Here is a 72,089-nt window from a genome sequence, read left to right as displayed (position 1 = left end):
ATTAAAAATGGACCTGAGATTTTGCAATTGCTCCAAGCCTTTAAAAAGTAACTGTCATGCATTGCAGCGGCCAGAGAAGAATTTTTGCAGCCATCCCATTTTCAATGTCCTTTTCCAAGTCCAGATGTCTGATTGGACTCCAAAGTATTCCCATGAGGAGGAGGACTAGGCTAGTCCTCAGAATACCCGGAGATGTGATGGCTGGCTTCAGTTTCCAGACGGAAGACTCTCGGGGCCAGAGTCAATTGCTCATGCAGTAGTAAAAGCTGCCCATGAAGCCACTCATTATGGAAAGTCAGCACTAGCAGAGTTACTAAACAAGGATTTGTATATAAACTACATGGACTGTGTGCAGCTGTTTCCAGAAGTTGTGTCGTGTGTGCCAGAAACAACCCCCGACAAGGATCAGGTCCACCTCCTGGGTTCCAACCCCCGGGGTCTCTGCCATTTCAGTCACTAGTTGTAGATTTTACTGAATTGCCACGGTACCAAGTATTCCGATACTTGTTAGTGTTTGTTGACTCATATTCTGGGTGATTAGAAGCGTTTCCTTGTAAAACTGAAAAGGCCAGAGAGGTAGTTCGGTGTCTCTTAAAGAAAATTGTAGGATGGTGGGGTCTGCCAGCAGTTATTTTAAGTGAAAATGTCCCCATTTGAGTTAATGTTTGGTAGGCCACCTCCTATTTTACAAGGTGTTACAGGAAACCCTTGTCAGTTGGGAGATCTGAGACTCAGAGAACAAGTTGTGTCCCTGGGTAAAACTTTGCAGAAAATTCAAAAGTATGTAGGAGAACAATAGCCTTTGCCAGTGTTTAATCCAGTCCATAAGTTTCAGCCAAAAGATGAGATTTGGGTAAAGGACTGGCAAGTAATTCTGCTAGGACCTAAATAGAAGGGCCCATACACTGTCCTGTTAGCAACTCCCACTGCTGTGAAGGTAAAAGGCATTGCAGCTTGAGTTCATTGGACTAATATTAAACCTGCTGCCACGCCTTGAGTTTCAGAGATCTGTCCAGAAGATCCCCTCCGTCTCTGATTGAAGAAGCTACCCTCTGGATCTCAGCCTACCGGAAAAGGCTGAGATTCACAGGCAACAGTTCCAGGGCCTGGTACCTGAGCACTCCAGGAAGCTGTTCAGGTTCAAGGCTAAAGAAGATGCTCTGGTCTAGCCACTCCTGGGCTGGCTAGTCTACCCACAGCTGAAGCTTTGATCGACGGTGGATTTAATTAGTTACTTAATGTTTTCTTATATTCCTTCGTATATTTTTTCTGGCTGTGCACTTTTCCTGTGTTTTGTTTTCCTTTTCTATTGCTTCTATAAGTTTGGGACAAGTATCCAAGAAATAGTTTGTCCTGACTGTGGCTGTCAGCATTATAATAATACACCTTGTCCTCGTTGTTTCCTGTCTATTCCTCCTGCTCTCCCACTCCAGGACATGCCATCACAAGAGAGGCATCCTAACATTATATCCAGACTTAGTTTCTGATCAATGTCATCATAAGTATCTTGCTGGTGTGTGTTATCTTAGGGGAAAGCTGGTAGAAAAAGGCTCTGCTCTTGGTGGGATGTGCTCTAGCTAGCTTTATATTCCTCCCTTGTTGTATCCCTTGTATAACACGCTTAATACAGTCTACTGTTTCAAAAATTGACAATGTTGGCAACTCCAGTCTATAAAGGATCTTTTCTTGCAGCACAGTTAATGACAGTTAATGACAGTTACTTCACTGTCATCCGAAAGGGTGCACTTGATTAAAATGCGTAGCCTGAAATTCTCTCCAGTAAATAAATAAGTGAGAAAAATATAAAACTGCAGGAAGATAATACTTTATTAGCTGCTGAAAGTTTAGCCCTTTAATATATTATTCGGGCTAAAAAGGGGGGAGTATGTAGCAGGCCTCAAGGAAAATGTTTTATATTATATTGATTATTAACTAATAAGTGTTATAATATTGTTCTGATTAACTAACATTTAGAAAGATTAAATAAAATCCTTCTTCAGAGTAAAATATAGCTGTCAAGTCAGCTAGATACTGTTGAAACAGGAAACCTGTAGCTCGAAAAAAGAGGAAGTTACAGCATTGTGTATCTCAGAATAGACTGCTTAAAAGATAAAACTGATGATTTGAGAGAATTTGTCTGAATTTATGCCGCACTAAGAAAAGGTCATGTCTGGGGCAATGATCTTGATGATGAGGCTAAAATATGGTAAACTGTATAACTGTATGTTGTAAGTATGTTGTAAGATTGCAGCCACAGCAAATTGTAACCATTAGCTAGTGGGTAACCACCTTCTGTGATGTAACTGTAAGCTATGCTATATCAGAAAGGTTGCTTCCTTATACTGGAGCTCAGTTCTTTGTGGCACTAGTCACGCTGAGCTCTGCCGGCAATAAACATCATTCCTTCCTGAAGATTCTGTCTGGTCTCAATTCTTGGGAACACGATACTCTGCTACAAAACAACAACTGCAGCTGCAGAGAGGACAAGCAAAAACTCCAGAATAGAGATAAGGCCTAGGAGAGTGGCTAAGCCTAACTGAAAGCTGAGCGCCACCCCATCACCTACGGTGAGCCAAGAGGGCCAATACACTCCATTCTCTTTCTTTGCTCCCCTTGATATGGCAAACCAGAGGGAGAAGGTAAAAGCGAGAGAAGGGAATCACAAATCTTTAAAGCACAGAGAAGGAAAAAGCCTGTCTGGGAATCTAGACTCTATAACTGAGACTGTTCGTATAGCTAGAAAAGTAGCAAGTAGAAGTGACTTCTTGCTATTGGAGAACACTTGCTAAGATTTCAGATCAATCAGATGATTAAAATCCATGATAATGGATTCCTAAGAGGCTTCTAGCTGTTGAAGAAGCCACTATATTTAAGCAATTGGCCCAGACTAACACATTATTTCTTTGCATGAGAGCAAAAAAAGGCAGGTGGGCTGTGTTCTGAGAACCTATTCTTTGAGGAAGGCTGAGCTATCCCTGGTGAACTGAAACTGGAAACAGCCCCTCTGTTCCTTGAAACCAGAAAGCTTTATTTAATGTGCATAGGCTCTGAGAGTCTGTCACAGAAGCAAAGAACAACTCACATCACAACTTATGTCTTTTGCAACAAAAAGAATGTGAACAGGAAAGTTACAACACAACTGTCTCCAAATCTGGGACAACGAATAGTTTCCCCAATATTGCAATTTTACGCTTAGGCCTGGTATATCTCCTTTTATGGGAATACTGACAGCTACCTTATTGTTGCCGGGGTCAGATGTACGTGACCTGAGTTTGAACTTAAAAATTCCACATTAGTCTCATATCAAGGGCTTAGTTAATTTCTCAGGACAGCTGCCTGCCTTCTCAAGCCCCAAAGTAGGGTTGACAATTCTGGGTTGGGAAATACCTGGAGATTTGAGGGGGGGATCCTGGGGAGGGCAGAGTTTAGAAAGGGGAAGGAGCTCAGCAGGGTATAATGCCATAGAGTCCACACTCCAAAGCAGCCATTTTTCCCAGGGGAACTGATCTCTGTCAGGTGATCAGTTGTAATTCCAGGAGATTTCCAGGCCCCTTGAGGATGGCAGCCCTACACCAAACCCAGGGAATATTTTAAGCAGCCTTACATGTGTTAGGCAGGAGGGTATGGATATCTGAAGTGCATGAGCCATTTGCTCCTTGAAGAAGAAAAAAAGTTGGAAAACTTTTTAAAAATTCTATTGCGATATCTTTATCTTAAGGTAGCTTATAGAACCTGATTCATCGCACATGGGCTTTTCCATATAACCTTTCTAGCCACTGGTGGCTTGAACAATTCTTTGTTCAAGCTGATAGAATAGCAGTGTTACTTGATTGTTTTGCCACTCTATTCAGTCCATTCTGAAGCAAGTATTCACTATTAATCAAAAATGGGTTTATGTTGCATCAACTTTTAAAAGAACTAATATACCCTTCCCTCTAATTTCACTAGGCAGCAAGCAGTTGCCTGGACCTTAACTTCCTGCTTCTTCTTGTTGAATATTGTGTTCTCATACAAATGATTTTTTTAAAAAATAAACACATTAAACTTTTACTGCACATATTTTTCCCCATAAAAATGGACATCAGTAGGGAAAGGATTTATTTTGATCATCACTAGTGTCAGGTTTCTGTGACAATTTGTGTCACCATATTCTACACACCACCACTAACCATAATGGATATGCAGAGAGAATCATGTTTCTCCACTAAGAAGACATCAAAATACAACTTATATCTCAGAGAAACATGATGGATATCATAGGTCCCCATCTGTCCTTAAAATGTAAATTGCATAAACAGCTGAAATTTGGATCTGGGATATGTAGAAAAGAAAGGGGGGATTTAAGCCTTGATTGGTTTCCCTGATTGAAATCAAGCTCCTAGTGGTGTTATAAGCACTTTTAAAGGAAGTATCTCTTTAAAGCTTGCCTTTGCCTATTTAAATGCTAACAATAATGTGGGAAGCCTGATTTTGATAAGTGAAAACAAGTGGGAGTTGAAGGGTTAAATCCCCTTTTCCCATCCTGGGCAGTCCCAAACCAAACTGGCTGCATGCACAATTTGTCACTTACAGCCTGATGGGGATCTGCTGTGTCCATCAAAACTGTTTTGTTCTCAGCTTAGAAATCCTATTACCAAGCCGTTATGAAAACAGAATTCGCTAGGACAATCTGATGCTAGCTTGGCATTGAACTTTGTGAGCCTGAGAAAGGTGGGATGAGTCAAATTATTAACAATGTTTTTGCTCTGTAGCTGTCTACTTGGGGGAGGGAAGGGGAGAGAAAGAGCAACACTATGAGAGACCCATTCTCTTCCAGCCCCCCTCATTAGCCTGACAAGATTAATATAGCGAGAGGCAGAACTGTCCATGAAAATCAACAGACCAGCCCCTGCCTACACTTCATTGCTAGCAGCAGACAAATGCAAATTAATATGTGGATAAGCACCCAGAGCAATCAAAGAAAAACCAATCAAAGTGGCATTTTGAAGGACATTATTTCAAGCTAATTCACCCGAGAACCTTTTGGAAATGGAAAAGAAGTATCAGAAAATCTTCCCTCCTACAAAATTAGAAAGAAGTCGCCACAGAGGTCAATGTGCTTGATGTGAAATGTGCCCATCCATACAGGTCAGACGGTTCTATTCATTATATTACAAGCAGCAATATAACAAAGGATCTGGGTCCCAGGTAAGCTGTCAAGTCGAACAGCTGCCAGGATGAGACAGCTGTCACTATACTTTTTTTTAAAAAGAGTTTTTCTCCAACAATAGAAATTGGTCATATGCATATCTGTCTTTGCCTAGCCAAATTTTCACAACACTAATGGCTTTTGGCTGCATATAGAAATGAAAAACAGCTTCATCTGGCAGGGTTTGTCACAATGTTTTATATCAGATGAACAGATGGTAGGAAGCAATGAAGTAAAGATGACAATATTACTGGAAATTTGGCCACCAATTTCATCCTCTTATATATGTTTTGTATGTCAGCAAGTCTGTGTGGGTGTGTGCGCGTGCATGAGCACTTGTGCATGTGTGGAAGAAAACCATTAATAATGTTTAAAGTGCTCTAGTTAGTTTTCATCTTCAAAACTTCTGCTCTACATTGATTGCCAGAGCTTGCTTTTAGAAAGAAACCCTGTCATGTCATATATTTTAACAATGCTGCTATCAAACAGAATGGATGCGTGACAGGATTTTAAACTGAAGGATCTTATAGTAGCTAGTCATGATGTATGGAACGACAATTCAAACTTTTATTTTTTGAAAGCATCATCATTAGATCTTGACTATAAAAGACTGTCATGAACACTGGCAGCCAAAACAATTATATTTCATATATTTAACCTATTTTGACCCCTCTATCAAGGAGTTCCGAATGGTGCATGTGAGAACCAAGAAACATTTTTTCTTGGTCCCTAATCCTCAGCAATTGATACATCAAAGACAATAGCTGTGGGAAGAAGTTCCAAAGTCAAGACATGACCAAAAAGAAGGTCCTGTTTCTGCTACCCACACACCACAGGAATGAAGGTAGGAGCAATCAGAAGAGGTCTCCAAATATTATCTTAATGAGCAGCAGACTCCTTTGGAAGCAGGCAATCTTTCAGTACTCGTTCCCAGACACATTCCAAATCCCTCCCCCAACCAGTTTGTCATTAACAGTGGAGTGATTTGGGGGGATGTGGGGGATTTCTAAATTGTATCCTGTAATGGTTCCTGCCCAGCCCCCCCCCCCCGTGAGATTCTCTCACTGGCATGCAGGCCTGCTATAAGATGAAGCAGGAGAGTCCTCTTTTTAACTTTTAGCTTCCTCTGTTAGACAGGTTGTGGAGTTCTCCTTTGGTTCTAGATGTTTGCCCCCCCTTGAGAACCCACCCACCCTGCTCCTTTAGCAGCTCCCCAGAGTAGCATTGGCAAGCAATCTGGGACATGAAGTAGGAATACAGGCAATGTCTGTTAAGTAAGATTTATTACTACAAGTCACACCTCAAGAGTAAATGCAGTGCAGAACTAGGATGCAGGCTAAGAAAATAGAGGAAAAAGTTACTAACTAGTTGAACCTTCCAGATTCTGGACAGCCCCCCACCCCTCTCAGCCTCAGCTGGAAGCAAACATGTCATGGATGCGGGTCTTTCTGTATTTATTTTATTTATTTATTTATTTATTTTTAACCTGCTTCCTCGCAAGCAGGCTCAGGGTGGGATACAACACTGATTAAAATACAACTTAAAATCAATCATAAAAACAGCAACAGATAAAATACTGTACGCCTTTCAGGGCAACCAGCATCAGTGGACTCTCCATACCCCTTGTAGAGGGAGACCGGTGGAAGGCTCGGCAATGATGGGCTAAAATTAGCCTCCAACATATGCCTGGCGGAACATCTCTGTCTTACAGGCTTACCTAAATGACACAAGATCCTGGCAGGCCCGACTGTCCTCAGACAGAGAGTTCCACCAGGTTGGGGCCAGGCCTGAAAAGGCCCTGGCCCAGGTAGAGGCCAGCCGAGCCTCACAAGGGCCAGGGACAACCAGTAGATGTTTTCCGGTTGAATGAAGTGCTCTCTGGGGCACATAAAGGGAGACACGGTCCCTTAGGTATGCTGGTCCCAGTCCGTTTAGGGCTTTATAGGTCAAAAACAACACCTTGAACCAGATCCGGAATTCTACTGGAAGCCAGTGAAGCTGCTGCAAGATAGGTGTAATGTGTGTCCTACACGAAGATCCAGTCAGGGCCGATTCCAGATGACTAACCTTAAGGCGCTTCATGCCGCCCTCTTCTGAATCGTGACGGGGAAAATGCGAAATATCGCGTTTCCTCACGACGACGCGCAAAACTCGCGCGAGGAAACGCGATGTTTCGCATTTTCCCCGTCGCGAACAGGAAGAGGGCGGCATGAAGCGCCTTAAGGTTAGTCATCCGGAATCGGCCCAGGACAAGCGCAGCAGCGTTCTGCTCCCGTTGAAGTCTCTGGATCAAGCCCAAGGGCAGCTCTGCGTAGAGCAAGTTACAGTAGTCTAACCTGGAGGTGGCCGTTGCATGGATCACTGTCGTTAGGTCCTGGGCCGAGAGGTAGGGCAGCAGTTGCCGGGCCTGCCGAAGGTGGAAAAAGGCCGCCCGAGCCACAGCCACGATCTGGCCCTCCATAGACAAGGAGGAATCCAGAATCACGCCCAAACTCCTAACCGATGGTACGGGCACAAGTGGTGCCCCCCCCCAAGGTCAGGAGAAGGATCCCTGCCTCCGACAGTCCACGGCCCAAGTACAGGACCTCCATCTTCATGGGATTCAACTTCAACCTGCTCTGTTCTACCCACCCAGACACAGCCTCCAGAGCTCTTAACAGAGTGTCAGGGGCAGAGTCAGATACAACTGGGTGTCATCTGCATATTGATGACAACCCAGTCCGAAACTCCGCACTAACTGGGTGAGAGGGCGCATATAAAGATTGAACAACAGGGGAGAGAGTATCGCCCCCTGTGGGACGCCGCACTCCAAAGGTTGGCATGCGGACAGTCTCTCCCCCCACACCACCATCTATCCCCGACCATGGAGAAGAGACATGCCACTGCAAGGCCATCCCACAAATCCCCACATCGGCGAGGCGGTGGGCCTAGAATTCATGGTCAACCGTGTCGAATGCTGCTGAAAGGTCTAACAAGATGAGCAGTGCCAACCCCCCCCCCCAAATCCAGGTCCCTATGGAGATCGTCCATGAGGGCAACCAACACTGTCTCCGCCCCATGACCCGAATGGAACCCGGACTGATATGGGTCCAGGAAAGAGGTCTCTTCCAGGAACACCTGTAGCTGATCCACCACTGCCCGCTAAATCACCTTCCCAAGAATGGGAGGTTCGATACCGGGCAGTAACTGGACAGGTCAGTGGGGTCCAAAGACAGTTTTTTTCAAAAGAGGCCTCACTACGGCTTCCTTTAGCACCCCGGGAAAAAACCCAGAGCTCAATGATGTATACATGACTTCCAATTGGGCCCCCAACCCATCGGCACTGGCTTTCACCAACCATGACGGGCAGGGGTCCAGGGAGCATGTGGGCCTCACCAGCCACAGGATCCTGTCCACCTCCTCCTGGGAGACTAGGCTGAAGTGATCCAAAAATGGGCTGGAAGACGGCCAAAGGGCCTCCAGTTCCCTTACTGTAGCAAACGTGGCTGGCAGATCGCAAGGGAGGAACAAGATTTTATCTGCAAAAAAGCTCCCAAATTCGAATTTCCAATTTGATGGTCTTCCTGCGATAGGGAAACCAAGGACTGAACTACCTGGAACAATTTTGCCGGGTGTGAGCTTGCAGACGCTATGGAGGTGGCAAAATTTCCACCCACAGCCAGACTCATGCAGGATCTCTCTCTCTCTCTCTCTCTCTCTCTCTCTCTCTCTCTCTCTCTCACACACACACACACACACACACACACACACACACACACAAAAGGGACAGCTCCTTTTCAGGTCTCTCCCCATGTGTGATGAAAGAGGCCTTAGCCAATCTTGGCCTAGGGTTCTGAAGTAAAAAGCCTGCCAAGCGCAGCTTGCCCAATCGAGAGGCATTAACAAACTGCAGGGATGCGGTGTTTTCACTCCCAGTTGTAAAAGCAACTCATCTGGCCGAATGGAACTTTTCCCAGGCTGTCTGACTCCACTGGGCAAGTCAATCTGCCTCTCTCTATCTGCCTATTGCCTCTCTCATCTATGACATATCCACCCATGCACTCAATGCCTTGTAGGCATAGTGCTTTTGCAATGTCAGTACCTGTTGGCATTATTTGGTAACAATTTTGATGTAGGTGGTATATTGGAGGGAGAGATCCACTGAAAAGGAGCTTGTCAATTACCAAAAAAAAAAAGTCTATTTCAGGAGAGGATATTGGGGGGCTACCAAAGCTGATGCCTATTCTTTTACAATTTATGAGTTAGGCTGCAATTCGAAGAACACTTTCCTGAAACTAAGTCCCATTGGAACTTACTTCTGCTTAAGATTGCTTCATTGGGTATTTTCATAATAATTTAGAAACATATCGTTGATTTCTTTGTCTTCCTACATAGTGAGTTCCTTGAATATCAGATGATGTTTCTGTTTTGAACTTGTTTTAAACTGATATAGCATTTCACCTGCTTTTTCTCCTGCTTCCCAGGACAGTTGTTTAGTGCAGGCTAGATGAAATTCTACCTGCTGTGATGATGGGAGCTTTGACTCTCACAAAGGCTTATACCCTGAAAATCTTGTAGGTCTTTAAGGTGCCACTGGACTCAAGTATTTTTGTTCTACTGCAGACCAACACAGCCACCCACCTGAAACTGCCTGCTGCTAGTGGATCTTATTGACCAACTTTAAATAAGGTTGCAATAATGATCTGGGACTGGACTGTCTGCAATTTTGTTGGAGGTAATTTTCAAGCTGTTTTAACAATTCGGCACGTTTCTTTTTAAAAATAATGTATTAAGATTAGAACAATATGCAGCATCAACCAGGGAAGACATCATTTCTGTCAGCCCCATTTTTACTGAATGTCTGCGTGCCCCCGGCACCCCCTCTGGTGCCTCAGCGCTCAAGGCGGGGGCTGGGCCTGCCTCAGTGGATGCGCCGGCCCTGTATTCTCCCTAGTTCCATTAGCTGCCTAACATGAAGCAGCTACTCTAAGCCCTCACCACCACATGCTCCATTCCCCAAAGGGATTGGATTTCACAAGATTAACAGGAAGTAGAAATTCACTTATTTTGATTTTTTTTGTCCTGCCTTTCCTCCAAGGAGCTCAGGGTAATGTATATGGTTTTAGATTGGACTGTGGCTATGTTCAACCATTGAACTTTATTACAGTATAAAGATCTGAGCCTAGATTTGGATCTGAGCCCAATGCTAATTCAACATTCTAACTATTCCACCACACTAGCTCATTTCCAATTGTAGCTGGCTCATTGTTCTTCATATTCAAGTGAATGCATCTAATTTTGTCTTCCATCCTTGTCAATAGGACAGAACAAACAGTTCTGCTTTCAATGGTACCAACAGTACTCTCAGTGGTTCCACTGAGAGGAGGGATGGAAAGCTAGAATGTCAGCATGCATGCTCCGTGGCTGACTGTGCATGCCGGCACTGCCCATCCTAGGTAGGGAGTAGCAGTAAGGGTAGCTGCTGCTCACTTCAGCCAGCCTGCCCAGGGAGGATGGCTCCTTCTGCACTGGCCTCATGTGACTTCCACTGGGGGTGGGCTGCGCTCAGTCCTGGCCACCCACCCTGGTGGCATTTCTGCCTGTGAGAGCACAGACAGGCAGTGCAGTTTGGGTCCCTGTACCTCCCACCTCCTTCTCTGGGGTGGACCCACACCCCATAGGAGGTCTTGCATAGAAACAATAGATAAATTCTGTATCTCCCCACCTCCACCCAAAGCTGCTCCTGCCCCACAACCATATTTACCCTGTTGCTGGCACATCCACTAGCGCTGCTGGGGGCAGGCATAAATCTCATCCCACTAGGATGACCCCAATAGACAGGTTGGCCCAGATAGCCATACTGCAGTGGTGGCTTGAAGGAAACATGAAAAACAACTGGGCTCCCCCATATACCACTTAGCTACAACACTACAGTCTGGAGGTAAAATAATATATCTACACATATATAATAGATTTACTTTTTAAAAATTATTTTTTTATTTTATTCATAGAATTACAAGTATATTCATAAATTTACAAGTATATTTTAGTAAAAAGTGCAACAGTGCTAAAATGCTCAATATGAAAAATATAAATACAGCCCAAAATCACAATCCTGATATCCACTCACAAATCAATTAATCAATCAATATCAGTCAATAAATATAACCTTCATAATAAATAACAGACATCAAACTTCCTCAAATACTTTATAAAGAGTCTCAATTCTACAAAAGTCCATCTGGTGAAAAGAAATCCTCTATGGGAAAGATCACACTTCTTTTACAACATAAAAGTAAGAGCAGAGATTGAAGCTGTTGATATTAATTCCTTATCTTGGTATTTTTCTAGGTGCCGTTCCTCCCAATACAAGAAAATTCTCTGAGGAGGTTGCAAAATATCAACTCAGAAGCCAAGCCGGAATCGAAGAGCCTGAAGCTCAGCCAAAATCCACGAGCCTAACATTTCCCATTTTGCCTAAAAGGCTCATTTGTAATAAAGTATCCACTGTAATCAAAACATAATGTGAGGCTCAGCGTCATTCTTATCATACAAATCATTATACTTCTTTGCTAAACAAAACATTTACTTACAGCCCAATAGCAATTATAACCACATCACCAAGTTGGTATTGAAATGGTCAAAACGCCGTACAGGGCGTTGTATACCACAGTATTTAAAGCAGCCATCCTATTCTGGAGCCAGACATTTTAAAGAGACATGCGTATTATTACAAAAAACATGTATAATCAATCTCATTAATCAATCCATGCAGGTTAAGGGTATTAAGTCTAAAGATCCACTCTGATTCCACCTGTAATAATCTCTGTTGTGTATTGTAATTCAATGAGGGATTTAATGCACATAATACTGAAACCTTAAAATCCCTGCAATCTGGATGTTTTTGTGTGAAGTGAGATACTAGAGGGACTTCTAAATTTTTGTTCTTTGTATGTGATATATGTTCCTGGATCCTGGTTTTCAATGCTTGTGAGGTGTTTCCCACATATAACAAAGGGCAACTGCACTGGATCACATGTATTACATTTGATGTTTTACATGCTGAAAAGGAAGAAGAGTATAGAGGGTTGTTTGTCCTTGGACTGATGATGTCTGAAACTCTAATTGTTAAACTGCAGATGTTACAATTACCGCACGGGTGCTGGCCCATCAGGTGTTGCTCTATTTTCAAGGGATCCCTAAAGTCCAAGTGTACTAGGATGTCTCTCAGATTTCTAGTTCTCCGGTAACCTATAATGGGTGTTTTTTTTCTATGTCACACACTAAATGCCAATGTTTTTGTATAATCTTTCCAATTCCTAGTGCAACAGGTGTGATATCTACTGCCCATCTGCTAAATGGTTGCAGCCATTACCCTTGGTTGCAAAGTTAGCGATAAAGCACAGAGTGTACAGCCCAATGCTAGGTATTTACAAGCAGTAAATCCCACTAAATCCAATAAAATTTCCTTCCCAGTAAGTGGTCATAGTCACATGTACTGTTATCATCCAGATTAGAGTAAGGCAATTTGTTCTATAGGAGGCTGTCCTTGATGATGGTTCAGGATCTTTAGCTAGTGCACAATTAAGCACTGTTTACTGGAACCCATCAAATTGCATGTGTAAAACCTATCCTTTCACAACTGCATCGCCTTCTCTTTTGCTTCCAAGCAACAATTTGGCCCTTTTTGGCTTGTGTTAGCAACCTGCCTGTACCTAAAAATTCAGTGGGTGAGGCTTTCCCGAGGAACCTGTCTTTTCACAGGTGAGACTGACAGGAACTTGCAGGAAGCCCTTCTCATTTGATGCCCCTGAGGTTGTGGAATTCTCTGCTCTGAAAGGAAAAACTGATGCCATCTTTGCAGGTCTTCCAAAGACATTTGAAGACCTTTTGATTCTGGAACATGATTGAACTGGTAGACTGATTGACTGACAGTGGCATTTCCTCTTTTAACTGATCCCTGTTCATTTTAAAGATGTTTTAATCATTTACATGTTTTTATAATACTAGTTCTTAGGTGCCTTGGGAACCCCATCTGGGGCTGAAAACTGGTTTTAAAATACTAAATAAATAATAAGTAAATATATGTTTGTATAAGCCTGGTCCATATTTGGCCTTAGAAATGTCACCCCAATGACTGTGTCAACCAAAGAGGCTTGGTGGACAGCCCTTGGGTTTAACTAGAGTCCTTCATAACTAAAAATGTTATGATGGAAGAAACACACAAACAATTGAGAGGTTTCCCCCCCTTGAGTCCTTAGCACGCTCCAGTAATCTTTAATTTATCATGATACTGGAAGCCATTTCAAGAACTACTGAAATAAACTAACCACTTGTTTTTGAATATACAACAAAGACAAAAAATGTTCTTAGTCGGAGCCCCCCCCCCTTTTACCACTAACCATGCATCCTAATGACATTCTTATTTTGCATAAGTGGGCAATTGTTCTTGCTTCCACATGACTGCTATGCTTCTATAAGCTGCCAAAATAAATTAAAATAGTTCATTCAGAAATTTGTAATAAGAGTCTTAAGTTCAGCTCAGAAAGCAGTTTGAAGGGAAAGAAGGTTGTTGCCAAAGAACTAGTTCTTGTTAATTGCCTTCACTGCAGTTTTGAAGCCCTCTTTTCCCATATTTGAGGAAATCGTTGTATCCCTCTCTGGCTCTATTCTACTAATAATGAGTTGTCAAGATCTAGTGGCAGAGGTCAGGTTCATGCTGTTGAATAGGCAATAGCATTCCCTTAATGGAGCTAGCTAGGCTACATCATATATGTAAATGAAATAAAAGGCCTGAGCTTGGTGAGGGCATGTGGGAAAATGAGAGGAATTGCTTAGTACGCTTCAGTTCTTTTAAGTCCCCAAAGAGCAAGGAAGTCTGTACACATTAGTCATCATATTGTGGTAATTTTTCTACTCAGAAGAGAATCATGTCTAGCATGCAATTTCCCCATATGAGGATGCAGGAAAATTATCTAACAGACAGTTATACTGCTAATATCAGGAGATATTTTTTCTATAAAAGCCAGAAATTATTTGAATGCACATGTGAAGCTGCCTTATACTGAGTCACACCATTAGTTTATCAAGATCAGCATAGTCTGACTCTGACTGGAAGTGGTGCTGCAGGGTATCAGGTGGATGTTTTTCTACCTCTCTACCCGCTCTACCATTGTGTCATGGATCCAACCCCTTGTTAGATAGATAAAGTGTTGGGTTTCTGGGAAAGCAACACTGAAACCCCAAATCTACCAATATATATACATTGGCTACGATGCCTTCAGAAATCTAATATATACTGTACTTCATTTTGATTTTGGGTTCCCTAGTGGTTTGAAACATTATCCTAAGTATATTTTCAGTGTTTTATTGCCTTATGACCTCTTGTGGACATGCTTTAAACATTTGTAACATCTGTTCAGAGATTCTCATCAATCTCTTCATGATGGACAATGATGACATTTTGTGTAACTGATATTTTCCATAGCACCATTATTGGCTTGCACTTGAGAGTCACAGCAATCCTCTCATTGGCAAATACAACACAGGTAAATGTCTACATGATGCCAAAATTCACTTTTCACACCTGTTAAATATTTAAGGATGTGCACTATTTATATAAGTTCATCTTGAATACTATGATGCTACCACAGTAAAAAATAACATCAGCTCTTCAGGGCACACTGGATTCCCACCACACAGACCTTACACATGCACAAGAGTGTACATATAAACATCTCTGTAGAGCCAACATTTTTTGGCTTAACATGAAGATGTTGGGGAGAAGGGTCAACAGGGGCAATTCAACTCCCCTCTGTGGGCAACTACCACATCTTTTTATAAATGCCAGCCCTTATGTGTTTGTGCGCATGTGGTAGTTGCATGTGTTAGCTCCATGCTCATGTACACAACTGCCACTATGTACATTTGGCATAGCAAACCAAAGAAATTAACCCTGAACATGGTACTGATTATCACCAGCTGGCCTATGATGAGGAATTAAGATAAGGGGGATTTTCAAGCACCCACTGCATTCCCAACGATAATTGTACATAAATTATGATGAAAACCTACTCCCTTAACAACTTCTAGGGGGAAGCGATATGAATAAACTGGATTTCTGGTATTTGTACTGGGATTTATGAGTTCCTTGCCAGTTGACTAGCTCTCTCTAAACAGGAATCACTAGAGCATGCTTCGTGGGAACCTGACATCTTACTGCAGCTTTCAGACCTTGCTAACCATTGTAGCCTCTGCTAATTCTTAAATGGTTTAATAAAATAATTCCTTCAACCGCATACTCTCCCAACATTAGTTAACCTAATTTTAAAAATAATAATACATGAGAGTATGCATAGTACAGCATACAAATTCCATTAATATAAACAATCACAGTGCTTCTAGAATTAGAATTGGCATACAACTTTTATTTTGAGAAGACCCAGATAAGATAGAACTGCATCATGGATTGGAAACACAGACTGTGTGTACAGGTTATTTCAATGATTTAAATATGCCTTCCTCCGAACTAGCACTAGCTGTTGTCAGTAGTCCAGCACTGGCATCTAACTGGCTTCTTTGTTGCTGTTGCCATACTCTGTTTTGCAGTCATGTTAAATATGCTGTGCAAAAAAAGAGTGCACAGCGTGTTTGAAATAGCCATTCTAAATGATAGCATCTCCGTGCATCATGAATCACCCTGGCCTTATCAAATTTTGGGGGCTGGTGCCAAATTCAACTAATAATTGTTTTGTAAGGAAGGTTTCCCAGGAACTGGGCCAAATATCCCTTCCACCCTTGCCAGGGATGGGATGTAGAATTAGCTTCTGTGAGCATAGTTTGAAGAATGAAAAATGTATCTCTCTCACACATAGGCCATTAGAAGTGTGAGAACTGGCACTAGAATAGGAGACAATGTGCCAGGTTCCTGGTCATCAATTGCTTGTCTTATTCTTTAGAAAAGAGCCATGCCCCTGTGCCAAGCTAATGCATACAATTTTGTGTTTTCAAAAACGGATTAACGTAAGGCAACCCAGCCCAAACAAGCCATTTTGACCTTCCTGTGTGTGTAATCTTTTCTTTACACTGTCAGCACTGCTTGCATTACATCATGTTTAGTCTTACAAAGGAGAAGTTCCACTTCCTGTTTTTCAGCCTTAAGAAAGTTCATGTACACATTCAGTATTGTACATGTTATATTCTTGTGGAGAGAAGTACCAAAGCATGTTTGTTTATTTGCTCACAGTACATATCTTAACTTGATTATTGGTAGATGATGTTTAGCAATCTTATCCAAACTGCAGCAGCAGACCTGCAGTTGTTACTGGCTTATTAAGACTAATTTGACTGCTGTGAATGTTTCTGTTGCCTGCATTGTCATTAGTGGTACAGATGAAAACAGAAGATATTATCAAGAGAGTAATGGATGTATCTATCTAATTTTATTCATTCTTCAGTTTTACTATGAACAGTAAAAACAAAATATAAAGCTCAACTGTAGCTGCTGCACTTTAAGGTTAAAAACTAGAGAAAAATGCTGGAGATACGTGATCATTTCCCCACCTCAACTCCACCCCATTTTCTAAAAGCTTAAGAACAACTTTGTAGGTTGACAGGAAGAAGGAGAATCAGGTTGGGGAAGTGGTGATGCGGCAGAGGGGTAATTTCTCTCCCATGTTATTTTCATGATCTAAATTCCCTTCCCCCTATACACACACACTCAGCAAAACTGTTATTAGCTTGATTCGGGAAAACAAACATTTAACAGTGCAATCTTAAGAAAAGTTGCTCCAGTCTAAGTCCATTGAAATCAATGGGCTTAGACTAACTCAGAGTGTTAGAGTAACTCAGTTTAGGATTGCATTGGTAGTATAGTAATTTTGATTGAGAAAAACATAGGAGAAAGAGGTAAACTTCCTCTGTCCCATTGCCACTTTCTTGACCTGACTGCCAAAGCTTTTAAGTTAAAAAAAGAGAAATTACAAAACAGATGATGCAAATCTTCCATCATGTGGTCTGTTCTGACCTTCAGTTTAAGTAGATTTTACCAGATATTATTTATCCAAAAGCAGTTTTGCCCCTTGATTCTATTCTTAATGAAGCTCTCATAAAATCCTTTAAGTAACCAAGACATTGCAATAATCACTCAACCTTCTACTTTCTAATAATGTTCATTCAAACTTCCCATCAAAGGAGAATTTGACCCATAAACTCATGATCTTAGGTTGCTTTGCATATAGCACCTTATGGTACAGAGGGCAAAGACAGTGTGCCAATACACAGTACTAGCACCTCTTTGGCTATATTGGCACCTCTTTCAGCAAGCAGGATTGGACCCCAAGGCAGTTAACATCATGAGTATCAGCACTTTTTTAATTTTTAGGGGGGGAGGGAAGCACTGCCTATAGATAGATATAGATATATAAGCACGAAGTAAATCAACTTGAATGCCACATTGTGGCAGAAAGTCATATAAATATGTGTTCAAGAATGTATATCCTGCATTGTCATGTATATAATGCAGTTCTTCAGAAGAAAAAAATTAAGCAAGTTTGTATGGTGGAAGGGGACACAAGGTCAGCCATGTACATTTTTAGAAGTGGAAGCAGAATGGTCTGATTGTAAAGAGTCAGAAACCTGACCACTGTAAGACTTTGATCTAGATCATTTGAAAACTGCCAGTTTGGATATAAACCCTGGAGCCTGGTTCATACAGGATAACAGAATGTGCTTGTAGAATACATGCTTCATACTTTAAACATGCTGCATTTGAGGAACTAGGAATCAAAACTCACTAGCACTTCCTAATTTGTGAGTGCGAATACATTAACCTCTGTTCTTCTTATATAATTAGTTCTAAACGCTGTTGATTTGGTATGTGTTCTAATAAATTTTCATTTAAAAATAATTCTACTTTCTAACAGATATAAGCTTCAAGGTAGTTCCACAGTCCTTTAACAGTTTCTCAATATGAATCCATAACTCTGTAAGTCAATAAGTAAATGGTAAGAATACTTGCAAATACCCCAGTCTAGCACCTCATACACAAACTTTGGAGGGAAAAGGTATGCAGAACACAATTGAATTTATTTGAGGCAGTCCTCAAAGTATTATTCCCATAACTGGAAAGAGGCCAAGACATAGTCCAAGCATATCTAGTTTATATTTCTATTCCATTTTTTAATCAGAGAAAGGTTTCTCTTCTCATTGAACTTTCACATTCACATTTCTTTTTACTAGTGAACTTTGAAGATTTAATTTGAGGCATTTATTGTAAAATTCTTCTAATTCATTAACACATGTTGATTAAATACTAGGGGAAACTGCAAGTATCAGAATAAATAAGAACATAAAAGGCTCTAGAGATTGATAGTTATCATCCAAAATTGCCTTGCCTATAACTATAGAGAGATGAAAGATGAATAGAGGGCTTAGAAAAACTGAAGTAATTAGGTTAAGATTTATCAAGCACAAGTTGACTTGTGTATCTAACATTCATGTCAATTCTCAATTTTAAAAGAAAACTTGATTCAGATTTTGAAATTGCAACAATGGAGCAGTGATATGACAGGAATCAACTGTGAAGCAATCTCTCTCCTCCCATTTCTTGGCCAGCTTTCTCCTCAAACCAGTCCAGTTCCCAGATTCAAACATTTTTAATATTTATTGCTTAGATTTATATCCTAATATATGTCAGGACAGATTACAAGGGGCATTATGCTGTGCAACATCAAGAGACACTGTTCTCAGACATAATGGAACATAAGAAATATGTAATATGTACTGTTTAATCTTCACTATAGTTAAAAATTAACCTTTAACATCTTATTCTTAACATTCTAAAGCCTTTTCGATAGGTATTTCAAAGATATATCCTTTCCTGTGAAAAACCTTGTGCCAGAAAGTTGCACCAGGCGTAACATCAAATTTATGTCAACTGATTACCTTATGTGGCTGCAGCATTAAAGCTATACAGCTGTTTCAGTACAAAGTGCCAGCTTGCAATATGGCACCAGTACAAAATCCCTTAGGCACTATCCTACCCAGCTGTGATTCTCCTTGAAAGAGAATGGCTTAAAAATGAAGTACTGTGGCTTACATTTGTTCTGAGTGTCATACTGCATACTCTTGAATGCATTTCACAACACTGAACAGACTCCCAGGTGGTCAGCAGCAGACTGTACATTTGCAGGCATTGGATTAATGCCCAGAAGGCTTTGCTGTGCTGAGCAAAACTGTTGCAAGGGCTCATAACTGGAGATGTGGTCCTTCAGGTATGTGGTCCCCAGGTTATGAAGAGCTTCAAAAGTAAGCACCAGCACCTTGAATTGGACATGGAAACCAACAGGCAACCAATGCAAGGATCCCAGTGTAATATGGTTCATAATAGATGGGCTGCTGTATTTTGTACAAATCGCATTTCCAAATTGTCTTCAAAAGCAGCCCCATCACTTATAGCATAAAATAGTCAATAAATTTTGTAATGCAACTTGTACATATAAGAACACCAAAGGATTTGGAAGTGGGACAAATGAAGAAGCAATGCATATGTCCATGGATGTATATTCAGTCAAAAGGATTTGTTCTGTTAGGGGGGATGGTTGTTGTACACAGTATACTGTAACAGTACCCTGGGCAATGTCCCTTGTTTCTGTGTCATAGTGGGTTTGTACTGCTCATGCATTTATGGGGGAAGGGGAAAGCCCTCTGCAGTCACTATTTCTGCTCCCAAGTAAGTTAACAATGCTTTTTCTGTTCAGGAATGGCACAGAACATCAAAAGGAAAAAATTTCAAGTGATGCATGAATCAGTTACAAGTGATGCATAAATTTATGCCAAACAGCATAAATTCAGAGTGGCGATATGTACAATTCCTATCCAGTATACACCTTTTTGTTTACTTGGATGTAAGTATCTTTGAGGACAATAATGCTTGTTTGAAGAAGCGAGTTCTAGGGCACTAAAACTTTTTATTTATGTTATTGATAGTCTGCCTTTCTCACTTAGACTACAGTCTGTATCCTTTTACCAATTCTGGTATAACATTTGGTTAATCTTTAAAGTGCCAACAGCCTCCTGTTTATTTTTGCTTCAAGCAATAGACTTCACACGATTTCATCTCTGGAATCATTCTCAAATAAGGGTGCACAGGACTGGAGACCGTGGAGATTGCTTCCTTCTGATCCACTCCTACGCTCTCACAACCCTTTATCTTGGGTGTTCTCTTGGGTGGTAACTACATTGCTATGAGATGCAACGCGCAGAAAAAATTACCGTGGAAGCTGGATTTAGAATTCATGTGACAGTCTGCAGTGTTCTCAACCGCTTTCTGTCTTAGGTTTCTAAATAATTTTGTACAAATCTTAATAATAACAGTCACCCAATCAGTTTACGCAGAAAGAGAGAGAGAGAACGAGGACAGAAAACGGGGCTTAACCACGACATGCGGGAATACAATTATCGTACTACAGTCAATACCCACCCCCGTTTACCGCCTTGCGCATGTGCACTCTGTCCAATGCTGACTTGGTGCCATATACCGGTTTGTGCCTGCATGGACAAGAACAGGGGTCTAGCAGACCTGCTGATTGGCTAGACTTGTTTCCCCTTGGGCTTCTGGTTGGCTACATGGAAAACGTTGTTTCCTTGGTCCTCTGATTGGTCCGTGTCTCTCTCTTGCCAGCCCGCTGTGCCAGGATTGTTGTTGCCTTCATCGGTTACTACCCTTCAATCCCTCTCCCGCATGTCTCCATCGCAGCGATTGGCTGTCCGGGAAATCCTTTCTGCTCCTCCTCCTGCTGGGTGTACACTGGCATGTTACGGGGAGCGAATGAAGTTTGGCGGTTGAAAAGAAGCCGGTCCACCCCCCTCGTCCTCCTTCCTTGGCCACGCCCCCTATCCCTGTTCGCCTGGGCTACTGGCCGTGAGCCACCTCTCTCTTTCCTTCAGTTGCTCTAGTGGCAGGTCAGGGGGGAAGGAAGGAAAGAGGGTAGGCGCTGTTCTCCGCTCAGTTGGGGAGTATTGAGGTTGCCTTCCTCACCTCACAACTGCCTTAATTCAACCCTCCCCCCCCCCCGTCCCGGGCTTCTGTGCGCGCGCCTCTAACGGCTTCTGAGTAACGGTAAGTGATGCGGCGCGGTTGGCCCTAGCGCGTTCGCGCATAAGGGTGAGATGCGCCTCCTGATTGACAGGAGCGTCTCGCGTGCGGAAGGGTGGGGGCCCTGGAAGGAGTGCTTGATAGGAGCGGCGGGGTCTCCTCGCCCTGCCCTTCTCCGTCGCGAGGGCATTGGCCGGTGCGCGCGTCAACAGAAACCACAGGCTGGCTGTGTGTGTGGAGAGTCTCTGTAGGTGCCGCTCGTGTGGAGCCTCTGCCCCTGACGGTTTTGAGGGACGGTTGCCTCGAACTATTTGGGAGTGAGTTTTTTTTTAAAAAAAAACCCTCAAACCATCCTCTCCCCTTTCGAGGTAGGCCCCATTTTCTTCGGTGGTCACCTCAGCACCTCGTGCTGCTCGTGTCTTTCTTGAATGTCCAGCTTTTCTTACTCCCTCTCTTCGTATAGGTAATTTTTCTGCTAGGGAGGGGCAGTTTATAGTGGCTCGTTCTCTTTCGTTGATAACTGAATATGTGTTTCTTATTGAGTGTGATGAACGGAGGATAAATCTCTTAATCCACTTTTTAGCCACTCCCCCTCACTCCCAGCAAGTGGGGCGCAGAGACCCCCACCATTCTTCCAGTGTATGACCCAGTGGTGCAGCAGTGCACGTGAATGCGAAATGAAAGGGTATGATTTTTCATCGTCCATAAAAGCTTCAATAAATCTCTTAACATTTAAGTACAATAAAGCCCTTTTTTGTTTTTGCTGCAGTGGAGGAACACTGTTACCCTCCTGGATTCTGTACTTTGAGAGATCTGGGGCCATTATCTGAACATGGGTACTTTAGTTTCTAAAACACAATTATTGGGTAAATGATGATGTAGGAACTCCTCACATATTTCATTAAAATTTTCATTTGTGAAAGTTTCTTGAGGAAAAGATAGTATTTTATTCATAGTCCTGGCCCCTTTGTCACTTGCGTACAGCATCAATTGCTGGAGAACAGTTTGTTGACTCACTGACTGGATCCTAACCATCATCTTGGGAATCATGAAGTTAAAAAGTACATATAGATTATTTTGCTGTGATCCTGAAACATTTCTGAATCTTATTTTCTTCTTATCCCCTTCTCTGAACTTTCCATATCAGGTGGGGTTTGAGTTGCATTAGTATTCTGAGATAAACAGAGAGGGTAAATATTGCATCTTCCTTTTGAGGTAGTAGATTACCATGTTTATTCATTTTGACTGCTCTGGCTCACAGATAAAAACCTCTTTTCTAATTATGACAAATTCAGGAGTGGTAGCCATGTTAGTCTGTTGCAGTATAAACAAAAAGGAGTCCTGTAGCATCTTAAAGGTATATTTGTTGCTGTATAAGCTTTCATGGATAATAGGTTTATTTATCTTTATGGCACCTCAGACTACTTTTTTTTCTCTGTGTGTTTAAATGGAGAAAGAGAAACATGCTTTGTAATACTTTTGTGTATGTTACTCTGGATTTTAGTGGTTTCCAGTAATATTTCAGTGAAATATAACCACTGTTGGTGACCTCAGAGTCACTTCTTTACTTGCTAATGGCATGTTTTAATCATAGGTCAAAGATAAAAAGTCTAATCCTCTGAAAATTTCCCATCTGAAATATGTACTTTTCTGAAAAAGATTCGGGTACAAGCCTTGTTCATAAGATGATTCAATCACTCCTCCTTGGAATTTGCAGACCATTCATTGTTTCTGCACCTTTACACAGAGGCTTTATGTTTTTTGTTTTGGAACTGTTCATTATAATCCTGGGATGAACTGAAATTGATCTGATTTTTTTTCCTATGGCTGAATATGAAGGATATGATGCCTTCTTACTGTGTAACACTTCCAGGAGGAATCTTATTACTAGTTTACGTAGAGGAGTTCTTTTGTATTAGAATATTTTGGAATGGGCCTCAAAGAAAATTTTTCTTGACAATAACCTGAGTCAGAAATTTTTCTTGTTTTTGTTGCTTGATTAATTAGTGAAAACGAAAACAAATTAATCAGTGGCTTGAATGAAAAAAAAATCACGGAGTAGACCTGCTACTGTTGCAGTTTTACATGTCCCCTAATTTTTCACAAGTAGCTTGGAATTGTTAGAAAAGGATGGGGGACAGAGTTATATTTTTAGCTTTGCTATGCAGCAAAGCGTTCCTCAATGAATAGTGAAACTTCCTGATTCAAGCAAAACAAGCAAACATGTTTGGCGTGTTCTTTTCATTGTTTCACACTTATGAGACAAAATACATGTGTTCTAATAAGGGAATTGTTTGATTTCTAAGGGATAATAGTCTAAACAGATGTGTGACTAATAACCACAATCTGCTCAGGATGGGCTATTTTCAGATACAGACCTATATAGCTGTATACATAGTAAAATATGAGGTATTCTGTGTTCTTGAAATATGCCTTAAAAACTGGATTGGGCTAATAAGCACAGCTATGACTATAGCTTTTCCAGTGTGTAAGGGTGGCACATCTTAATTTTTTATATGAAACAAAATACATTGTAAAAGCTTCTAGTTTTCTTATGCTATTTTATTGATCTTAAGAACATAAGAACATAAGCAAAGCCATGTTGGATCAGGCCAGTGGCCCATCCAGTCCAACATTCTGTCACACACAGTGGCTAGAAATCCAGTGCCATCTAAAGGACTGTCAGTGAGGCCAGGACACCAGAAGCCCTCCCACTGCCTTCCTTCCAGCACCAAGACAACAGAGCACCACCTCCCCACAAAGAGAATACCATCTATCTCCTGTGGCTAATAGCCACTGATGGACCTCTGCTCCATATATTTGTCCAGTCCCCTCTTGAAGCTGGCAATGCTTGTAGCTGCCACCACCTCCTGTGGCAACGAATTCCATGTGTTTATCACCCTTTGTGTAAAGTAGTATTTTCTTCTATCTGTTCTAACCCGACTGCTCAATAATTTCATAGAGTGCCCACGAGTTCTTGTATTGTGAGAAAGGGAGAAAAACACATCTTTCTCTACCTTCTCTAACCCATGCATTATCTTGTAAACCTCTATCATGTCTCCCCTCAGTCGTCTTTTCTCCAGGCTAAAGAGCCCCAAGCGCCTCAATCTTTCCTCATAGGGAAAGTGTTCCAACCCTTTAATCATTTTAGTTGCCCTTCTCTGTACTTTTTCCAGTGCTATGATATCTTTTTTAAGGTGTGGCGACCAGAACTGTACACAGTACTCCAAATGAGGCCTCACCATCGATTTATACAGAGGCATTATGATACCGGCTGATTTGTTTTCAATCCCTTTCCTAATAACCCCTAGCATAGCATTAGCTTTTTTTATGGCAGTCGCACACTGTGCTGACGTTTTTAGTGAGTTATCTATCATGACTCCAAGATCTCTCTCTTGGTCAGTCTCCGCCAGTTCAGACCCCATCAACTTGTATTTATATTTTGTATTTTTGTTCCAATGTGCATTACTTTGCACTTGGCTACATTGAACCTCATTTGCCACATGGATGCCCACTCTTCTAGCCTCGACAGATCCCTTTGGAGTGCCTCACAATCCTCTCTGGCTTTCACCACCCTGAACAATTTCGTGTCATCTGCAAATTTAGCCACTTCACTGCTTAATCCCAATTCCAAATCATTAATAAACAAGTTAAAAAGCATTGGACCCAATACCGACCCCTGTGGCACCCCACTGCTCACCACCCTCCACTGTGAGAAGTGCCCGTTTATACTCACTCTCTGTTTCCTATTAATTAGCCAGTTTTCGATCCACAAGAGGACTTGGCCCTTTATCCCATAGCTACTGAGCTTACTTAGGAGCCTTTGATGAGGAACTTTGTCAAGTTCCTTATTCGAGAAAGGATCATTTGGAGGCTTAGGTCGCCTTTGTGGCACATAATGCCTTTTATCAGCTTCAACTGATACTCAAGCTATTGCTGTTCCTCAGAATGCATGATCTGGCCACAGTGACCCATGTTGAAATCACATACAGGTTAGATTAATGTATTGTGTCCTACATGGGGGCTGCCTTGGAAAACCGTCTGGAAACTTCATTGGGTACAAAATACAGCAACAAAGCTACCATCAGCAGCTGGGGTACTGAGATCATATTGTGCTTTGCTGAAATACGAGCACAAGCTGTCTACATGAATGTGAGCATAGTTCAAAGTGTTCGTTCTTGTCTATAAAGCCCTAAACAGTTTTGGGTGCAGGGTACTTGATAGACTGTCCCCCATATTTTCCAGACTGCCAGTTGAGTTCCTGCTTACAAGCCCTGCTCTCTGGGCTCCTGTTTGTAGAGGTAAGGAGGGTGGTGGCCAAAGACAGAAGTTTCTCAGTGGTCGCTCCTTGCCTGTGGAATGCCCTCTCTCCCTTGAGGCTTTCCTGGTGCCATTAAACTCCATCAGGTCAAAATATTTCTTTTTTTTTCCAGGCTTTTAATCAGGGAGTTGATCTTTTAAATTGTTTTTATGGCCTGTTTTCTAGCCAGAGGACTGTTTCAAGGATCATTTATGATTTATGCTTTTGGGATATTATTGGGCTATCAGGGTTTTAACTGGTTCATTTTAATCAATGCTGTTTTCTAAAAAAATAGGTGCTAGTACCCATGATGTTTGCTACCTTGAGGGCCCGAGAAAGAGGTACTGGTACTGCATACTGGCACATACCCCCAGAAGACAATCCTGATTTTAATTATTTCATTTTATTTTATGAGCTGCCTCAAGCAGGTCCCAGAAGAAGTGGCATATAAATGTTTTAAATAAATACAGGAGCCAGGCATTATCTAGTATAGTTAGTACACAAGTTAATTTATAGTAACATGCCTGGGATGGGGAAGGAGTGCTGTTCACCTCACTTGCATCGTGTTGCAGATTTGTCAGGTTGAAACAAATGTTATCCCTGAGCTTATAAAAAGTGTTAGGAATGCCCCTTTCCTGTGTTCAGCATTCCTTATTGGCAAGGTATACCTCTCCATACTTGGTGTGATTGAAGGACTGATGTTAACTGTGGTTTTATTTAATTCAACAGATGCAGTTTATGTTGCTTTTTAGTCGTCAGGGGAAGTTGAGACTTCAGAAGTGGTATGTCCCATTGTCTGACAAAGAAAAGAAGAAAATCACAAGGGAACTTGTTCAAACGGTCTTAGCCCGTAAACCGAAAATGTGCAGCTTTCTTGAGTGGAGAGACCTGAAGATTGTCTACAAAAGGTTGTTTTCCCTCTGTAAGCTTATAATTGCCTTTCACAACAAAAGATAGAGCATTTGTACTATTTAAATACTTCATCTGTTACTATGTGTGAAAAAATAATGTCTCTTATTTTATTGAATGGTAATTTGGTAACTTTGTAGGAACTATTAATTTCCATAATACTGTTTTTGCACTTTGAAATGTGCTGAGGAAAAGGTGAGATTGTTTTAAAATAGTTCTAATTTTGTACTCAGTTGTTCACCGTAAAGTAAACAGATCTGAAGACTGTGTGCATTTTAGAGGCTGTTTAACATACTTGAATGTGAAATCTTGACCTAATTCAGTTTATATACATCAGAAATAAATCTTGGATATAAAAAGATGCACAGGAACGGCACTTTATTCTTCTAAGATTTTGGAATTTAAGCTATGAAGTATTTATACACACTGTTATAGTTGAATGAATGAACACTGTTCATGTTAACTGCATTGAAATTATTCCTGTTTGTAACAAGATTAAGTATTACCTTGCCCACTTGTAAATCTCTCTCAAGGTTGGAAGTGTCACATACTACAAGCTTGTTTACTACCTGGAAGAATACTCCATGTTAAAGTGGAGGCAAAATAATGAGTTTTATATTGCATTATTATGTAGATGTTTGAGTTTAACAAGTTTGGTCTTACATGCTTTTTGAAGATTAAACTGCTATAATCTGAAGTATGAATTTGACAAGTTGTGATATTCAGGATCAGAAAGGATTTCTCCCTCTAATTAGAATGGCTGGTGACCTTTTTGCCTTCCCTGTAGCATGTGGCTTAGTTGATTTATATAAGATACCATGAACAATGTTGATATTCATGTCCATTCTGTCTTCTTGTTGCATGCTGTTCTTGATTTAATCCAATTATTCTGTTGAGGACTGTTGGTTATATGACCCTGACTGCAAGCAAGGTGGTTTAAGTCGCATTAGCTAATAAGTAAGCAAATAGGTATGAACATGTAGATACACTTGAAACCTGAAAGAATAAAAGAAAGTTTTTGGCGAAGATAGTAAGTCAATCAAAAACGTGGCCTTATTGCAAAATGTGATAATTATAAATCATTGGACTCACTTGTGCTCCAGTTAGATGTATTGATGCTGATCTTTTTCGTTGAAATAGTAAAACTAGTGTAAACTGTAATTGTAGAAAAACATAAATTTGCTACTATCAATTAAATTACTAGTGAAAATAAAATGATCATGCAAAATTATTATGAAAAATGATAGTGTGTTAGTATTCCTTATTAAATTGTCATGGCAGCCTGAGTAGCCCAGACCAGCCTGAGCTCATCAGAGTTTAGAAGGCATGCTAAGTACTTGAATGGGAGACCACCAAGGACAATCTGGGTTACTATGCAAGGGAAGGCATTGGCAAACCACCTTTGCTCATCATGGATTAGTTTTGACTTGATAGCACTTGTTGTTAATGATGATGATGTTGTTGTTAAATTGTCATGTAGCTTCTTGAAGTTTAAACCAGATGTTCCATACTCAATGACCTTTCTGATGATCTTGAAATAATTGAGGTTTAACACTTATTGAATAGTTATAAAAACCTGTTCTTATTGACAAAACAATTTCAAAGAATTTGTATGCAAATAAAAAACAAAAAAGAACCATACAGGATTTACAATGCCATTTAACTGCAAGTTCGTATTGAAAGATTTAGCTGGAAGATTGAGCTTGACCATTTTGTGCTATGTGAAGAAGTAATCTTGTTCGGCAGGAGCAAGGCAAGAAAAACTCAAGGGCTCTAGGTGATAGGAAAAAAAGTAACGTTTTCCCAGTATGGATTATTTATGCAGTGCATATGTTCAAAGAAGAATTTTCCAACATTATGATATTACTGTAGTCGGAAATGGACAGTCTCAATTCTGACAGCAAGGATCTTTACATTGTTATACTTTTATGCTAGAAATTAAAAAAGAATAGAATCAATTGTGTAGAAAACCTTTTCTGCTTAAAAATAAGTACTTAAGGAGCCATTATGGTTTTTTTATGGAGTACACTCAACAGGATGCAATTAAAGGTATTAGTAAAGCATGTAATAGAGTAAAATGTTTTAAAGATTAAATGGGTTTTAGAAAACTGCATTACAGCAAAACCAAACATTCCTGAAATGCTGTAGAAATTAAATTTTCACCAAAGATCAGAACACAGAATGAAAAATGCTTATTAATTTATTATTTTGCATATTATGAACATAGCATACCAGTAAACTATGTAATGTTGTTTACCTTATTGTCTTCTATATGCTAAACAGTATTGTTGCAAAAAAACTTCTTCATTTTTAATAGAACTTCAAGCAAGGATGTTCTGAGTTCTACCAAAAGGTTGTGTGAGAATTCTGAACAGACTTTTTCCTGCTGTGTTAATCATAAATTAGTTCTTATAGAAACACATGCCATGAAATGTTAGCATAGATCCTCATTTTTCTTGTCTTCTAAAATTGTATGCTTCCTTGGTCTTTAAATAATTACCCCTTCTAGTGATAACTCTTTTTGTTTCAAACATGTGGCAAGAAGCTTTGGTGCTTTTCTGGAAATTAGTGCAATGCAGCCAGCTGTGTTATATTGCTTTGGATTTTCAGAGATACTGATTAATGGCGCCATGCTTTTTGCAACCTTGTTGCTTACATAAATGTGTTTCCCTAAAGATCTCAAACTATGATTTCAGCTGAGGTTATCATGTACCTTTATCTATAGAATTTAACCAGAATCTGAACTTGTCTTAATTCTCCACACAAGCCTATTAAGGGGTAAAAAACTCTCTTTGGTTCCGAAAAACTAGCAATTAAGTTTTAATTTACAAGACCTACAACCAGCCTATTTTAGAAACACTTTTTAAAAGTTCACATCCTCTCAGGATACCCAGACACCACTAAGTAATTTACGTTAACAAACAAGTACCCCTGCAGAAGAACAACTGTCAACAATTGAACACTTGACCAAATCACCAGAAAAAAGGACCTTGCAAAAAAGACCAAACTTGAGAAAAGAAAGCCCAACAATAGGGGAAAACGGCCCCCCACCCACTAGAACAACCAGCAAAAATTAACAGCAACAAAGAAAGCACACACTCCCCCCCCCCCCCCGAAAAAGAAATGAATCTAATTACATGAACAGGAACTGTAAAACACTGAACTTAACAACCAATCACCCACAACAGGAAAAGACCCCCCCCTCCCACCAAGAACAAACAGCAAAATAAACAGTAAATATAAAAGCCAATAACCAAAGCCTCCCAATACACACAGTGAAAAAGCACTTTTAAAAATGCAGACAGAAAAACATTTTCCTTCCTTCCCTCTCCCGGACACCAGGCCAACCTCTCCCTCCAAAGAGAGAGAGAACTCAGTGAGTTTAATAGCTCTCAAACCAGTCCTCCAGGTGAAGTGGAGTTCTCAAGTGCAGTAGCAGAAGTCCTCCAAGTGCAGGTCTCAGCAGCAGGAATCACTCCAGGATCCAGGTGGTGGCAGTCCAAAGCAGGCCAGGCAGAGTACCAGTCCAGACTACAGAGGCAGACAGACAGCAACAGCAGTGTCTCTTTCAGTCTCCAAGCCAGAGTCAAATGGAGGCTGCTCTGAGGCAGACCTCCTAATTTAATTCCTTGCAGCAGTTTAAAAAAAGGCACTCTCCTTCTTGAGAATCCCATTGGCCGAAGAAGGAGAGCTGCTGCAAGGACTGGCCACTCACATTCACCCCTCTCTTCCCCCTTCTGCCTCACTCCTCACTCCCTTCCCTCCTCCCATCTCATTAAAGAAGGTGGATTCTATGGGTCCCCAAAGAAAGTGTCCCCTGCCATTCCATTTTTTCCTATGGTTCAGTTTGGTTTGGGTGGAATGGATGTGATTCTCTGGTTTGATGTGAGTCCCCTTGCTTCACTTGTTTGGTTCTGTTGGGCTTTCTGTGTGTGGAGATTGCATTTGGAAGTGAGCCTTGGACTTGGCAGCCTTGTCCCGGTGTGTTTCTGCAGTGGAAGTCAGATTTGGCTTTTTTCCCCACAGGAAATAATGGAGTGGCTGGGGACAAGTTTTTGAATGGACCATAGAATTGGACTCTGGGGTCCAATCAACCTGAAACTTGGGTGGTCTTTATAGGGCAGTCAGGAGTAGATTCCTTGCAAATTTGGTGGTTTGCTTGAAAAATGCCACGCCAGCCCCTGGATAGCCCCCAGATAGTTTTCCCCATAGGGAATAATTGCCAAACTAACCCAGATTTCTTTGATCTGTCTGAACCAGATCAGAGAATCTTCCCTATATTTTGGGAATCTTGAGTTTTGGGGGGATCGCTGAATCCAGATTTCCAGGATCTTTTCCCCCAGCGCACACTCCTATAAGCAATATCAGAAATTTGCAGTGACCATTTTTCAGGTATGGTATCGCTGTTAAGACATTGTCTTGAACTTTGCTTGCAAACACTGAGGTTTGAAAATATCGTTTTTAATCTATCTGCAAGACAAGTTATTGAGAAACCTAGAATTACAAACTTCATTGCCGTCCTGAGATGAAGTAGAACATAAAAACAGCTTTAAAATACAGGACCCCTGAGTTAAATCTCTGGATAGAAAAAAATATTTTGGCTTAGTGTCTAAAAAAGTGATGTACATACGTTTCAAGTGGTAGATCTCCAAGGAAAGGTACCATGACACCTACCTCACTTCTGCTGGACTGGAGCACAGAGAGCAGGACTTGGGAAGACTGGTGAGCTGGACCGTACAGTCCTTCACATACCCTGGCTCCAAACCATTTAGCCTGATAAAGCCTGGGCAACAAAACCATTTAGGCCTTTGGACAGGGTGGGAGAATATATCTCTGGTTCAGATCTCCCTGCCAGGGCAGTGAGTAAATTTTAAAATTTAAAATGAAACTACTTAGATGTCCAAAGTACTAATGGTGCCTGTGCAGTATATGAGTTGCCAGCTAGGGTGTATAAATTGAAAATACAAAGCCATAATCAAGTAGTTTTCAAATGGTTAGAAAATGTGCCCTTAAGTTGAGTTTGTTGTTCTGTATAGTTGGTAACTCCAGGTTTACTCTTGAGTATTTGGTACAGTTAACTTCTGCATCAGGGGGTCCCCAACCTTTTTGAGCCCGGGGGCACATTTGAAATTCTGGCAGAGTGCGGTGGGTGCAGCAACAAAATGGCTACCACAAAACAGCTACTGCAGGAGGTAGAGCCAGCCACAAAATAGCTGCTACAGTTTACCTCAGTCACACAGTGAAGATCCTTTTGCTGTGAAAGCAGCATCTGCCAAGAGCGGTGCTTTTAAAAATATGCACAGCTAATCAGCGCTTCAATGGCCAATCTAAATCTATGCTTTGCAAAAGCCGCACCTGGCTCTACCGGTTTTCTAAAAACACTTAGCGGGTACTATGAAAGGTGTCAGTGGGTACAGTGGTGTTAGGACACGTTTAATTAACTTCCGCAAAAACATTCTGTGTTTCTGTGCATTATTTTTACTGAGGGATGGGCAAGCTATATAAGGCAGTTGCTACAGTATTTAATTAACATTTTTTACAGGTATGCAAGCCTTTACTTCTGCTGTGCCATCGAAGATCAGGATAATGAGCTAATAACCCTGGAAATAATTCACCGTTATGTAGAATTGCTTGATAAATACTTTGGAAGTGTAAGTTATTAACACTGATTTTTCTCCTATTTCTAAATCTTGCATATGTGTGCAGATTAAGTTTTGTTTTTTATATAAACAAAACAATATCCCTGTTTTCTAGAGCAAAATAAAAGGAAGCTGTTTAAATATATATATCAATATCAATTGCATCTGTTGAATTCTGTTAATATTCTGGAGCCTGAAAAACACGATATGCATGTGCACATACATATGGAAGCAGGGTGGGAAGGAGCAGTCGCAAAATAAGATAAGAAGGTCAAACAATGAAGAGTGGTATGTTACTGAAACCATGTGAGAAAATAAAATCCAGTAAAAATATAGACAGTCCCATCTGATTACTCACATGTACTGGAAAGTAAGTTGAGTAATAATAATAATAATAATAACAACATTCGATTTATATACTGCCCTTCCGGGTGACTTACCACCCACTCAGAGCGGTTTACAAAGTATGTTACTATTATCCCCACAACAAAACACCCTGTGAGGTGGGTGTGGCTGAGAGAGCTAGAAGCTGTGACTGACCCAAGGTCACCCAGCTAGCTTCAAGTGGAGGAGTGGGGAATCAAACCCAGTTCTCCAGATTAGAGTCCTGCGCTCTTAACCACTTCACCAAACTGGCTCTCAGAGCCAGAGTAATAATCAGAGCCCTTACCTGCTGGCTGAGATTAACACTTCACATATCTGACAAAGCTGATGCAAAAAAATTTCCACCATCAGACTACAGTCATGTGTATACTTGGGAGTTAGCTTGGTTAAATTCACTGAGACATTTCTGAGAAAACATGTAAGATTGTAAATGTAAGTTTGTTAATCTGTAGGCTACTTCAAGGCACTTTATTGTTTTTGTTACAACAGAGTCTTTCTCACCTGCATTTGTTATTTGACTTTATTTTATAGCCTGTATAACATCTGCTGGCTAAAATGAATGCTATGAATGAAAAGTTGGTTATTATATAAAGTACATCAGTGGCTTATTGGGGACTGTCAACATTAAATAGTAATTAATTTTTTTACTAATATATTGCACCAGAAAAAGCCAAAGCCATCACGTAGCAGCCAATAGTCTGTAAACGTTTTTAAAATTGGTTGTTGTGGGTTTTCCGGGCTGTATTGCCGTGGTCTTGGCATTGTAGTTCACTGAGAGACACTGAGAGATCTCTGTCTTTTGGTGCTACACCTCTGAAGATGCCAGCCACAGCTGCTGGCGAAACGTCAGGAACTACAATGCCAAGACCACGGCAATACAGCCCGGAAAACCCACAACAACCATCTTTCTCCGGCCGTGAAAGCCTTCGACAATACGTTTTTAAAATTGTTTAATTCATTGGATGAAAAGTGAAGATAATGAAGTAATGTTTCATTATTTTATTTCTAATTTACCCAAGTGAAACTTTTAAAGAATGGAATAAGTATTTAAATGACAAGGTATTGAATTTGCTAATTGGCACGTTCTGATTTAAGTGACTGTTCCTGAACTACGTTTAATATTTTATTTATTGTGCTGTAATCAGTAACTGGCATCTTTAAGTGAACACATGAGAAATTTGGAAGTAAACATTGTAACGAAAACAAGATCTTACTCTATCACTCTAAACAAAGATACTGAATCTCAGTATTTTATCTCTTTGTGTTTTTTAGGTATGTGAACTTGATATCATCTTTAATTTCGAGAAGGCTTATTTTATTTTGGATGAATTTCTTTTGGGTGGGGAAGTTCAGGAGACTTCAAAGAAAAATGTTCTTAAAGCCATTGAACAGGCAGATTTGTTACAAGAGGTAAGCAAATCTTCATTCTTTGCAAAGCACACTAGCATGCTGTGTGCTTCAGAACTGTAGAAAAAGCTTTTTGGCATGTATGGCATGTTTTTTCTAATTAATGTTCCCCTTTATCAGTATTGCTTTGTCCATTTCCTGTTTTGTTAAACAGTTCATTTCATGCAGTGTGGTAACACCAAATAGACTTTGTTAGAGTTTATTTAATGCTGTAGATACTGCTAGACATGCAGCTACTGCCTCTGTGTTATTTTGTTATCTATACATTTAAATCTTTGTCTGATCTAATTTTAATATTTTTTCTTAACTGAATGATTCACTAATTTTTGTCACACCTGATGCATGTATGCCTCTACTGTTTCATTGCTGAAACCAGAAGTTAGACTCACTACTTTGAGACACTTTCAGGTATAGTTAACATTACCTGTTTTAAAGACTAGTCATAATTCTATAGCTAATTAAAGTAGATATGTGCTGTGTGTTTAGAAAATAGTTATAATACTAGTCTTAGAAATACTACAAATGAAATAGATTAGGGGCGGAAACCTTCCAGTTACTAACAAAATGCGTAAATGCGTGTTCTCTGCTAGCTTTAGTGAACTGCTTAATTAAAAAGTTGGTTAAATTAAATAGTTGCAATTTGTTGGAGGAAATAACAACCTTCTCACCAAGCTCATCAATTCCATTATTTGGTAGATACAAGTTTGAAGTGATAATGCAGAATTGATTATCTAGATGTCTTGTTTGAGCTATAGTTACTGGCCCATGTTATTAACATGTTAACATTTCTACACGTTTGGCCAAAGGAATGTGGGTTAAGCCAGTATGTTTTATCAATGCAATTTTAAAAAGTTTTTTCCTATAAATACTGCATATGTAGTGTTATGTGATGTGTATTTATTTTGACTTGTTTTGGTGGGTAATCTTTAGTCCCGTGTGTTCATCAGTATCACTCCTGAGCAAGATTTTCAGGCAGCAAAATAATCCATTTTCTAGTCCCTTCTACTTTAGTAGAAGTAATTTAAACATGGTTGTTGTGGGTTTTCCAGGCTGTATTGCCGTGGTCTTGGCATTGTAGTTCCTGACGTTTCACCAGCAGCTGTGGCTGGCATCTTCAGAGGTGTAACACCAAAAGACAGAGATCTCTCAGTGTCAACTGTAGGGGTTTAATGTAGGGATTTAAGTTTTTACCTTACTAATGTGTGTTTGCACTACAAAAATTAGTAAATAGTATTGCAATTACACATGGTGAACCAGGATAAATAAATTGAGCAGCCTGATTTGTTGAGACCCAACAGGAAGTGTCATGGCCATTTGGAGGGGGGGGGGCGCTCTGGTTTTCTTACAGTATGAATTGCTGCGTTTCTTTCATGAAGTTAGCTGCTCACATTCAATTTTGTTCAGCAGAGTAAGAGAATATTTTTAATTGCTGCTTAGACCCAGATTTCAAATCCATGAACATATTAATTTGCATTTGTCCATTTTTCTCACAGGAATGTTTTAGGGGAAGTGAGAGGAAAAATCCTGTCTCATATCACTGTATAATCCCTTCAGTGGCACTGTAGAGAATCATAGGGTTGGAAGGGTCCTTACAGACCATCTAGTCCAACCTCCTGCCCAGTGCTGGTACAGCCTAAAGCAGGGGGGTTGGACTAGATGCTCTGCAAGACCCCAACAAGTATTTGTCCAGCCTTGAAGACTACCAGTGAGGAGGAACCCTAGACAGCTAATTCCACTGCTGAATTACTCTTAACATGAAGAAGTTTTTCCAAACAGTACTTTCCCTCCTATAGTTTAAACCTGTTGTTTTGAGTCCTATCCTCCTCTAAGTGATAGCCTTTTAAATACTTAAACAGAATGATCATGTCTCCCCTTCTTCAGATTGAACATTCCCAGGTCCCTCAGTTTTTCCTTATAGGGCTTGGTCTCCAGGCCCCTCATCTCCTGGTTGCTCTTTTCTGCACCTGTTCCAATTCATCCACATCCTTTTTGAAGTGAGGCCTCCAGAACTGCACACAGTACTCCAGGTGGGGTCTGACCAACATGGTATATAGTGGGATAATGACATCCAGTGATTTGGATGTTATACTTGGGGTGCATTAACAAACAGTGTATTAACATGCTGCTACTAAAAGTGTATCCCTCATCCAGTATGCAACTCCAGAAGTGTTCATCCTTCTCTACTCTTTCCCCCATTTCTCTAATTATGGCTTACATGTGGAACTCTGACCCTCTATGCAGGCTTAGGGATAGGAGTGTTTCAGAAACGTTTTGTGCATTTTTTGAGTGTTTGGCATTAAGCAGTTGCTTTGGTATTGGCAATCTATTTTGCTTCCATTGATTCCTCCCACTTTCAGAACTTCGGAAGAATCTTTCCCTTAGAAAACATTCCACATGTTACTGTGTTAGCATTGGGGGAGTGGGAGGCTTTAAGTAGTTTTTAGCATTAGTGAGAAATTTCTTAACTAGATTACCTGAAGTTCATCGTCGTCCTTCTATGCAGTTCCACACTGGGACTGCGCAGCCATGAAGAGATTTTTTTCTAGCTAATAAATCTGTTTGGGGATACTCCACCTCCATTGCACAGGTGCACCAGTTTTCCTGCTCAATGTGCAGTTAGAGGGGCGGAGCACCCCCATTTCTCTCAGTTCTTCTTTCACCACTGTCAAGAGGTTCTTATAGTGTTTCGTCTTTTGTCAATAAAGATTACCTTTTTTCTAGGACTGTGTATCTGAAATCACTGTTTAAGAAATGTTCGCAGTGCAGGACAAAGGTGACCCGAACGGATGATCATGATCTTTGTTTAATTTGTCTTGAAGAGGGTCATAACATGTTGGCCTGTCGCCATTGCCAGAAGTTTACATCTAAGGCAAAGAATGACAGAGCCTCCTGCCTTTAAGCAGCGCTCTGGGAGAAGGTACTGTCTGGCCCTGAAAAACCAGCAGTAAAGCCACCTGCTGCAAAAGGGCCACTGGCATCTACAGAACGGAAAGGGCCACTGGCACCTACGGTTCCAACAGAACGAGGGTCTTCAGCCTCAATGTTGGTTACATCTGAATTCGATCCAGCGCTAGCGATCTGCTTCCAGGCAAGATTTACAAGCGGGCAAAACATCGCCCTTCGGATCTGAGTCTACCTGAACGTGCAGCCTCAGAGCCACTGGCCAAGAAGGCAAAACCAAGTGTAAACACTGCAAAGGTCTACTTCTGCGGCTAGGAGCAAGCAGGAAGACTACCCTTTCTTGTTCAGTCATCCTCATTCCTCTTTTCTCATGGCTGAAGAGGTGCAAGCTTATTACCACCATGGTTCGCTGTCAGTGCCAGCAGACAGGGAAGGCAGGAAATTAAATGCTATCAGCCAAAAGGTCTATTCATCAGCTGCACTCAGTTTTAGAATCATGCACTATCAAGTCATCTCATGGGTTCCTGTAATCTATATAGTTGAGACCAGCTTTCTGTGTTCAGGACCTCCCTGACAATCGATGCACGATAGTGAAGCTGCTACAGGGGGAAACTATCAGGCTTGCAAAACAGCAGATGACAGGTGGAAAGCACCCACCTGATTGCTTGGCAAGGTCCATGGCTTCAGCTATTAACTTTGAGATGGCATTCCACAGTGCTTCCCAATGATAAAAAGAGTTGAGTGAAAAATCTTCCTTTTGAAGGGCCCTTGCTGTTTTTAGAGAAGACAGACGATTTTTTAAAAACAAATGAAAAAGAATCACCAAGCAATGAAGTCATTGGGAGTTATCGTTCCATCTCAAGACCAGGCAACTAGACCAGTGTTCCAGGCTTCTCAAGGATACCAGCAACCTTATTACCAATGCCATTTTACTTAGTACCAGCGACAGCAGTCCTAAGAGGACACCGAGACAAAGGAGAGAAAACCACCTTGTTCTTGCTCAGTTCCTGTTCTGTTACAATTTAAGAAGCAGTGTTAAGCCTGTTGGGAAAAGGGACGATTCAGAGAGTCCTAGTTTCACCACCTTCCTATGGTTTTTTTCCAGATATTTTTGGTTGACAATAAAAGTTGGGGGAAGTAAGCCCATTCTAGACCTACGCAATCTCAATAAGTTTGTTAAAGTTCAGAAATTCCATATGCTCACTTTATCAACTGTTATTCAGCTGTATTGTCGAAGGCTTTCACGGCCGGAGAACGATGGTTGTTGGGGGTTTTCCGGGCTGTATTGCCGTGGTCTTGGCATTGTAGTTCCTGACGTTTCGCCAGCAGCTGTGGCTGGCATCTTCAGAGGTGTAGCACCAAAAGACAGAGATCTCTCAGTGTCACAGTGTGGAAATGACCTACAATGACCTACATCTTTTCCACACTGTGACACTGAGAGATCTCTGTCTTTTGGTGCTACACCTCTGAAGATGCCAGCCACAGCTGCTGGCGAAACGTCAGGAACTACAATGCCAAGACCACGGCAATACAGCCCGGAAAACCCCCAACAACCAATGTTATTCAGCTCTTAGAGTTTAGTTCTTGGTTTGTTGTGGTTGATTTGAAAACTGCATACACCCTGACCACAGACAATATCTCAGGTTTTAGTGTGGCAATGAGTGTTTTGAGTACTTTGTGCTATCCTTTGGCCTGGCATCTACATCACGCATGTTCACCAAATACATGGCTGTGGTTGTCACTTTTTTGCGATCAAAGGGTTGTGCGGTTTATCCATATTTAGATTATTGGCTTTTTGTGGAAGAGTCTGAATCATTACTGTCTGACCACATTCAATTTACCTTGTCCACTATTTCTAACTTGGGCCTCTTGATTAATTGGGATCAATCCAATCTGTCACTGAGCAAAGTTATCCAATTTATTTGAGCCAAATTTGACTCTTGCCAAGGGAGAACCTTCCTACCTTTAGATAGATTACAGTGCATCCAATCTCTGGCGAGATTTTTCCTTACTAAGTACTATCAATTAGCTTTACTCATTCAGACGTTATTAGGCTTCATGGCGTCTACCACTTCCTTGTTGGTGTTTGTTCACTTAAGGATGAGACCTTGACAAAATTGGTTTGTACAGAGCTTTAACCCTAGAACATCCCACCAGTAGGTTAAATTGTCTATTCCAGGATCTGTGCTAAGATCTTTGGTATGAACATTTAAGTCAAGGTTACCCTTTTGGAAGGCTTCTGGCTGACATATCTGTTAATTCTGATGCCTCCACTTTAGGTTGGGGAGCTCATTGTGGTCATTTATCCACCCAGGGGATTTGGTCTAGGAATGAATCTAAGTTGCACATTAATGTATTAGAAATTAGGGCGATCTGTTACTCTCTTACTTCTTTTGCAGGTATTCTGCACAACAGAAGAGTCCAAGTCCATACAGACAGCACTACAGCTCTTTATTATCTAAACAAGCAAGGGGGAATGGCATCCCTCACTCTCTGTGCCAAGGCGATGGCGCTTTGGGAGTGGGCCATAGATAACAATGTGTTACCACAGGCCCTCCATGTAGCGAGAACAATGAAAAGCAGAATATTTTACCCGCAGAACTAATCAGGAAGTACATCATACCCATTTTCCAACTGTAGAGGGTTCTCTACTGTGGATCTATTTGCAACACAGAAAAACAAAAAAGCTGAAATGTTCTGTTCACTAGCGGGTACAGACCCTTTATCTCTAGGGAATGCTTTCTAGATTCCATGGGAGAGGGGACTATGCTGCGCCTTGCCACCTATACCCCTAATAACCAGGGTGTTATGCAGGATCTGGCACTTCCAAACACATTGTATTCTAGTTACTCCTTTTTGGCTCCATTGGGGATGGTTCACTACCCTCCAGGCCATGTCCCTAAACAGGTATATGCACTTCTGATCTGCCCCAGACCTTCTATTCAAGGATAGGGTATGGCATCATGATACATCCATCTTACAATTAACAGCATGGCTACTGAATCCACCAGATATGCCTTTTCTAAGATAGTGATGCAGGTTATATTAAACACCCGTAAAGCTTCCACACGTTCAGCATATGGCTATAAATGGAGTCACTTCAGTAAGTGGCTAGCTCCTAAACACCTTTCTCCTTTTACTTGTCCTTTAGCTTGTATTTTCTGTTACCTGTTGTACCTCCATGAGCAGGGGCTTTCAGTCTCCTTGATTAAGGTACATCTTGCTACCATTTCCGCGTTCCATGAGACAGTGGATGGCAAGATGGTGTTCTTCCATTGTATCTCGAAAAAAATCCTTAAAGGGATGTTTAAGACTTTTCCACCTAGGGCCCTTCCAGTTCCTCAATGGAGCTTCTCTCTGGTCCTATCCCAGCTTATGTTAGTCCCCTTTGAGCCCTTATCCTGTCTGTTTCCTTATTGTCGTGGAAAGTAGCCCTATTTCTGGCCATTACCTCTACCAGGCAGGTAGAAGAGATTACTGCTCTAAGAGTGGATGCTCCATTTCTCCAATTCTTTCCGGAATGGATAGTGTTGCACGCTACCATTGAGTTTCTCCCCAAGGTAGTATCCAAGTTCCACATGCAACAAAAAACAGTGCTGCCAGTGTTCTTTCCCAATCCTACTTCTGCTGAGGAATGCACTCTGCACAAATTGGATCTCAAGAGGGTTTTACTGTATTATCTACATAGAACCAAAATTTTTCATAAAACACTGTTTGTTATTGGGGAATTAGGGCTGGACAACCCGCTTTTTCCCAGGCTATATCCAGATGGATTGTGTCAGCTATTAAACTTTGTTATGATACAGCTGGAGTTCAGAGTCCTTTACAGATCAGGGCACATTCTACAAGAGGTCAAGATTCTTCAGCAGGTTTCCTGCAGGGAGTTCCCCTATGAGTGTCTTTCAAGAAGAGATGCAGCAGTAGGAACAGCTGTGCATCAGTCTCTGTTTAGCTAATCACTCAGACCATCCTCCATTGGTGACTAGCTTGTTATAATCCCAATGTGGTACTGCACAGAAGGACGACGACAAAAACAGTGTTGCACTTACCTTTTACTGTTGTTCATCGAGGCTCTTCTGTACAGGCACACATTCCCTCCCTCCTGCCCCACTGTGCGTTGCTTATTACATAATTTGCCTCCGACAACTCAGGAGAACTGAGGGAAATGGGGGCGCTCTGCTCCTCTAACCACATGTTGAGCGGGAAAACTGTTGCACCTGTGCAATGGAGGCAGAGCGCCCCCAAATGGATTTATTAGCTAGAAAAAAATCTCTCTGCAGCTGTCCTGCATGTGCACAGTCCCAGTGTATGCCTGCACAGAAAAGCCTTGACGAACAACAGTTACAGGTAAGTGCAACACTGTTTTTTTTATTTTGTGCAGAACCTAGAATAATAGGCTACTGTTTTTATACTAGGTTAGTTATTAGAGTGAGGTAATCTGTTCTTTTAAAATTGTGCATTAGAAATTGTGTGGAAATCCTCATAGTTTAATTTCAAACCACTATGGGCATAAAGTAAATCCCACTGAAAGTAATGAGGCCTGTACAACAGCTTTTTTAAAAATGGATTATACCAGGGTCCCCAACATTTTTGAGTCTGTGGACACCTTTGGAATTCTTTGTAGTAGGCACAACCACAAATTGAAACCATGGGAGGCAGAGCCAACCACAAAATGGCTGCCATGGGAGGCAGAACCACAGACAGACACAAACACAGGTAAAGCCCTAGTGGATGGGACATGAGGAGTAATTTTAAAAAATACAGTGGGAAAGAAGAGTATGAGAGAGAATAAAACCATCAAACACTGTAGTGACAACCGCCACCAAAACAAAACCAATATTTTCATCTGCACAGCTAGTGGGATCTCCAGTGGCCAATCAGAAGCCCTTCTGGGAAGGATCCCCCACCTGGCCTCATCGAAAAACACTTGACAGGGACCAGGAAAGATGTTGGTGGGTACCATGACACCCACAGACACCACATCTATTAAAAAATCTGCAATTTTCTACTTAATCCTGTCTCCTCTCCTCCTCTGGGCTTGCTTCTATATTTGCTAGTGCCTTGTATAGTTTCTGTATTCCTTTTTGTGTTTTTTGAGTAGTATGTTGATATTGTTACTTTACTTCTGTAGTCTCTTTAATGTCTCTCTCACTAATGTACTAGTGCGCAAAGTTCTACTGGAATTTAGCTAAACTAAAGCATTTGTAATAATTTGAGTCAGAGCTTTGCTTCTTTTCCACAATACCTACTTGACAGGTAGCTTTTAAGAAATTAATTTGTATATAATAAGTGTCATGAATATGCTTTAGGCTTGCTTTGCTTTGCTACTCTGAATCTGTTGAAGTGTAATAATGCCTTCAGTTAAACTTGTAAGTGGGACTTCAAGTATAAAAACTGTAGCTAGTACTATGTCATTCCCCCTTCTCTCTTTGTATCCTAATAGTGGAGGATATGTGTTTCTGTTCTGTTGATAAGCTTAAATGATGAAGCACAAGGACAAAAAGGCAACAGATAGAAAACATAGTTGCATATATTTACAATTTTACTATTGTCAGACACACAATGGAACACATTAAATGTTAAATTCTGTAATGTGGTGTAGCAAAAAGCAGCTTAATATGATTCCTAGCAAGGACTTTTAAATACAGATTTCCAGATATTTAAAAGTTCTTCTGGAGATCAGTGCTGTCTTCACTAGGATTTTGTTCCCTGCTAAGTTTCTTATGTGCATGTTCTGCAGGTATACCAACTTAACAAGTTTAAATTTAAGTTAAAAAAGCACTTCTGATTTGTGGATCCAAGCTCTAGATAGCCTGTAAGTGGCTTTGTTTTAAATACCAACAACATGCCCTTGCTCTGACAAAAACGATATTAATGTGTATAAAGGATGCCCAAACCAGAACCATGTGATGTACAAGGAAATGTCATGCCCTTGAAGGGGAAAGCAGCAAGCAAGGGAAGGGTATTTTAACTCTTCTTTCACTTGTTCTTTCTCCTGGAGAAAAAGATGCAGCCTTGGGCACTCCTCCCGTGCACTGTTTCAGCTCTTCTTTGTGACCTTAGTTCCCAGATCAGTCTGATGCTTAAGATACATTTCGGCTATTAGGATCAAGATAATAAAGAAAACCCTTGTAGCACTCATTTCTTTTCTTTGATGTTCTATAAAATTCACTATTTGTAGTTACAGTACTGAATAAATTGAGAGAACTATGTTTATGTGACACAAAAGTATCCTGCCATGTCACTTGTGTGGCCTATGTTACGTACTATGGTGGTACTCCTGTAAGCTCCATCTCAAGATGTTTTGGTAAGGTGGAGAGGTAAAAATCAAGTACAAGGGCCAAGATCCAATAGGAAAACCAATTTTAGCATTAGAGGCATCATTGTGTCCATGTTAGTGTATTTCTCATGCCATTCTAGAGAGGCAGATTAGGCTGAGAGCGAATGATTGGTCCACGGTCACCCAGCAAGCTTCCATGACAGAGTGGGAATTCAAACCTGCCTCTCCCAGATCCCACTGAATATATGCCCCAAATCTCTTTAATTTGAGAGGATCAATACATGTGTGCTTGTTTTCAAGGGAAATGTGTACTTCTGAACTGCTTGCACAATGGAAGAAGCAAACTGTTTAATCTCCATTAGAAAAGTTTGTGGTTTGGATTACATAACTGTCCAAAACATCCTATTTCGATGTTTTGATGCTCTTACCTACAACTGAAGATCATGTCTGTGAATGTGCAGGGATGGCAGGAATACTGAATTACAACTAATCTTATTCTCCATTTGTCCTTTTAAAATTCATGTGGAGCTTTTGTATGTATTTCAATAGCTCTTCAATAATGGTTTATAGGTAAAGTAAGTTTATTGTTTGTGGCCAAAGGCCATTACAATCCATACAAATAAAACACATAAAACACTGTAGCATGTAAACGTATGTACAAATATTAAAAGATTAAAATGATCTAGGCAGAAAATACCAGTCAGATAAAATCATTGTTTATAACTGCCACTATTGAAAATGAAATATTAACTTCTGCTCTTCTATTTAGATTTGGTCTTTTATTCTTTAGCAAGATTTTTTGATAAAATGTTTATAAAAACCCTAATATATATATATATACATGTTGATAATCCCACTACACTATTTTTAAAATGAAATGTTTGCAGATGCTGTAAACCTGAATGTGAGATCTATCTTCAAATGCTCATGACTAGTTCTAAATCATTGCTGTTTTATCTTGGTAAGCTTACTTAAAAGCTGGAGGAGGGTGCTCTTGTATCAACTTGTCTTTCAGTTTTATGTGGAGTTTGTGCCTTCATTGCATATTTGTTAGCTTTTCCCCTTGATAAGGCTGTGTAATGAAGCCACTTGTTTGAGAGTCTGTAACAGCCCCCAGTATGTGTTACATGTCTGTGTGATACTGGATTTCCTGCTTTTATTGTAGCAAAACTGGCTGTATTAACTTTGTAAAACTACAGAATATCAAATATTCAATTGTGCTTAATTTTATTTGTAGAGCCAGAATGAAGACTGGGGAGGTTTGTCTGAGGATATCTTATGATTAAGGCAGTCTAAAGCCTTAGACTTTTGATCCTCATCCATTGGTAACTACCAAATTTACCATTTTGGTGGCATGGATTACATGGGTGTTTTGCAGAGAGGAGTCTTGCACGTGTAAATGAAGCCCTTGCTTGATAAGTAGAAGGGGAACACTGAAGTGACTGGTGATGGGCTTAACTCTGCAACATTTGCATGACAGTATTGAAGTGTGTGTTGGGTGCTGTGTCTTTTCATACTAACAATCACTTTGAATTGTGTGATGTATGGTATTTGTTCTGGTGTTAATTTGTAGGTTAATAGAATTTATAAGACTTCTAGGCAAATTGTCTTAATTGTAAAAACTTTGATACATTTCCTGAAATACCAGTTATATCTGCCATGAAAATAATATAGGCCTAGAAAAATCATTTCTGAATTTGGTGCCGAATTCTGTGTAATGAACCAAGCCTAACTTGTATATATAATATATTGCAAATATACTTTCTATGAAGTATTACACAAAAAGGTAGGTGTATATTTAATTAGCTTGTTCATGGTGAACATGCAAATGGACAGAAGTCGTCACTACTTTTTGTAGCTAAATTATACTTCGGGTGAAGTAATATGACAGCAAAGTAGCTACTCAGTTTTCTTTTACTTTTTAAAGACTGAACCTCCTAATCTAAAGTAATGTACTACATTCTTTTAACAAAGTGTCACTTTTTTCCTCTGCCCCTTCTCCCCATGTACATTTGGATGGCTATAAATCTTTGACTCTAGTTTTTTAAAAATTGGATGTACTGACTTGCAATTTTTAAAATGTTAAATTGGAGAGTAATCAGCAACGTATCTGGAAAAAAACCTTTAGGGTTAGATTATGCAACCCATCAGCAAATGACACAGGCAGTTGGGGGCCTGGGAAATGCCCCCTGCTTCTAGAAGTCCCCTCTGATCCCAGGAAAGGTAATTCCTAAGGTTGCAGCAATCATGTAGTCGTCAAGATGGTGTGGGGGGGGAGGGGGTCAAATCATCTTCCCATCTTCCTGCATGAACGAAGATGGTGCCTCCTCAGTGCAGCCCCCTGACCCATGTACAGCTATTAGTCTCTATGGGTACCATGATCCTAGGAATCACTTTTCCCAGAGCCAGAAGGTTCTGCTTTAAGAGTTCTTGCATAAACATTCAACCAGTTGATTTCACTATGCGGCCAGTAGTCCCACAAATAGCTTCCTATGGAAGTTCAGTCTCTGTAAATTTAAAAAAAATGTCTTAAAGGATGCAACTAGATTTTCTCAATATTTAAACACTTGGATAATTGTTACTTATTTTGAGGCTTTTTATTTAAAGCTTGTTAAGGGGTTTTATTAGGTGCATCTATATCCCACAACATGTAATTACATTTTATCCTTTTAAAAAAAACACTTCAATGAGAAAGTTTAACTGGTAGAGCATCCAGGACCGTGCATGGAGGTTGAGGCTGAGTGAAGAGTTGAATCAAGATCTCGGTGCTCCAGGTTTGCTATTCTATCCACTACAGAAGATTGGTATGTTTTCTCTCTGCTTCATAATCCCTATGAAGGGAACTGAGGAAGGTTGTCAGTCTATAAAATACATTTTTACCTTTAAGGAAAATATATTTCTTCATATGCTTATTTAGGTCATGACACTTGTAAGAAAAGAAAATCCCATTCTCCCACACAGGCCCCTACTTTCTCTCTTTCCAGCCCCTCTCCTCTTGTCTCACATCTTTCTACCTCCATCCCATTTTCCATGTTCTGTCTTCCCAGCCCTTTCCATATTTCTCCCCGTTCCACTTGCCACTTTCTTTCCCTCCTCTGTGCTGCCACCTGCTGTTGTTTTTTCCCCAACCTGCAGTAAATCCAGGATGCCTAGACATGTAAGATTTCTGGACATTTTGAAGTTATAGGGGATTTTATTTTGTTTTTCCTCTTGATAAAATGGAAATGTTGAGAAAAATTGATATATACTTAGTTTCCTATCAATCAAAACCTACCTTTTTCTGATTGAAGATGGCAGGAAACTGGCTGTTTTAGGGAGAAAAGTTTATGCCTCATCGACCCTTAAGTTCCGTATTGGCCATTATGGCTAGATACCAGTTATTCCTCTAGGATAAAATTGGTCCTTACTTGAGTCTCATCCCTGATCAGGTGAAGGATCTTTGGTCTCAGCACGAGTCCAAGCTACATATCAACCTTTTGGAGTTAAGGGCTATCAGGTTTGCTCTGAAAGCTTTGCCTCACCTTGTCAGGGGCAAGAATGTCCAGATATGCATGGACAATACAACTGCCATGTATTATCTGAACAGGCATGGGGGCACGGCCTCTCTGTCCCTCTCCTGAGAGTCCTCCCTTATTTGAGAATGGGTGATCCAACATCAGGTCTCCCTTTCAGCCATCCACATTGCTGAAGAAGACAACACTGGCAGACACCTTGAGTCGGTCTAGGGATCAGAATTACGAATAGTCCATTCACATGGATTTCCTACCACCCATATTCCTATGGTGGGGTTTGCTACTTCACTCAACAAGAGGTGCCCACAATACTGCTCTCAAACAGGTAAGGGAAAGTCATCCCTAGGAAAATCAAAAAGAGTCCAGTAGCACCTTTAAGACTAACCAATTTTATTTTAGCATAAGCTTTCGAGAATCAAGTTCTCTTCTTCAGATGCCTGAATCTGTATCAGGCATCTGAAGAAGAGAACTTGATTCTCGAAAGCTTATGCTAAAATAAAATTGGTTAGTCTTAAAGGTGCTACTGGACTCTTTTTGATTTTGCTACCACAGACTAACACGGCTAACTTCTCTGCATCATCCCTAGGAGACACTGTTCAGATATCTTGGTCAGTCAATCTACTGTATGCCTTCCCTCCTCTCCCTCATAATCTTGACAGTCAACAAAATGATGGAGAGGGGCATCAGCGATTGTAATGGCCCCTTACTGGCCATTCTGTTCCTTTATTGGCCACAACAGGCTTGGTTCTCCACCCTGTCCAGAAGACACGAGGCAGGATATACTGTTTTCCGCCATCACTTACCCTTCTCCAGGACAATGTAGTCCTTCACCACGATTTAGACACACTGAAGATGACAGCTTTTCTTGTGTTCTCCCCCTAGAGTATAATTCTCTTCCCCAGTCAGGAACATACTTTTACAGGGTAGAAAACCTTCCATGCAGAAGTCGTATTCTGGCAAGTGGAAACGTTTCTCCCTTTGGGCTATTGGACAGGGCTTGGTTCCTTCTTCGGCACCCCTGCCATCTGTCTTAAACTATCTGGTCCTATTAAAAGACCAAGGACTCTAATTCCTCTGTGAAGGTCCATCTGGCAGCCATTTCAGCCTATCATGAAGGAGTAAAGGGAAAAACCCTCTTCTCCCAACCTGACTACAAATCATTCCTTAAAGAGTTAGCTAATGTTTACTCTCCAGTGCCCAAACCCACTCCTCAGTGAAGCCTATTTTTGGTTTAATCAAAGTGTATGCATAAGCCTTTCGAGCCTATAGCTACCTATCCTCTCAAATTTCTGCCAGCCAAAACGGCCCTTTTAGTGGCCATAACGTCAGCTAGGAGGATGAATGAATTGCAAGCCCTGAGGTACAATCTACCTTTCCTCAGGATGTTTGGAGATATGGTAGTTCTACATCCAAGCATCCAATTTCTACCCAAGATAGTCTCTGCTTTTCACCTCAACCCAGACATTACACTGCCAGTGTATTTTTCCTCATCCTCCACAGAGGCCAACAGACTGCTACATACACTGGATGTCAAACATGCACAGTGTTTCTACCTGGACAGGACTATTGCCTTTAGAAAGGACCCTAACCCCTTTATCTCCTTCAGAAGATCTAAAAATGGACAGAAGGTCACTGCTCAGACCATCTCCAACTGGTTGGTATGGCTCATCAAGGAGTGGTATAAACATTTCAAACAGCCTTGCCCTCTGAACATCAGGGCACACTCTACAAGAGCCCAATCTACCTCATCAGCATTTACCTTGGGCCTTCCATTAGTGGACTTATGTAAAGTGGCCACCTGGTCAGCGCTGTCCACCTTTATTCAGCATTATGCCATTGACATAGACTCCAGAAGGGATGTTGCAGTCAGCAAAGCAGTCCTGAAGAGTCTCGATGAAGAGCAACACGCTCACCTCCTGGGTAAGTTAGTTCACTAATTTCCTATGTGGGACTGCAGAGAAGACATGATGATGAAAACAGGGACTTTCCCTTTACTCCTGTAACTGTTCATCGAGTGTTCTTCTGTGCAGGCACACATCCCTCCCTCCTTTTCCTGTCGTGTGCTCTTTAATATGCTAATTTCTCTGTCTTCACCGGTGGTTTAGTGAACTGAGAGAGGGATTCGCTCACCCTGACTTTTATAACCGTGCCCACTGAAAAAGTACACAAAAAGGTCGGGTGAGCATCTTGTGCCTTTTGGAGCTTTGATATATCTGCAGCTGGCCTGTGCATGTGCAGTTCCCATGTGTGCCTGGACGGAACACTCAATCAGTTACAGGTAGGTGCAACCTTGTTTTCTTAATATTAGCTAAATCAACAGAAAACCATAACATCCATCATTGCTACGTAGATCTTTAAAAAAGAACAATTACATAAATTGAAGAAAGTATCTTACCTTAAAGATAAGCAGGGTGCAAGCGAGGAGTTCCTTCAAGGAAGAAGCTCCTGATCAGTTCACCTTCTCACATCTATAGGATTCTAGCATCATCTCCTTACAATAACTAATTCTCCCTCTTGATAAGAACTCACCTTGGCAAGCTAATTATCTTATAACTTTAAACATCATACAAGGCTATCAATACTTGAAATGTCTTCTTAAAATATATGAACATTGTTAGTGGCTACTTCTTATTTTAATGAAGTCTATATAAAATTAGAAATTACAAGCTTCTAATACATACATCTTTTGTCTGTCAACCAATCCTTGGATAATATCTTTACTTCTGTGAAGTTGAACATTCCTGCCATTTCCAGACTCTGTACCTCGACCTCAACAAATAATATCTCTTCTAATCTACGCAGGACCATACAGGCATCACTCCTTTGTTTTATGCCTCTCTAAGGTTCAGTTTTGGGTCTCTAGGCTCCCTTTGTGGCATGTCTAGCTGTGGGGCTAGGCTAGTCCTGTTACTATGTGCAGAGACATATTCTATGAACTTCTAGGTCACATCCAGCAATCATTTTCTTATATTTCTGGCTGCATCCATGACATTCATTTTGGGAGCATTTTATCCTCACCCCTTTTTTAAAAATTGATTTGGGATTTTTCTCCAAACCTCTGGGTTCTTTTAGGTTAGCAGATGACTTTAGATAGCCATAATATCCCACATCCAATCATCCTAACTATATGGTTGTTGTGGGTTTTCCGGGCTGTATTGCCGTGGTCTTGGCATTGTAGTTCCTGACGTTTCGCCAGCAGCTGTGGCTGGCATCTTCAGAGGTGTAGCACCAAAAGACAGAGATCTCTCAGTGTCACAGTGTGGAAAAGATGTAGGTCATTGGTATCTACTCAGGAGGGGTGGGGTTGAGCTGAGTCATCCTGTAAGAGTTTCCCAGGGTGTGGAATGCTAATGGCGGGAGGCTTCACTGTATCCTGAGGAGGTTCTTTTGCATATGGATTGGTACTTGATGTGCTAATCTTCTCTGCAGGGCTATTGTTGGGGATAGAATGTTTTGTTAGCCTGGTGTTTTTCAGAACTGGAAACCATGCTCTGTTCATTCTTAAGGTTTCTTCTTTCCTGTTGAAGTTTTGCTTATGCTTGTGAATTTCAATGGCTTCCCTGTGCAGTCTGACAAAGTAGTTGGAAGTGTTGTCCAGTATTTTGGTGTCCTGGAATAAGATACTGTGCCCTGTTTGCGTTAGGCTATGTTCAGCCACTGCTGATTTTTCAGGTTGTCCAAGTCTGCAGTGTCTTTCATGTTCTTTTATTCTTGTCTGGATGCTACGCTTTGTGGTCCCGATGTAAACTTGTCCACAGCTGCAGGGTATACGGTATACTCCTGCAGAGGTAAGGGGGTCTCTACTGTCTTTTGCTGATCGTAGCATCTGTTGTATTTTTCGGGTGGGTCTGAATACTGCTTGAAGGTTATGCTTTTTCATAAGCTTTCCCATCTGTTCAGTAATTCCTTTGATATATGGCAAAAACACTTTTCCTGTAGGAGACTGTTTTTCCTTGGTTGTTTGATTCATCCTGGGTTTGATTGCTCTTCGGATTTCATTTCTGGAGTAGCCATTTGCCTGAAGTGCGTGGTTTAGATGATTAATTTCCTCATTGAGAAAGTGCGGCTCACATATCCGTCTTGCACGATCCACTAATGTTTTCATTATGCCTCTTTTCTGTCGGGGGTGGTGATTGGAGTTTTTGTGTAAGTACTGATCAGTGTGAGTTGGTTTCCTGTAGACCTTGTGACCTAACTGAAAGTTTGCTTTGCGGATGACCAAGGTATCCAGGAATGGGAGTTTTCCCTCGAAAATCCCTCGATCATGAAAACAGAGGAATACAAAAAGAAGATTAAGGAACTCCTGGACCCCTCCACCTACAAAAAACTAAAACGAGATCCCACTTGCAAAATCACCAGGCTAACAAATGCGCTGATCAAGAATTCCTCACTACATCCCGACACGCACAGAAAACTATGCAAGACTGAAGCACAGCCACCTAGACTATATGGACTCCCCAAAATACACAAGGATTCAGTCCCACTCCGACTCATTGTGAGTGCCATTGGTTCACCAACATATGAATTAGCTAGACATCTGGCAGATCTCCTGCAGGACCACATCGGGAAAACCTCGTCTTACATCAAAGATTCAGCAGATTTCATCAACAAAATCATTCTCTGAAACTCAATGCACAAGACATACTTGTCAGTTTTGATGTTGTATCCCTGTTTACCAAGGTTCCAGTAAAAGACACTATTGCACTTATTAATCAGATTTTCCCAGAGGATGTAACAGCCTTATTCCACCATTGTCTGACAACCAGTTACTTCCAATGGGACAACGAATTCTACGAACAGATGGATGGGGGGGGCCATGGGGAGCCCACTCAGCCCAGTTATAGCAAACTTCTACATGGAACATTTTGAAAAAACAGCTCTAGAATCTGCACCCCACAAACCTAGTGTTTGGTTCCGGTTTGTGGATGATACATTTATCATTTGGAGCCATGGGGAGGAAGAATTGATGGGGTTTTTGAATCATCTCAACAACATCCACCTGAACATACAATTCACAATGGAGAAAGAAATCGAGGGAAAATTCCCATTCCTGGATACCTTGGTCATCCGCAAAGCAAACTTTCAGTTAGGTCACAAGGTCTACAGGAAACCAACTCACACTGATCGGTACTTACACAAAAACTCCAATCACCACCCCCGACAGAAAAGAGGCATAATGAAAACATTAGTGGATCGTGCAAGACGGATATGTGAGCCGCACTTTCTCAATGAGGAAATTAATCATCTAAACCACGCACTTCAGGCAAATGGCTACTCCAGAAATGAAATCCGAAGAGCAATCAAACCCAGGATGAATCAAACAACCAAGGAAAAACAGTCTCCTACAGGAAAAGTGTTTTTGCCATATATCAAAGGAATTACTGATCAGATGGGAAAGCTTATGAGAAAGCATAACCTTCAAGCAGTATTCAGACCCACCCGAAAAATACAACAGATGCCACAATCAGCAAAAGACAGTAGAGACCCCCTCACCTCTGCAGGAGTATACCGTATACCCTGCAGCTGTGGACAAGTTTACATCGGGACCACAAAGCGTAGCATCCAGACAAGAATAAAAGAACATGAAAGACACTGCAGACTTGGACAACCTGAAAAATCAGCAGTGGCTGAACATAGCCTAACGCAAACAGGGCACAGTATCTTATTCCAGGACACCAAAATACTGGACAACACTTCCAACTACTTTGTCAGACTGCACAGGGAAGCCATTGAAATTCACAAGCATAAGCAAAACTTCAACAGGAAAGAAGAAACCTTAAGAATGAACAGAGCATGGTTTCCTGTTCTGAAAAACACCAGGCTAACAAAACATTCTATCCCCGACAATAGCCCTGCAGAAAAGATGAGCACATCAAGTACCAATCCATATGCAAAAGAACCTCCTCAGGATACAGTGAAGCCTCCCGCCATTAGCATTCCACACCCTGGGAAACTCTTACAGGATGACTCAGCTCAACCCCACCCCTCCTGAGTAGATACCAATGACCTACATCTTTTCCACACTGTGACACTGAGAGATCTCTGTCTTTTGGTGCTACACCTCTGAAGATGCCAGCCACAGCTGCTGGCGAAACGTCAGGAACTACAATGCCAAGACCACGGCAATACAGCCCGGAAAACCCACAACAACCATCGCTCTCCGGCCGTGAAAGCCTTCGACAATACATCCTAACTTTAGTTAGTTGAAACTATGATTTCAAAGTGTCTTATCTGCTCCATTGAGCACAGCTGAATTAATTTAGCTCATGACAAATTCAGTAGTATTGTCTGCTAAAAGATTTAGCCAAACCTTTACAAATTTAAATATCTTCATTCCTCAGTTGTACTATGACAATTTCTAGTACTTACTATCTTCTGTGAGTTTGGGGTGGTAGTGATCTCAGTAATAATTGATAGTGCCATTTGTTGAAGCAGATGAAGACATATCCTGTGCATCAGCCTTATGTATAAATATGTATCCAAGAAGTTTGTAGAAACCATGTGAGTATGTGGATTATGACTATGGAGGATAGGATTCCCATAAGGCGTAGTTCTTAACCTTTTTGGTATGGTGACCCACCAGTCCAAATTTACTTGGCATGGTAACCTATTTAGGGCTAGCCCAGGGTTTTCTCGCTCTCTTAGGAGAACTATGATCATGGAGGAGAGAATGATGTGAGCCACTTTGGTTCCCCTTTGAGGAAAAGGCAGGATATAAATAAAATTCTGAGCCACTTACTCATTCTGAATAACATCAGGACACATTTTACTTAATCTTTTATTCTTCAACATGCAGTGAAGAAAAAATACCAACATGGAACCACGTTAGAATACCAACACCAACATGTTGTTTCTAGGTTCAGATTTCCAGAATACAGATCAAAGTCTCCCTACTTTCCATCTAAACTTGGAAGACAGAAGTGTTTTTTTTTACAGCTGAGTAAGAAATACTGTGTATGTAAGGGTAAATGCTACTCAACATGTGTGTGCTCATAACTGCTTATCATTGAGCATTATACCACCTTTAACTACCTTCAGAGTGTAGGGTTTCAGTACTGCCTGCCTTGTGATAAGAGGAAAGATTTAACCCACACATTGCTGATTGTCTGAGTAAGTAAATTAAGAGGTCTCCATTACAGCAACCAAGTCCATCCATAAAAACCTGTCACACATCGGGGAGATGGGATAATTACAAAAATTCTTCTCTTCTTCCAAGTGGAGAGTTCACAGAGCTCCCCCTGAGGTCAAGTACTTGAGGCAGGAGGCCTCTTGGTGTCATCTTCTCCTCTTCTACCAGCCAGACCGGAGCTAGGCATCAGGTTGAGGAGATGTGTGAAGATGGCATCAAAGAGCTTGGCAGTAAGAGGCTCAATGTGGTAGGAGAGAGGGGCTACAGCAGGCTGGGCAAGAGGTTGGGATGCTGAAGGAACAGCATCACACACACATGAACTTCTTTCTCTTATCCTCTGGTTTTTCCCGAACAGCTCCTTCTCTCTCTCCAGGCTTTCCCCCCCCCTCCCCTCTTCCAGTTGCTACTTTAAAGTTGCTCCTTGCTGGACAGCCCCCCTCCCATTGTCACAAAGGGAGCAGGAGGCAAAAATGTGAGACGTTGGAAATGATGAGGAGAGAGAGAGAGAGCAGTGCAAAGGATGGGAGCAGTCATTAGGGAAGGCTGGTCTGCAACCTACTTTCAGAGGCTTCCTACTTTTGGGTTCTAACTCACAGATTATGCAACAGTGCCATAAGGAATACTCCTAAGTTGGTTTAGTCATTTAGGATCTAGATTGAGGCTTTGAGTAATAGTGAAGACAATATATTATGCTTTTAGTGTGACTTGGAACTTGATGTATCTCCTGAAGGTGGTGTCTAAATTCGACCTGTTTTAAAAAATCTCTTAGTTTGTACTGTGTTTCTTCCTCCCAGATCATATGGTGGGCGGTGGGGCGGGGGCAGCAAATGAGTTTCACTTTCTGAAGATAAGTTGATGGTTGTGGAAGTTGCTAGAGTAACTGCAACCACCTACTCACACTTAGAATGGAACTTTGGGATAGGAGGAGAAGTTGACTGTCACTGCCAAGTATATAGTAGCAACAATAATGGAGTGGACCCAGAAGAGGCGCAATCCTGGTTGCAACTCTCTGTGCCAAGGTAGTAACTGCTGCTGATAGTTGTTACTGTTTGCTCATTGGGATGGGAGTGTATTCAGTTGTCCAGAGCGTAAGGACATCACTTGTCTCCTAACTGTATATGGAAAAGGATGAAAAGGACTTGATGCTGTCACCCAGTACAGCAGTGCCATGCAATGTAGTAGCAAGTGCCAAGAATGGAGATAAGTGTGGGCAACAAGGATATTCAGTTGCTGCCACCCTGATGAAAATCAGCAGGTAGTGATAGCTAAAATCGGTGGGCTCGTCTGGGGTGATTGTGCCCAGTAATACTGACCCTGTGAGAGGAAAGTTGTCATGTCCGGTTGTAGGAATGCAAGGGTGGCTTAGCTGTGGTCCTTTTCCTGCTAGCTCAGCTTATGTTCATCAAAACATTGCCTGAATAATCTCTTCCCTGAATAAGGTGGGCTAATGGGGATGTGGGGGAGGAGTTGCATAGTCTGAGCCATAGAAGACTTCTAGCTTCGGCATCCAAAAACATGGTGGAGACTGAACGACCACCTTTAATACAAATAGGCAGTTGCTATGTTGGCAGCAGGTACAGAAATGTTAAGAATAGGATTAACATTCTTGTTCCTCTGAACCTGAGTTCCGAAATCATTTAGTGGTGAAAAGAAGGCCCTAGGAAAATGAAAGCTTGCAACAGAAAGCAGCCCAGCCCAGCTATGACATCCACCTTAGGTGAAGAAAATATTATAGCATTGTTGCTGGAAAAGGAATAGAATCTAAGGTTAGACTTTTTGATTCTAAGGAATTTGGCTGGTTAGGCTACTATACATTTTTGAGAACTTGTTCAAAGGCAGCATCCAGAAACTAGCTTGGGGTTCAGAAAACGTGTTCTGACCAAGTGTTGGAGTAGAAGTGAATGTTTGAGCTGGTACTAGAAAAACTAACTCCATAACTTTATGCAACATAAAGTAGCATAACTGAGAGCCAGTTTGGTGTAGTGGTTAAGAGTAGTGGGATTCTAATCTGGAGAACTGGATTTGATTCCTCACTCCTCCACTTGAAGCCAGCTGGGTGACCTTGGATCAGTCACAGTTTCTTGGAGCTCTCTCATCCCCACCCACCTCACAGGGTGATTGTTGTGATGATAATAACACACTTTGTAAACCACTCTGACCGGACATGGTTGTCCTGAAGGGTGGTATATAAATTGAATGTTGTTGTTATTTTATTATTAAGTCTTCATAACTGTATGCAACATTCTCTCTAGTATAAACTGAACAGATAAAAAACCTTTTCTTGCAAGTCCTCCTCAAAAGGTTGATCTGATCTGGCAAGCTTTCCTTGTCTATATTGGAATTAGAGACTACAGAGAAGTGATCAGCAAAATGGCTGTCAGCTTAGGTATTTTGCTGCTCTTTCATTCTTTGGTTGAAGAGCAGGAGAGCAATCAGATCATGAAGGAACTAGTCTTTATGGCCTCCCTGCACTCGTGTGTAAGGGTTCTGTGCTGGTGCAGAAGATGGCTTTGGAATGTCCTGCAGAGCTAGAGAAATAATTGGCTTTTTCATTAACATTGGCCCCTGAATGACCAATGAATCATTTTCATATCATCATTGTAGTCCTTTGGGTATCTATACCCTCTGTATCAGGATTTCTTGGATTCTGAAGGTCAGGTTTATTGGTGTTCTGGTCACAAGGTGGGAACACCTTGTACTCTCCAAGTCTGTGGAGGGGAGCTTAATAGGAATTCTTTTCTTAGGTGGTTGCAAAGGAATTAGCAGACTGCACTGTGCATGTACAGCATACGCTTGTCTAGCAACAAGCTTCACACCTAGTTGAACTAACTTGGTCGGGAATGGGAGAGATGCTCAGTTTGGCTCCTTTTCTTTTGATCCTGCATGCTGCTGCCAGGATAACTGGGGTTGAGCCCATTCCCCAATGAACAGTGTTTGCGTACAAATAAGCTGGCTCCCCTTTTTGTCCTTTTCCAGCAGATTATCACATACAAATAGTTAAGAAATTAAAATCATCTAGAAGAATTAGCAGAATCACAAGAACCCAGTAATTTGGATGATCACTAGAGATAATCAGGCAAAGAAAAAATGTTGTAAGTTTAGTACTTTTAGGGTACAGAAAACATAGGGTAGTTCTGGTCTACATGATTATGGGAAGCACGAGCCTTTCAACAACAACAATGCAAAAGAATAAATAGCAACAGTTAGATTCTAGAAAGCATTTAAGTTTCAGTTCAGCACCACTCTTCACCAAAACAATTTCAAATGGTGACTCCAGTGTGAAATTGATAAACTAAAATGTATCAACAGGTTTAATTGTGTTGGTTTAGGATTCAGTAGGGGCTGAGAATTTTTACACCACTTCATGTATTAAATTAACCTAGCAAAACTAGGAAGTCTGTATTATTACCATTACTTGATTTGGTGAACAGTCCATCCATATCCTACACCTCTGATTATATATACACATCAGCATACACAGAAATATTTCAAACTGTGTATGTTGCATTTCATAGCTTTCTAGTCCTACTGTTGACTTCTATGTGTGCACACCAAGGATAAATTTCATGAAGTAAACTCTAGTCCACAAAACTTAAGCCACAGTAAATATGTTGGTCATTCAGTTCCCACCAGATTTTTTTGTTTTGCTGCAACAGATTAACATTATTTGAAACATGTAACTGTGACTTGCAGTTCTTTATATTTAAATATCCATGTATATGGGCAACATAACATTGTTACTATCTTGGGAGAACACAAATGGCAAGTGTTTTTCTCTGCTTTCTTGATTAGCATTTGAAAAGTTCCTAATGTGCTCATTCCCCTTCCCTCAAGCAGTAGGAGGCCAATTAGTCTTTTCAATATAGATGACTGCAATGGGACACGTGGCACCTTCCATTAATTAGCATTACCAAAGGATTCAAGTACTATGTTACTCTGCAGCAGCATTATGCAAAAGTTTTTTTAAAAAAATGTGTAGCACTGCATTATTCTTGAGCAGCACTACAGAAAATCATGATGGCAGCATGACGGTGGGAGTAGTGGCATTCCATGTCTGGTCTGAAACAGAAACCATGGCTAATGAGGGTAAAAAACTGTATTACCATCTCTGCTGGGCAAGTGTGAATTGAGTAACAATTGCATTAACAACATGACGGGGAAGGGAGGAAGATCTTGTTTGGAATGTGCTCTGATCTCAAACAAGTGCTGATTCTTCTGCCAGCCTTCCCCTCTCTTATCTCTTTGTTCATAATGGTCATAGGAAATCAGAGAAATGCTGGGATATGTAGGTGTGTGTGTTTGGGTCATTCTGACTTAGATTTAACCTAAATTAAATTCTCAACTTCATTACCAGAAACTAGGATGAATAGATATAGTCTGAGGGGAACCTCTACAGATTACTCTTGTGCCTTGTGTTATTATTCCTGAAACTAGAGCGCATGCATGAGTACTCCGTGGTACTCTTCCTGGAACTGGTTCTATGAATGCTCTGATTATTCTGAGGCTCTTCCTAGAATAAACATGAAGGAATTTAAGAACTTGTTAATTTGGCTTTGGGGGATTTCCTGCCACTCAGGACTAAGTCCCCATCTCTGTGTAGTTAGATTAATGTTTAGCCGACTTGGAATGTTAATCTTTATAAATGTGTAAAATATTAATATAGTTGATTTTAAATGGATTAAGAGGAATGTGGTCATTGTATGATTCAGGCATTAACACGTAACATTAACAAGAATACCCTTTGTAAAGAAAAGGATAAATGTTAAGTGGCCCCTAGCTTTGAACAGCAGGATTTGAGTTCAGTGGCACCTGAAGGAGGTATCTGAAGAAGGGAGCTTTGACTTTCAAAAGCTCGTGCCCTGAAAATCTTGTTGATCTCTAAGGAGCTATTGGACTCAAATCCTGCTGTGCTACTGCAAACCAACTTGGCTACCTACCTGGAACTGATCCTAGCTTAGAGATTGTCTCTGAGTGTAATGATTCCAAGTAAAAGTGTGCATGTGTCTTTAAATGCTTGGTTTGAGCTAGGTGAAGAGTGGGGGTGAGAGAGGGAAGAGTGAGTGATGTGATTGGTTGATGACTGAGAGTGTGGGCGGAGTGAATACAGTTTGAGACTGACAGTGCAGGGAGAAAGGTTTCAGTCAGAAGAAAGCAGGCTAGCTGTGTGCTGCCTGAGTATATTGAAATATTCATGAGAGAAATATAACCTGTGTGGAACCTGAACTGAGCATGTTTGTGAAAGGACACTCAGTCAGGGAAAGAGAGGCCAGCTGTGTGCTGTCTGAGCAGGTTTAATATTTCTGTGAATAGGAGTCAGAAGAAAGCAGGCTAGCTGTGTGCTGCCTGAGGAGTTTTAAGCATTTCTGTGAGACAAATATTGAGTTAAAGGAAGAGGCTAACTGTGTGTGAAGCCTTAGAAGAGATCTGTGTGAATGAGAATAGATGAAGAGAATTTAGAACTCAGAACAGTTGAATCTTTGAAGAGTATGAACCTCAAGATGGCTCAGTTACAATTTGAAACCAAAGAACTGGAAAGTGAGAAACAACAGCTTCAGAAGAGTCTAGAGCTTATGAAAACATCTTTTATGAAGGCTAAACGTTTAGAAGTCAGTTACCAAGGTTTGGATATAGAAAACCAAAGGCTGCAGAAAGCCCTAAAAACAGCAACAAAAAGATTCACACCCTCTGGGTAGTTTGCTGCCACCAGGAATATATTATTCCAAAATATTTTATTCAAATTTCCCCTTTGGTAACGTTCTTAAGCGTCAGGCTCCTTCGTGGTTCTATGTGGCCCTGAGGATATGAATGGGATATAGCAATGACAGCTACCCTGGGATATAACAAAACAAAATAAATGTTTATTTTTCAAGAAGCATACTGGTTTCATAAAAGTAGTTCTTAGTTCTTAAAGTTACTTCCTATAAACTCATTCACACCGATCTCTTCTAAGGCTTCACACACAGCTAGCCTCCTTCACTAGACTCAATAGTTCTCTCACAAATACTTCAAATATAGGCAGCGCACAGCTAGCCTCTCTTTCTCTGACTCTCATTCTCAGAAATATTAAACCTGCTCAGGCAGCACACAGCTGGCCTCTCTTTCCCTGACTGAGTGTCCTTTCACAAACATGCTCAGTTCAGGTTCCACACAGGTTATATTTCTCTCATAAATACTTCAGTATACTCAGGCAGCACACAGCTAGCCTGCTTTCTTCTGACTGAAACTTTTCTCTCTGCACTGTCAGTCTAAACTGCATTCACTCCGCCCACACTCTCAGTCATCAACCAATCACATCACTCACTCTTCCCGCTCTCACCCCGACTCTTCACCTAGCTCAAACCAAGCATTTAAAGACACATGCACACATTTACTTGGAATCATTACACTGAGAAACAAGTCAGCAGTTATTTGTATGACTGGATTTGAAAATTTGAGTAGTTTAATTTATACCACTGTCCTCTCTACTCCCCTCCCCCCCATATCCCTCTTCTCTAAATAAGATTGTTGGAAAGCAAAAATGTAATATGAAAATGCCTGCCTTAATTTGGTTGTCAGCTCCAGTCAGAAGCATGCAGATAAAACTTTGCTGCCTTTAATAACTCAGCCATGTGCAAAGAGTCTGGCAGTACACATGCACATTGTAAGCGCACCACAAGCATTAATTAAAGCAATCAAGTAACATACATACAAAATATGACATTCTAAAATATATTACTTGATAGCAAGTTCCGAAAGGCTATATGAAACTAAAAATCTACAACCAATACTGTGATTTTTTTTCAAGCTTCAATAAGATGCATGTAATTTATTCAAAATATTGGTCTAGTGTAGTATGTAATTAACAGTAGTAAATAAATTTGTAGTTCTATGCATGGAAATGTCTGTACTATTTGTAAAGAATGTACATATTTCTTTTGTAGCCACGTCATGAATACTTTAATGTCCCAGTATACTAAATGACTTCAACATGCATAGAGAGAGACGATAGAGCTGACTTACTCATGGCAGAACACTTTCCTCAGCTTGGTGAATCCAATCATCTTGAACAAATTAGTGTATATCACTTTGGTTTTGCTGTTGTATATTCTTTCTATCATTTATAATGTTTGTTTCATTTCTTCCATATGTCTCAATTTGATGTCTTGTCAGCATGCCATAATTTCTATGTTAAAACATCCATATCTTAACATTAGCATACAGTATTCAAGTTGAAATAATGTACTGAACTTTATAGTTTGATGGAACACTGTACCAAAGTAGGAGTAGTTACTCATACTTTGGTACAGTGTTCCATCAAAGTGAATTGTTGTAGTGAGTTGCCCTCAGATCTTCTAAGTGAAATGTCACTTTATAAAACACTGTTAAATATTGGTCATAATGAGCAGCACTGAAGGTGCTACAAAAATGCTAATCAAATCCAAGTTTTGTAAACTAATTTGTGTCATTTTGCCAGTTGATCCAAGTATTGTTTTAATTGAAAAACTTTAATCTTTGCATTTCCAGAAATTCTCTGCACATTCTGAAAATACAAAGATCACAAGTCTTTCATGAGCACATGGACCTCCTGTGTATGCCACGGCCATGGCCCATTTATGGAGTAGCTCTGCATGCTCATGTCCAGCATGTTAACAATGCTGACCCCACCAATGTAGCTACGAGTCAACTCATTACTTGTTGGCAAACATAAAAGAGCATCTACAGACGTAGACATGTTATAAATCAAAAGAAGGGTTACTACTTTCAAAGTTTTGTGCTAAAAATGTGCAGAGTACAAACTTAGAGTCTAATTCAATTTCTGTTGCTCAGTAAAGTGGCTGCATTAGGAGACTGACAGTTTTCAAAAAAGTAATTAAAAATAGGAGGAATTTTAGCTAAGTTACCTATATGGGATAGACAGTTCCAGATGTTATGTGGTAATGCATTGCTTCTGAACTGTCAGTATGACATTTATGTTACAGTGACAGGGTTATGTTGACACTGTCGCATTCTGGGTTGTATTAGCAGGGAAACATACAGGAAGTTTTCCCATTATAAAGATTGTCTGGTCTCTCTCTCTCTCTCTCTCTCTCTCTCTCTCTCTCTCTCTCTCTCTGGGTTTTTTTTTTTTTGGCAAGATGTTGATTGCTTCTATGACTAAATATGGTAAATGCTGCTTTGCATTATTTTATGCTAGAAGCCTTAAAATGTTACCACAGTGTGCTAATGAGGTGTCCTGTTCTGTTTATAGCTTTATACAGTTGCATGCTTGTAACTTACTATGCATTAGACTTCATGGCATGTCTGTAATAAAGTATTGCATGCACTTCTCACGTGAATGGCTTTTTTTCTCACCTCTCTGCTATGGTATAATTGCTGTTTGTACAGTTTGTCTTCCAGTTATTCTGATCTGCCAACATACAACATGTGAAACACTCTAAAACTATTACATTCAACAGCATTATTTAAAAACCATCTTAGATAGGATTCTCATTTTCAAACATCTACTAAATTATGTAAACTTACTTGTATGTAAATATGGCAACCTTATAATGTAACTTTCTCAGAAAGCTGTGGTGATGCTAGCTGACAATGTACATCCAGATTGATGGTGGAAAGTGCCCTCAAGTCTTAGCTGACTTATGGCAACCCCTGATGGGATTTTCATGGCAGGAGACTAAGGTGGTTTTGCCATTGACTGCCTCTGCAAACCTGGTCTTTGTTGGAGGTCACTCATCCAATTACTAACCAAAGCCGAGCCTGCTTAGCTTCTGAGATCTGACACAATCAGGCACACCTGGGCTATCCAGGTCAGGGCTAGTTCATTGTTTTTAAAGTTTGAAACATTAATTTTTACATTTTTGTCTGGTGTTAGAAAATGTTTATCACTGCTTACAACATGGAGTTCATTTGTCCTAGGACTTGCTGAGACAATCCAGAAGAACTTTAAGCACTAGTAGATCTCATGAATAGATCCACTTGGGGGAGATGATGCAGGCTGCTGCTTCATGTGGTAGTAGCTCTTCACTGTTCAGTGAGAGAGGTTTCCTTAGATAGTTCTACCAATCAGCAGTCTACCTCTCCCAGAGCCAATCCATTTGTGAGAAACTAGCCTACCACATGAATGGGAAGGAAGGGACCCATTCTTCTACTGAATCCATTTGCTAATAAGCACCTTTTTCTACTGATGAATTAGCTGGAGAACATGATATAATACTGGCGTATACACTTTGGTTTTGAGTCCTCTATAACAGTTAAGACTTCACATGTATACAGGTGGCAGATTCCTGATCATACTGTTAAATTATAAGCAACATGTTACGGAGATTTTATGAGTCCTCTTGTAAATGTGTACATTTTGAGGTCAGAATGTTTCCTGTCATACAGATTTCTAGAAGCATGTTTTATGATGGGTATGTAATAGTTTAATAAGGTAGACCTGAGGCCCTGACAATTGCCCATCAAAGTTGTTTGACTCCAGATGATGAAACTGAAATTCCTTTGTTTGTCTTAAATTTAATATGGAATTATTCATCACCTCACAATTTGTGTTCTTTGAAATTCATGAGTTCATTTGTTACAGAATAGATGTGTAATGTTCTTGGACATTTCAATGCTGCATTTTCTTAGTTGTTGCAATGCTAAACTGTTAACTCTTCATTTTTGTTTGTTTTTGGGCCATACCTTATTTAGGATGCTAAAGTAAGTGTTCACTCTATGGTAACACAGAAATCGTTATTTCTAATATACATTATTTTTTTAAGACATGGTACTTTTCTATTAAGGAATTATTAGGAGAATAATTTTGTTTCTTCCAACTGCTGCTTAACATTTCCAGATCAGTTCAGGCATATTAAAAAACGCGTTAAATAACAAAAAAGACCTGAAAGAATTTTGCTCAGTATTGTGAAAATTGTGACTTTGTTTTATGTATGACAGGGGCGTTAAATCATCTTTCTTCACTTTTTCCTAAAATATGGTTGGATTGGTTGTTGTAAACTTTTACTTGCTAAGTTGGATGCCCCCCCCCCCCAATTATTTAGCACTATCACAGTTGAGAGACACTTGGTTGTGTCCTGCTGCTTAGTGGAGCCTTCTTTTGGAGGAAGAGCCACTTCTGCCTGACAAAAGGCTCCTTGGGACAAAGCCACATGTTGCTGAGCAGAACGGTAGAATATATCAGACGATATCTAACAGGCTTCATTGTTACTTCCTTATTTCAACTGTACCCATAAAACTTTTCAGAAGTTTATTGAAATATTTTTTGACAATAGAAAAAAAATCTGTCTACTGAATTCTTCTAAAGCTGGAGTAAAGGCTTCAAAGACAAATGGTTACAAAACCTTAGCCATAATAAAGTGTGAGTCATTCCTTATCTCTAGTGATTTTTAACTACATCTGTGGAATTTAATCACTTCCATGTTAACCACACCATGTGCGATTTGACCAGAACACAAAATCTGTTCATTCTCTAATTTTCCTTCCACAGGAAGCGGAGACCCCTCGTAGTGTACTTGAAGAAATTGGACTGACATAAGCTGAGACCTTTGCTGATGTCTTGTGTGGTGTTTCACATAACTGTAAATGTTCACTGCCTCCATTTAATGTTAGCTAATGGTGTTATGATGCTATTTGTCAGTATTACTGTTCTGCTAAGCTACTTCATTCAGGCCTACAAGAAAAAAATCTGTTTACTGTAAAGTAAAAAAGGGAGAAAACATTTTAAAAATCTTTTTAAAAGAATAAAAAGGATTTTACAGTGGATTTAAAGCACAGTATTTAATACCATTGACAAGTCTTAGATGGCAGAGTTATTTATAAAATTATCAAATTGCCATCATACAAATGTATCTGTAAAGCTGTGTGGTATGCCATATACTGAAAAGAAACAATTGTGTAAGGTAATAGGTGAAATGCATCAACATAGAACTTGGATTTGTGTAACCAAAGACTTTTTCTCTAAAGTCAGCATTTGTTAAAACTCAAGTTTTAAGTTACTAAAGAAGATTGGAGGGAAACAACCATGTATGGCCGCTTATTATACCAAAGAATCCTCTAAAGGTCTGCAAGTTAAAACTGTTGTGAGCTGTTACAGTACCTTTGTTTTTAGCAACAGAGATGTAAACAATTTAATCAGAATGAAACTATGGTTTAAAAAATTCAACCTCAAAAATAAGTTCATGTACTAAAAAAGGGAAGACAGGCTACACGGCATTTCCACTTGGAAAAAAACACCTTATTTTGTTTATAGTATGGCTTGTGGTCACAATCAATTCAAGTGCAAAGCAGTGTTAATTCAAAATCATCTGGAAAACTGTTGATGTAAACTGAAGAATAAGGGAATGCAATAAATATGAGAATGGATTTAATCTGCCCCTAGAAACAAAACTATCTATAATTACCAGTGTTGTCATTGCTATACTTTACACCAGATTGGATAGTTTGACAACTTGTATATTTTAATTGTTGCAATATTTGCTTCCATCTCACACATTACATTTACTTGAAAAGTGAAATGCACCCGGGAAGCAAACTTTACACTGGGAAATTCAACTAGCTGAGTGAGGAGTCCCAGTAAATCCTGTGTACATTTACTTAGATTTAAATCTCATTGAACAAAATGAGACTTCTTTGTTGTAATCATGCATTGGACAGGGCTACACAGATATCAGAAAGCTGTACTCTTACTTACTGTAATGCACATTTTTGCTGTATGATCTTCAGTAAATTAGTACAAGGAAAACCTCAATAGAGTTCCTGTTGCTGAAAGCACTTCCCATAAGTATGTGTATTTGTGCTCTTATCCCACCCCTGAAATGCATACCTTTCAAAATACATGTGACTATTAAATTAATACCCTATGGCTTGATTTGCTGTGATCAGTGTATTCTAAAGCTTCTAAATGCTTTACTATAAACGGTGCCATAAATCTGAAAGAGTATCGTTTCATGCCAGGTACTGGCCACATCAATGGAAATCTTGGGACAATGTTTTTGCATAAGGTACATAGGAGTCCAGTTCTACATTTCACTCACAGAAAGCCTGGAAAAATTAATTTCTAGTATGATGCTAAAATTACTGAACACGTCAAAATGTCAGCTGAAACAATTTCATGTGCATTTAAATCATGTTTAAGGTTTACACTGTTGCCTTGTATGTGCTTGGTTGGAAAAGCTTTGTTGTGATTGTGACATAAACTGCGTGAACACTGTCTTAGTATCACACCAGTTTAGTTGTAATAAATGTTCATTTTTACTCCACTGCTATGTCGGTCTATTCAGAAGTTTAAAGATGCATTTGTTTTTATGGCAGGAATCTACTCTTAAAGGTTCAGCTGTACAGATCATGATGATGCACAACCAATTTTTTAAAGGCAACTAGAAAAGTAGTGGTTGGATTTGTAGTGGTACTACTTTGCCAGATCAAGTTAAAAGTTTGTGTGAGAGATTCCTATTCTGGTTCTTTCTAATTTTAGGAAGAAAAGCAACTGAGATGGAAAATACATCAAAATACAGTTTTGGATATATAGACTTAAAACATTGAAGATACGAATGCTGTTTTTGAGATGTTTTTACAATTTATATATTCCCTTTTAGAAACATGTCTATGCATATGTTGTGCTCTCTTAGATGACGTTCAGTGCCAAAGATACCAAAATTGTGTGATCTGTATAAATTCTACTACAATTCTTATAATTTGTGTAATTAACCCCTGGGGTTGTTAGGCCAAGAAGCAATACAGGGAATGGAAGCATCTTCCTTCACCCAAACTACTGCTAGTGTTGATTTAGTTTCTTTGGTTTCAGACTTCAGCAGATGCTCCCACATTTTAAGCATACTACTTAGAGTGGTGGTGGTCTTTAAGAAAACATGGGTTGTCAGAAAAGATTAATTGTATGCTCTGGAATTAAGCCACATATTCAGCGTGGAAGAGAATGAGGGTTAGGCAGTATAAATTTCATGTTTCTTGGTTGGAGTGTCTTCAGGTCATCAACAGTGGAACTTGCATTTTCAGCCATAGGAACTATAAAGAAAGCTTCCAGTTTCATCATATACAAATTTTCTGTAAATAGATTAAGTTATTCTGGATAAAGAGATTTGTCACTTTTTTTTAATTACTGAAAGTGCACTGAAGTTAAGAGTTGTACATACCATGTACATACATGTACATACTATGTAGTGTGCATACCTCTTACCTCTTACTGACCTGTAATGGTCATAATATTCCTATGTGATGAGAAATACAAAGTGTAACTAGAGTTATCTGTTTGACTATGAACTTTTTTTAGAGGGACTATGTACATGCTGCCCTTTTGAAAACTTGCAGACTTGCAATGTAAACCTTAATTTACAAGGAACACTAAAATGCTTTGCAGTAACCTATTGGACTGCTGGGTGTTCTGGCTCAGGAGGAAAGCAGACTACCTTTTCCCCAGTAGTCCAGCTAAATTACAACTTATTATGCCTAAAGGCAGCAGCCACAGTAGCGATGAGTCTTAAGATGTTGAGGCATGACAACTGACCTTCTCTTTCAAGGCTGGTTCCAGACAGTTTTGGGTGTTGCCTTCCAGACAGCCTCCAAATCTGCATGTGGCTCCTCCTGAAGTGGTAGCACTGACAGCTTCCACTTCCCTGAAGCAGTAGTACAACATACTCAACTGGCAGCCTCCCATACCCACCTCACAGTCTGAGTACACTGAATAACAGCAGCCCCAGCAGAACTACTTGTACTTACTGGCAGTGATTGATACCACTTTTTCACAACCAAAATACAGTCCCAAAGCTGCACTCCAGCACCAACTACACCTGTTCTGGGGGAGTGGAGAAGCTGCCATGCTAAACAATTGGGTCTGGCATTATGCTACTCATACACATATGCCAGAGATTACTTGCCATAATAGGAAGTTGTTTGTCTCAGTCGTTCCTGGCCACTGCAACTACAGGTGATTGCATTCATCCACAGTTCAAAATGCTGCATGAAAACTGCTCAACTCTATATTGCTGGAGTTGTGATTCTGAATTTGAAGACAAAAAAGCTGAACCCTAACTTGGCAAGCTACCTACCAACTACTTCCATAAGTTACTTTAACGACTAGATGTGCAATCATAATTACCAAGATCAACCAATGAATATTTACAATAGAAAACTTAAGTTGCAGAAATTCCACAGGATAGGGGTCACAAATTACTCTCCTACATGTTTCCAATGTTTGATAGTATCCTTCCTGAAAGGTAAGTAGGACTCCTTATTTTTTTAAAACTGAAATAAGGGACAAAAACTCTGCATACTTGAATCTTCAAAAAATATCCTTCACTCACACGCTCCTACTAAGGCCCACTGAAATAAGGGCATACCCTCCCATTGCAGGAGCAATCTGCAGCTGTATAATTCAAACACAAAGACAAGTACTTTTGCAACATGAGTTCTGAAGTACAAATAAAAGCAGTCATTAGTCACTACTATTATGAATCAGACATGCATGTCACAACTGAAGCCTTTAAAGTAAGTTCTGTAGCTGGTTCCTACTACTTCCAGGACTGAAATTGCCTAGCCTTTAACACTTTCTATGTTTTGCAAGACTGGATTATTTCGAAACTTGCTTTCAGTAATCTGAAGAATGGATATTTATACAAAAACCCTGTCTTTATTTAGATGAGGTAACACCCTCATCCAACGACTGGTGAAGAAGAGGCAAAATTTCTCTCCTCTTCCAGCTGCTGCTGTTCCTTATTTCCCCATAATATACCACGTATACAGAGGACAAGCTGCTTGCCTAGGTCCAGTACACTTTCCCTTTCCAATGAAGGGAAAGCTGAGGAAAGGTAGGTGTCACTGAGCACAACAAACAAAATGAAGGGTACAGGTGTAACAAACAGGACTGGCTCCAGCTCCACCTCTCCTGAGAGAGCCAATGGGAGCATTGGTGGAGCCTCCAGAAGTGGAGAGACGGGCCACTGTTAGGATGTGTCGGGGCTCTCTACCTGCTGTAGTGGAGGTTAGACAGATGGTGTGTGGCAGACTCCTGGCCTTTACTTACCTAGGTAGCAAGGAATGTGAAAGCCTTGTCTGTTTATGGGGGGGGGGGGCGGGTATTCACTATCCCTGCCATAACAGGCAGGGAAACCAAGGAGTCCTATGCCTTTATCAGGCCTTCTCCATTTGCTTGAAACTACATTGAGCGCATAAAAAAATAAACTGCCTTCTTAGAAAATCTTTTTACCAAATTCTCTACAGCATTGAGTAACAAGGCAGCTATATGCTAGCAACTACATTTTGAACTGCCTTTTAGATCATAGTGTGTTCTTGAATAGACCAGCAAATGGGCCCAGTGTTTTTAAACCACTCTAAAGTAACCTTTAGTTGTATTTACCACTGTGCTTTTTACATGCGGAATTTGTTAAATGGTACAGGTGAATATATTACACCTTTTCAATAAACAAGCATACAATCTGTTTTATCATAGACCTCTAAAAAAAAGGATGTGGAACTTTAGAACAATCTTAGAACACTGAGTGCACTTAAGAATCTAACAAAGTTTTCATGCCAGAACAACTTGTAACTAGGCAGGTATGCTTTGCAGACACAAAAGATGTATTCTCATTTTATCTTGTTGCAAAAAACAGCCCAGTGCAAAACAACTTTCTGGAACAAAGCAGTACAGCATACAATGCCTAGTATGCAACAGCTTGGGTAGCACTAGAGTTTATTGGGCAGAAGCACCTTGAAAAGTCATTCTTGAGCGGTAATTCAACTATTTCTTCCTTTACTACTGGATCTTTTTCTGCCTCTACTCCTTGACCGAGAAGAACTTCTGCTGCGACTACGTGTCCAGCTCCTATGACAACTCCGCTGACTCTTCTTACTGCGTGACCGTCGTCTTCCATGACTCCCTGAGCCTTCAGGAAGGTGCCTTTTCTTATGTTTATGACTCTTTTTCTTCTCTGACTCTCCATTTCTTTTGTAGGCATGATCTGAGCTTGGACTGCTTCTTCTCCTAGTCCGGCTATAATATTCGTCATAGTAGCTTGATCTATTTCTCCTTTCAGAGTTTTTACCAGTATGTTTAGTCCATTCCGGGGAAATATGAATATCTCTGTTAGCCTCCCAGAACTCATTGTTTGGATTTCTGAATACATGCAGAAAATTGCAGTGTTTCCCTCTTGGGCACTTTTGTCTTTCAAACAAGCCTGAAAAAAATTTAAATAGTAATTCAAATTATATTTTAAAGGCAACTAAGAACATTATGGTTTCTGATAGAGAAGAAATGGATGGTTTCATCTAAAATTCAGGTGGAGGTGACGTTTAATGATACTGAGTGATGCTCCAGACATCTGGATGAGGATGGATAGGTTGCATTAAAAGATCCTGAATTCACTTAAGTGCCATTGTACCAGTAATGCAACAATATCAAAGTCACACTTAAACTAAAAGACACTCATCAAAAGTGACATACCACAAATAGCTGTTTTCCACCTTGTTACTGGGCAAAATTCACACTGAAGCTGCCGCCCAGCATACCATCGACCGTTGAATAAAGCAAGAGCTTCCTGACATTCTTGTTCTCTTTAAAATAAAATTGAGATGTTAGAACCAATCACAAAAAACACTAACATTCAAAGAAGACATGACACACCAAAAATTGCCACCTATCTTGAGAAAGCCTGGCTCATTTACATAACTGCACACATTTTAAATATGACCTCTCAAGTTCACCAAGTGGTAAGTTTTAGCCTTCATCTTTAATACTCACGATTGGTACTGAACATACACATTTCCCCGAAGGTGAGGTTCAAAGTTGCAGCTGACCTACATCAAAAGTTAAATAAAAATGTTATATTTGACCCAGATTCCAGTGAACTTACTAACTCTAGTTATTATGACAGCATTGTGGTTTGACACTGAGAACACAGTTGCTTTGTATCCTTAGACTACCTTATGTACTTTCACTAGCTGTAACACGTATCAATTTGTTATCCATGATCTCCCACATGACGTGTTAACTCCTTGTATGAATAAATGCACACACGGGGAAATCTGCAAGAGGAAAAACCCCTGGGGAGGCTGGAATGGTGTCAGACATTAGAGCTCCCTCACTGAGCCACTGCAAGCATTTAGAACTAAAACATGAAGTGAGCAGGACCCCAAGACTATTGCAGAGACGGCCACAAAGGATAAATACAACCTGTTCAGGAATGGGGTGGAAGAGGGCACAGGCATGAGGACTTTGAGGCAGCATGTAATGATTTGCTTAGTTTTTAAACCTTTGCTTTTGAACCTTCATTGTTTTACCTTAAACATACAACTCAGGAGGGCTCTCGTCACAACCAAGTCTCTTCTTATATCTCCACTCAAAGCTTCAGGTGTTCTCTACCCAAGCGTTTACCTCAAGAACAACTTCCCTTTTGTGTTTGTGTGACCTTTATATTGCTGCCTCTCTTAAAATGTTTTAACTGCCACCAAAGGCTTTTGCCTTAGACCTCGTCAGTTTAACTGGTAATATTGGAAAGCTTGTTGTAGATAGTAGTTTGACAGGTCAGTCAGTGAGGGTAGTTGTGAGGGGAAAAAAGCAATCTTTCTTGCTTAAACAAAAGTAGAATTTATACAAGTTCATAAGCATGATGGCTGCAGAGTTTTGATAAGCAAATTGGTTTCAGAATAGTTCTTAAGCTTGATAGTTTCAAAAATAATTATCAATTCTTAAAGGTTTATTCACACTCATCTAATTTTCCAACCAGATTTTCATTAGCAAACTAAACTCTCTTCTCGTCCACAAAGACAGAGATTCATTCAGGCCTTTCCACAGAGTTTGACTGACCTAGATAGTATAATCTCTCTCTTAGATATACACAGACTGATGCAGCCACTTACATAGTTTGCCTGACAGACAGAATTACGCTCTTGGGTTCCCAAACCATTTGCTTGATTTTTGCAGAATCCTCTCTAAGACACTAAAAGACTGACTTAACCAGAATCTCCTGGCTGGTTAATGCAATCTCAGAAACACAGACTCTCAGGCTCCACAGTTTGCCTGATTTTTTCAAAATGAACCTCTCTCTGAAATATACAAAGGGTGACTGAAAAACCTTTCCCTCAGCACTGACTAAAAAACTGCAGTTCATTCCACTCCCATCTTTCTTCCCTCAGAGATCTGCATTTAAACCCACAGTAACATTTTTTTTAAAAAAAACATTAACAAGCAGAAATAAAATCCAAACTGTTTAGAGGCAAAACATCACACAGCATCTGCAAGGTCTCCCTGCTATCTGAATAAATCTGGAGCAGGGGGAGAGAAAACTTACCTTCTAGTTGTTTATCCATCCAATCTTTGAATTCTAGTTGGCTGAGAGCTGTGCTTGTGTATTTTGCTGCTGGATATTTTTCCTGGCAGC

General features: G+C 40.5%; 2 protein-coding genes across 7 annotated transcripts in view; one reads left to right on the top strand and one right to left on the bottom strand.

Annotated features, from left to right (window-relative positions):
• Window positions 1-20,940: 20,940 nt before the first annotated feature.
• Window positions 20,941-65,960, top strand: AP1S2 (adaptor related protein complex 1 subunit sigma 2). Of its 6 annotated transcripts, XM_054973422.1 has the most exons (6): window positions 20,941-21,287; window positions 26,293-26,471; window positions 32,015-32,123; window positions 33,768-33,905; window positions 44,321-44,408; window positions 64,190-65,960. In XM_054973422.1, exons 2-5 carry the CDS (start codon window positions 26,293-26,295, stop codon window positions 44,363-44,365), a joined length of 471 nt encoding a protein of 156 aa, XP_054829397.1. In that variant the 5' UTR covers window positions 20,941-21,287; the 3' UTR covers window positions 44,366-44,408; window positions 64,190-65,960. The 6 variants fall into 6 exon arrangements, with proteins under 6 accessions (XP_054829397.1, XP_054829398.1, XP_054829393.1 ...); XM_054973423.1 differs by lacking the exons at window positions 44,321-44,408; window positions 64,190-65,960 and adding an exon at window positions 60,645-61,970; XM_054973418.1 differs by lacking the exon at window positions 44,321-44,408 and having other exon boundaries at window positions 20,944-21,287.
• A 3,083-nt stretch (window positions 65,961-69,043) lies between these two features.
• The window catches only part of ZRSR2 (zinc finger CCCH-type, RNA binding motif and serine/arginine rich 2), a 14,143-nt gene continuing 11,097 nt past the window's right edge, over window positions 69,044-72,089 (bottom strand). The window contains exons 9-11 of the mRNA XM_054973416.1: window positions 70,451-70,506; window positions 70,154-70,263; window positions 69,044-69,887 (exon numbers count right to left, since the gene is read on the bottom strand). Coding sequence (XP_054829391.1) covers window positions 69,448-69,887; window positions 70,154-70,263; window positions 70,451-70,506 — 606 coding nt within the window. The 3' untranslated portion in view covers window positions 69,044-69,447. The remainder of the gene's footprint in view (window positions 69,888-70,153; window positions 70,264-70,450; window positions 70,507-72,089) is intronic.

This window comes from Eublepharis macularius, chromosome 3, assembly GCF_028583425.1.
Source record: "Eublepharis macularius isolate TG4126 chromosome 3, MPM_Emac_v1.0, whole genome shotgun sequence".
NCBI lineage: Eukaryota > Metazoa > Chordata > Lepidosauria > Squamata > Eublepharidae > Eublepharis > Eublepharis macularius.
This window is presented reverse-complemented; position numbering and strand designations above follow the sequence as displayed.

Bases quoted from the DNA above. Each gene is read 5' to 3' on its own strand.
- AP1S2 (XM_054973418.1), top strand. From the start codon at position 26,293: ATGCAGTTTATGTTGCTTTTTAGTCGTCAGGGGAAGTTGAGACTTCAG. The intron at 32,124-33,767 runs GTAAGTTATTAA...TGTGTTTTTTAG, and splicing joins TTGATAAATACTTTGGAAGT to GTATGTGAACTTGATATCAT. The intron at 33,906-64,189 runs GTAAGCAAATCT...TTCCTTCCACAG, and splicing joins AGGCAGATTTGTTACAAGAG to GAAGCGGAGACCCCTCGTAG.